At 47.8% G+C, this 72,089-nt stretch overlaps 1 protein-coding gene across 1 annotated transcript; it reads right to left on the reverse strand.

Annotated features, from left to right (window-relative positions):
* Positions 1-24,377: 24,377 nt before the first annotated feature.
* APBB1 (amyloid beta precursor protein binding family B member 1) lies at positions 24,378-56,091 on the reverse strand. The gene is made up of 14 exons (XM_069759608.1): positions 56,009-56,091; positions 46,784-46,828; positions 45,462-46,106; positions 42,805-42,998; positions 41,334-41,416; positions 41,035-41,095; positions 40,829-40,954; positions 36,921-37,048; positions 35,868-35,982; positions 35,703-35,787; positions 35,531-35,614; positions 35,074-35,186; positions 26,886-27,062; positions 24,378-25,864 (listed from the first exon to the last, which is right to left on the reverse strand). Exons 3-14 carry the CDS (start codon positions 46,099-46,101, stop codon positions 25,700-25,702), a joined length of 1,971 nt encoding a protein of 656 aa, XP_069615709.1. The 5' UTR covers positions 46,102-46,106; positions 46,784-46,828; positions 56,009-56,091; the 3' UTR covers positions 24,378-25,699.
* Positions 56,092-72,089: the final 15,998 nt, after the last annotated feature.

The raw sequence follows: 72,089 nt of genomic DNA on the forward strand, positions 1-72,089 counted from the left end.
ATAGGCCAGTAAGTCTAACCTCTATTGTTGGTAAAATATTTGAAGGGTTTCTGAGGGATGTTATTCTGGATTATCTCAATGAGAATAACTGTTTAACTCCATATCAGCATGGGTTTATGAGAAATCGCTCCTGTCAAACCAATCTAATCAGTTTTTATGAAGAGGTAAGCTATAGACTGGACCACGGTGAGTCATTGGACGTGGTATATCTCGATTTTTCCAAAGCGTTTGATACCGTGCCGCACAAGAGGTTGGTACACAAAATGAGAATGCTTGGTCTGGGGGAAAATGTGTGTAAATGGGTTAGTAACTGGCTTAGTGATAGAAAGCAGAGGGTGGTTATAAATGGTATAGTCTCTAACTGGGTCGCTGTGACCAGTGGGGTACCGCAGGGGTCAGTATTGGGACCTGTTCTCTTCAACATATTCATTAATGATCTGGTAGAAGGTTTACACAGTAAAATATCGATATTTGCAGATGATACAAAACTATGTAAAGCAGTTAATACAAGAGAAGATAGTATTCTGCTACAGATGGATCTGGATAAGTTGGAAACTTGGGCTGAAAGGTGGCAGATGAGGTTTAACAATGATAAATGTAAGGTTATACACATGGGAAGAGGGAATCAATATCACCATTACACACTGAACGGGAAACCACTGGGTAAATCTGACAGGGAGAAGGACTTGGGGATCCTAGTTAATGATAAACTTACCTGGAGCAGCCAGTGCCAGGCAGCAGCTGCCAAGGCAAACAGGATCATGGGGTGCATTAAAAGAGGTCTGGATACACATGATGAGAGCATTATACTGCCTCTGTACAAATCCCTAGTTAGACCGCACATGGAGTACTGTGTCCAGTTTTGGGCACCGGTGCTCAGGAAGGATATAATGGAACTAGAGAGAGTACAAAGGAGGGCAACAAAATTAATAAAGGGGATGGGAGAACTACAATACCCAGATAGATTAGCGAAATTAGGATTATTTAGTCTAGAAAAAAGACGACTGAGGGGCGATCTAATAACCATGTATAAGTATATAAGGGGACAATACAAATATCTCGCTGAGGATCTGTTTATACCAAGGAAGGTGACGGGCACAAGGGGGCATTCTTTGCGTCTGGAGGAGAGAAGGTTTTTCCACCAACATAGAAGAGGATTCTTTACTGTTAGGGCAGTGAGAATCTGGAATTGCTTGCCTGAGGAGGTGGTGATGGCGAACTCAGTCGAGGGGTTCAAGAGAGGCCTGGATGTCTTCCTGGAGCAGAACAATATTGTATCATACAATTATTAGGTTCTGTAGAAGGACGTAGATCTGGGGATTTATTATGATGGAATATAGGCTGAACTGGATGGACAAATGTCTTTTTTCGGCCTTACTAACTATGTTACTATGTATGTTACTATGTTACTATGTTCATTAAATTTGCGGAATTGCGGGGATTCCGCACACCCTAGGAATGCATTGATCTGCTTACTTTCCGCATGGGGCTGTGCACACCATGCGGGAAGTAAGCAGATTATGTGCGGTTGGTACCCAGGGTGGAGGAGAGGAGACTTTCCTCCACGGACTGGGCACCATATAATTAGTAAAAAAAAAAAGAATTAAAATAAAAAAGAGTGATATACTCACCCTCGATGTCTTCCCGCCTCTCATCGGTGCACGCTGCCACTTCTGTTCCTATAGATGGTCTGTGTGAAGGACCTGCGATGATGTCGCCGTCTTGTGATTGGTCGCGCGACCGCTCATGTGACCGCTCACGTGACCGCGACGTCATCGAAGGTCCTGCACACACACACCATCAATAGGAACGGACGCCGCCGATATCGGCTGTCTGCAGGTGAGTATAACCATTTTTTTTATTTTTTTATTATTTTGAAACATTCTATCTTTTACTATAGATGATGCATAGGCTGCATCTATAGTAAAAAGTTGGTCACACTTGTCAAACACTATGTTTGATAAGTGTGACCAACCTGTCAGTCAGTTTTCCAAGCGATGCTACAGATCGCTTGCAAAACTTTAGCATTCTGCAAGCTAATTACGCTTGCAAAATGCTAAAAATACACGAAAAAAAACGGGAAAAAAACGCAAAAGAGAATGCGGATTTCTTGCAGAAAATTTCCGGTTTTCTTCAGGAAATTTCTGCAAGAAATCCTGACGTGTGCACATACCTTTATACCTAAAGATTTTTAAGAGGAGATCTGGCCTTCTAATTTCACACTGAAACACAGGTTTTATCACATACAATTTGGATTTACTAATGGGGCCTCCGGAGACTGACACACAGTTTTTGCACGATCTACTTCGATGCTGGAAGATCGATTTTACACAGGACATGATCTTATCTATTTCACCGACAAGTTCACTTTCAGCAGCAGGATCGGCTTCTCCGAACTGTGACACTGAGATACTGGCGCCAGCAAAGTAATATGTCCACTTTTTATATGGACAGGGACATGTGACTTCGGCAGCCAATCACAGAAGACCTTGTGTTATGACATTGGAGATGGTTTATGCGCCCTGATTGGCTGCGAGAATAAAGACACATAAAGTTAAAGGAAAAAAAAATGAACCTGCTACTCCTCTAACCTCTCCACACCCCGTCACCTCATCAAACACGTCCCCACTCATCATACAGCACCACTATCCTCGCCAAAGTAATAACAAAAGCATTACTGAATAAACAATGAATTACCAAAATGTGAACGAATTTTGCCAACTTTGAATAAAAATGCCCGTGAAAGCGAACACGAATCCGAATGTGCTACATTTGTGCCAAATTTGAAACGGGCAAACTTTTTCCAAACAAGTTTGCTCATCTCTAATGTTAGTCTGCAGGTTCTGATAAGAATATGAGTAGGGATGAGTGAGCCAGAACTGCAGGGGTTCGCACTCGACATCAAGTGTCTCTTACCGAAACCCCGAACACGCAGTGCAGCCAATCAGCAAGCTTTAAGGCTGTGGGCACATCCGGTCTCATCCCAGCCTTGTCAAGTAACGGCATGGCTGTGATTGGCTGCCGCAGCACGTGACCCGGCCTGACAGTGTAAAATAAATCATAGGGATGAGCGAACGTGCTCGGTAAGGCTAGGTTCACATCGTGTTAGTGTCATCTGTTAAACAGATGTGCTAACACTGATGCACAAAATCTCTTTTTTACTACAATCGCGCTAACGCATGGTAGCATTGTATTGGTATGCGTTAGCAATAGAGGTCTATGCACAGCGATCGTGTCTCTGTGCGTTAGACCTAACGTACCCGAAAACGTGGTAGACCATGTTTGTCACAAAGTAACGCGTCATCGCTAACGTATACTGATTTTGACAGGCGTTAGAATGTGTTAAGCTATTGAAGTCTATGGGCACGTTAACGGATCCGTTACATAGCGTTACTGCCGCTAAGTAACGGATTCGTTAAGTGGATCACCCAAATGCAATGTGAACCTAGCCTTATCACTCCAGTCTCACGATGCTCGGTTATCACTCGGTGATCACGGTACTTGGTTTATCACTCCAGTCTCACGGTGCTCGGTGATCACGGTACTCGGTTATCACTCCAGTCTCACGATGCTCAGTTATCACTCCAGTCTCACGATGCTCGGTGATCACGGTACTCGGTTATCACTCCAGTCTCACGATGCTCAGTTATCACTCCAGTCTCACGGTGCTCGGTGATCACGGTACTCGGTTATCACTCCAGTCTCACGATGCTCAGTTATCACTCCAGTCTCACGATGCTCGGTTATCACTCGGTGATCACGGTACTCGGTTATCACTCCAGTCTCACGATGCTCAGTTATCACTCCAGTCTCACGATGCTCGGTGATCACGGTACTCGGTTTATCACTCCAGTATCACGGTGCTCAGTTATCACTCCAGTCTCACGATGCTCGGTTATCACTCGGTGATCACGGTACTCGGTTATCACTCCAGTCTCACGATGCTCGGTTATCACTCGGTGATCACGGTACTCGGTTATCACTCCAGTCTCACGATGCTCGGTTATCACTCGGTGATCACGGTACTTGGTTTATCTCTCCAGTATCACGGTGCTCAGTTATCACTCCAGTCTCACGGTGCTCGGTGATCACGGTACTCGGTTATCACTCCAGTCTCACGATGCTCAGTTATCACTCCAGTCTCACGATGCTCGGTGATCACGGTACTCGGTTATCACTCCAGTCTCACGATGCTCAGTTATCACTCCAGTCTCACGGTGCTCGGTGATCACGGTACTCGGTTATCACTCCAGTCTCACGATGCTCAGTTATCACTCCAGTCTCACGGTGCTCGGTGATCACAGTACTCGGTTATCACTCCAGTCTCACGATGCTCAGTTATCACTCCAGTCTCACGATACTCGGTGATCACGGTACTCGGTTTATCACTCCAGTATCACGGTGCTCAGTTATCACTCCAGTCTCACGATGCTCGGTTATCACGGTACTCGGTTATCACTCCAGTCTCACGATGCTCAGTTATCACTCCAGTCTCACGGTGCTCGGTGATCACGGTACTCGGTTATCACTCCAGTCTCACGATGCTCAGTTATCACTCCAGTCTCACGATGCTCGGTGATCACGGTACTCGGTTTATCACTCCAGTATCACGGTGCTCAGTTATCACAGTACTCGGTTATCACTCCAGTCTCACGATGCTCGGTTATCACTCGGTGATCACAGTACTCGGTTATCACTCCAGTCTCACGATGCTCGGTTATCACTCGGTGATCACAGTACTCGGTTATCACTCCAGTCTCACGATGCTCGGTTATCACTTGGTGATCACGGTACTCGGTTATCACTCCAGTCTCACGATGCTCGGTTATCACTCGGTGATCACGGTACTCGGTTATCACTCCAGTCTCACGATGCTCGGTTATCACTCGGTGATCACGGTACTCAGTTTATCACTCCAGTATCACGGTGCTCAGTTATCACTCCAGTCTCACGATGCTCGGTGATCACGGTACACGGTTATCACTCCAGTCTCACGGTGTTCGGTTATCACTCGGTGATCACGGTACTCGGTTATCACTCCAGTCTCACGATGCTCGGTGATCACGGTGCTCGGTGATCACTCCAGTCTCATGGTGTTCGGTTATCACTCGGTGATCACAGTACTCGGTTATCACACAGTCTCACGATGCTCGGTTATCACTCGGTGATCACGGTACTCGATTATCACTCCAGTCTCACGATGCTTGGTTATCACGGTACTCGGTGATCACTCCAGTCTCACGGTGCTCGGTTATCACTCGGTGATCACGGTGCTCGGTTATCACTCCAGTATCACGGTGCTCGGTTATCACTCCAGTCTCATGGTGCTCGGTTATCACTCCAGTCTCACAGTGCTCAGTTATCACACCAGTTATCATGGTGCTCGGACCCAACTTCGTCTGGCCCTGGATCAAACTAAAAAAAAAATTTGGGCATCAGTGCAGATGATTTCCTCCTCTTGACTCTAAGAATCTTTGGAGTACACTTCTGATGCCAATGGCATACAATGTGTGAACAGATCTGCAGACTCAGCTATCTGTGGATCCCAAGTCAGTTGCGCGGTTGTAGAGTTTTGACATGGGGGAAAAGAAGGGTAAATGGAGGACTGTACTGTGTGTGATGTTAAGGTGGAGGAAAAGGAGCAGAGGCCACTTGATGCAGCACTTGCCATCTACTGGAGCTCATGTTCTTTCTGACCCTCATCTGTAAGAAGAGGGACAGTGCCGTGGGTACCTTTTTTGTGCCGGCTCCGGAACTGTCGGAGCTGTCTCCCCTGTTGTCTGGGGAAAGCTTAAGAGACCAGACCAATCATTGCAAGCAGAAACAGGGGGTGTGGCTAAGGGTTTACAGACTCAGCGCATGCAGAAACGGGCAGACTTGGCAGGAAGAGACAGCACGCAGCAATGCGACATGAGTGCTCTGGCCCTTGAGCATTAGGCCCGCGCTCGAGCTGCCCACCACTGCTGACAGAGACTGTGAGGAGGGACGTGTAGTGTGCCCATTGGTGACCACAAAGCATGGTGTTGAGTGTTCTGGGCTAGTGAGTACTGCGCGTGTGCTGCCAGAGAGAGACCGGGTGCAGGGCTGTCATCTGCGCCCTGATTCTTCTTCTTGTATGTCTGCAATTTCCCATCAGGCTCAGACAGCGCCATGGTCCACGCTCCTCCGGCCACATCAGTATATGGACTAAGGGCTCAGTGGAAGGTCCCGGAGACCAACCGCTGCCGCCAGAAGACGGATCATCGTTACCTCCAGGACCATATAGGACAAGCACCGCGTCTGACATTGTTGGCGCCATCACCTGTGTCGGGACAACCACGTATTGATAAACATCTGACAGGATAAGTTAATCCCCCAAGAACTGTTAATACCTTTATCCACCTACCCAACCCCTCCACATTAACCTTTAACCTCCCTGCGTGGAGTATCTCAGTGTGAATTAAAATTGTTAACCCTTGCTCTATATTCTGTCCATCACTGCATCCCGCAACCTTCTCACACATCTACAAAGCGTACCACTGAATGGCTGCCAAACAAAGGGAGAGGAGTTGCCCATCCAGTAACAGAAATTGTAAAAATGCTGCACAATTGTTAACTGCAGCAAAACAAACCTACTGCTCATCTCTCATATCAGAGCTGTCTCACAACTCTAAACAGCTATTCAGTGCTTTCAATTCTTTCCTGCATCCACCAGCTCTACCTCTCCCCTCATCTCAGCTGAAGACTTTGCCTCACCACCTGTGAACTTGACTCAATAACATCCCACCTCATTCCAAACCTCACCAAAGTCTTCATCCCCAGCCTAACCCACCTCTTCAACCTGTCACTAACAACTGGTGATTTCCCTCCTCATTGAAACATAGCTTGATCATACCCATCCTCTAAAAGCCCACCTTTGACCCATCCTCTGTGTCTAGCTGTCGCCCCATCTCATTTCTCCCCTATGCCTCTAAAGTACTGGAACAAAACGTCTATTTTGAACTGTCCTCCCACTTTTCATCTTGCTCCCTCTTTGACTGATACAATATGTCTTCCAACCGCACCATTCCACAGAAACTGCTCTGACTGTAATTGCCAATGACCGACTAACCGCCAAATGAAAGCAACACGAGTTTGTCCCCCTCTTCCTCCTTGACCTGGCATCTGCCTTTGACACAGTGGAACGTTCCCTCTTACTACAAACTTTCTCATCTCTTGGCATTTCAAACTTGGCCCTTTGTTGCATTTCCTTGTACAGAATAGCCAGGACATTCTGTCTCCCACTCACAAACTACCTCCTTATCTCACCCCTATGTGTCAATGTCTCCCAAGGTTCAGTTGTAGGCCCGAGTATGATGCTTAGGGCGTGCACTCTTAATGGGACCACCAGCGTTGACCTAAGGTGTTCCCAGCCAATAACACCTTCTCTTTAAGGCTCCTCCTCCAATTTGGAGGTGCCTGAGCTTTTTTGCTAGTTTTCCTTGCATGCTTGGTAGTTTTCTGGTTTCCCAGGTCCGCCCGTCTGCTTGTCTACCTTGTACCCATCTGCTCGTACTTGTCTGTGGTCTTCTGTCCATCAGCCAATCCAGCCCACACCTGCCAGTGCTTTTCTATATTTCAGCTGGTCCCATATGCACCCGTGTTCCATTGTCCCTACAGTGCCTGCCTGCATTCTTCATCTTTCCTTCAGGTCGCAGCATCCTACCCGCTCTAGGGGGTCAGATGCCATCCTTTGTAGGTCAGCTCTAGAGAAGCACCTGGTGCCACCTCCTTGGGTAGCAGTTTTTGCCTGCTGCCATTTATCCGAGTTGTGTTTTGGTAGGCCACCTAGTTACGTCCCTCCAGGCTTTCTGAGAAATAAGGCACAGTTGTGCCACCACCTTGCCCGTTAGTCTCCATATGCTGGTTTGGCTGTAGTGGAAAAGGTTTCAGTCACCATTATACTAGTTCTACTCTGCTGCAATTGATGTCACTTTGTTGGTGTCTGCCATTAATTTTTGTAAATGTGTAGACTCCTGGTTGGGTCTCCTTCATGAGTGTTGCCTGTAGCAGTAGGCCTTCGAGACCAGCAGCAGTCAACTTCCTTTGAGTCAACTATCCATGTTACTATCCTTAGATTTTTCTGACAATAGTAATTTACGAAATTGATATTTGTGGCACCTGAGTGCGGCTCAGCATGAAAGCAGGTAGAGGTGTTTCCTGTGGTATCAGGGCTCCCATCAAAGGGGGCCTACACTGATTATTCACGCACCTCGTCTTACTGAGATGTTCAATTGAAAGCTGTAAATGCTGTCCCAGACCCAGATACCTCATGCCTGGGTGAACTGAGGCCAATTTCCTGGTGTCTGTCTCATTTGATGTGTTTTGGCTGTATTTGGGGCCGTTAGAAGGTGTTGTGTATGCATTTGTTTTTTGCCTCCCATTGACTTGAATGGAGTTCAGTGAATATTCTATGAATTAATCAGCGAATATGGCAAATTCAGCAATCATAATCCGAACTGATCATTGAAATATTTGCGCTTGCTTATTAAAATGTTGACTCTTCTTGTAGGTTAAATTGATATTTATAAATTGATGAATGATTGTTATTTACCTCTTATATCAGCTCCTACAGTTTATTGTACTGTTATATCTGCAAAACAGGGATACAGGGTCACTGAACAATGATGTTTGCTGATACGCTGATTACACATTATACCAGGCCATGCAGTTTATTTACTTTGAAGGATAAACTAAATAATCAAACAATGCAAGTTCCCCTTGACCTGTGAATAATGGATTGAGAAACAGTTTTGAACTAGTAAAAGGAATATGCCTCTGTAACAGAATACATACAAATATCCAAGACAACCAAAGATCCAGAGATTCAAAGTACCAGAGACTAGTGATGAGCGAATATACTCGTTACTCGTTATCCTTTAGCCAGCTTGATTACATGTGGTGATTCCCTAGCAACCAGGCAACCCCCACATGTACTTATGCTGGCTAACAGATGTAAATCATCCAGCTGAGGTGTGGAAAACTAAACCTCCAAACACTAAAAAAATACTCAGAGGTCATCCGAGCATGCTCGAGAAATCTCGAGTAGCGAGTATATTCACTCATCACTACCAGAGACCCATTACAAAACAACACAGCCAGGAACAGGCTACAGGATACCTGCCAGATAATGGCTCCATCACGAGGGACACAGAATTCACATTCTACAGAATGTCAGCTTAGGGGACCACGGCCCCGACTTAAAGAATACAGATCTGCTCCATTGACCATCACTGAACCCATGGATATGTTTGGGGTAGTCAGGATTGGGACCCACCAATCACCTGGCTACAGGGAGATATTTGAGAAACCAGGTTGTGACCCTCTGGTCAACTTGACTTGTACTTCCATGGACTGTCAGCTACCTAAATTTGTCGTTACCTCCTCTCTGTACATGCCACAGGTGGGGGTAGTTGGCTCTGGAAGCACAGAAATTATAGCTGCTCTTACCCCGGCGAGTCAGCGGAAGAGGGAGACTGCTATTTTGCACCATTTTGGGTATTTTAGTGGGACTGTTCTATATGTTGTCTGTTTTGTGTTTCAATAAAGTATTGCCACACTCTTTTACCCTCCCCCTGTGTTGTCTGAGTAGTATTATGCCCACAGTGAAAGGAAAGTGGGTGTTTGGTGAGATGAGCCCTGGTCCATGCAGTTTCCGCTAGCGGACAAGAGCACCCACTAACAACCCGTGTTTCTACATTTTGATGGCAGTGGTGGGATACTACTCAGGTCAGCAGATCCAGGAAAAGCTGCAGGGGAATGGAGTTTGCAGTCACTATCCAGGGCTCCACAACTAGGGAAGCATAGACAGACCCAGCAGACCATTAATGAGGCATGCACAGCAGATTTTGCACGCCACTATGTCCAACCCCAAAAACTCTGCCTTGGAAGAGGACCAAAGTTGATGCATAACTGCAACAAGAAATGGCAACTACAGGAGCTGCGCCAGCTTCGACGGATTGAATACCAGGTCACTGAAACTCTGTCAGATTTAATCCAGGAACCACGGGATGCGGAGGATTCCATGTGTGGACACAATGGATAAAAGTTGCTTCTCGTCAATGACGTGTGGTTTATTCGCAAGGAAGACATGGAATATGCTCTGAAGAAACTGGATAATACAGAATTTTGTCCTCATAAAGGTGAGACCTCTTACCTTTGTGCCTGTGCTTAAGGACATGCTGATGGACTCTACCCGATAAGTAGAGAGAGATGATCGGAATCATATCATATTTGTCTAATTAAGATGGGGGAAGCAATGTAACATAGTAACATAGTTAGTAAGGCCGAAAAAAGACATTTGTCCATCCAGTTCAGCCTATATTCCATCATAATAAATACCCAGATCTACGTCCTTCTACAGAACCTAATAATTGTATGATACAATATTGTTCTGCTCCAGGAAGACATCCAGGCCTCTCTTGAACCCCTCGACTGAGTTCGCCATCACCACCTCCTCAGGCAAGCAATTCCAGATTCTCACTGCCCTAACAGTAAAGAATCCTCTTCTATGTTGGTGGAAAAACCTTCTCTCCTCCAGACGCAAAGAATGCCCCCTTGTGCCCGTCACCTTCCTTGGTATAAACAGATCCTCAGCGAGATATTTGTATTGTCCCCTTATATACTTATACATGGTTATTAGATCGCCCCTCGGTCGTCTTTTTTCTAGACTAAATAATCCTAATTTCGCTAATCTATCTGGGTATTGTAGTTCTCCCATCCCCTTTATTAATTTTGTTGCCCTCCTTTGTACTCTCTCTAGTTCCATTATATCCTTCCTGAGCACCGGTGCCCAAAACTGGACACAGTACTCCATGTGCGGTCTAACTAGGGATTTGTACAGAGGCAGTATAATGCTCTCATCATGTGTATCCAGACCTCTTTTAATGCACCCCATGATCCTGTTTGCCTTGGCAGCTGCTGCCTGGCACTGGCTGCTCCAGGTAAGTTTATCATTAACTAGGATCCCCAAGTCCTTCTCCCTGTCAGATTTACCCAGTGGTTTCCCGTTCAGTGTGTAATGGTGATATTGATTCCCTCTTCCCATGTGTATAACCTTACATTTATCATTGTTAAACCTCATCTGCCACCTTTCAGCCCAAGTTTCCAACTTATCCAGATCCATCTGTAGCAGAATACTATCTTCTCTTGTATTAACTGCTTTACATAGTTTTGTATCATCTGCAAATATCGATATTTTACTGTGTAAACCTTCTACCAGATCATTAATGAATATGTTGAAGAGAACAGGTCCCAATACTGACCCCTGCGGTACCCCACTGGTCACAGCGACCCAGTTAGAGACTATACCATTTATAACCACCCTCTGCTTTCTATCACTAAGCCAGTTACTAACCCATTTACACACATTTTCCCCCAGACCAAGCATTCTCATTTTGTGTACCAACCTCTTGTGCGGCACGGTATCAAACGCTTTGGAAAAATCGAGATATACCACGTCCAATGACTCACCGTGGTCCAGCCTATAGCTTACCTCTTCATAAAAATGATTAGATTGGTTTGACAGGAGCGATTTCTCATAAACCCATGCTGATATGGAGATAAACAGTTATTCTCATTGAGATAATCCAGAATAACATCCCTCAGAAACCCTTCAAATATTTTACCAACAATAGAGGTTAGACTTACTGGCCTATAATTTCCAGGTTCACTTTTAGAGCCCTTTTTGAATATTGGCACCACATTTGCTATGCGCCAGTCCTGCGGAACAGACCCTGTCACTATAGAGTCACTAAAAATAAGAAATAATGGTTTATCTATTACATTACTTAGTTCTCTTAGTACTCGTGGGTGTATGCCATCCGGACCCGGAGATTTATCTATTTTAATCTTATTTAGCCGGTTTCGCACCTCTTCTTGGGTTAGATTGGTGACCCTTAATATAGGGTTTTCATTGTTTCTTGGGATTTCACCTAGCATTTCATTTTCCACCGTGAATACCGTGGAGAAGAAGGTGTTTAATATGTTAGCTTTTTCCTCGTCATCTACAACCATTCTTTCCTCACTATTTTTTAAGGGGCCTACATTTTCAGTTTTTATTCTTTTACTATTGATATAGTTGAAGAACAGTTTGGGATTAGTTTTACTCTCCTTAGCAATGTGCTTCTCTGTTTCCTTTTTGGCAGCTTTAATTAGTTTTTTAGATAAAGTATTTTTCTCCCTATAGTTTTTTAGAGCTTCAATGGTGACGACACATCATTTAATCTTCATTATACAGACGTCTATTTTCAGCAAGCCAGGAGGAAAAATCTGTTATCTATATGTTGACTTTTGAATTTACTTGTTTCTTTCTTCGGTTGGTCATTGTCTGAAATGTTAACTCTTCTTATAAGTTCATTTGATATTTCTAAAGTGATGAATGGTCCTATTTACCTCTTATATCAGCTGTCATCTTTGTAAAACAGGGATGCAGGGTCACTGAACAATGATGTTTGCTCATATGTTGATTACACATTATACCAGGCCAAGTAGTTTATTGGCTTGCAAACTTTGAAGGATAAATGATAATCAAACCATGTAACAGCTTGAAGAACAGTTCTGAACAATAAAAAGGGGATATGTCTCGGTAACAAGAGACATCCAAATATCCAAGATATCCAAAGAACAAGAGATCCAAGGAACCAGAGACTGTTTAGAAAACCAGACAGGAACACTCAGGAGAGTTGCCAGATCATGGCTCCATCACAAGGACACATATTTGACATTCTACAGGATGCCAGCTTAGGGGACTATGGTAATGGCTGAAATAATACTGATCTGCCCCATTAACTATAACTGAACCCATGGATACGTTAGGAGAAGCCAGGTTATGACCCTCCGGTCACCTGGCCTTGAACTTGGTCTGTCAGCTTCCTAATCTTGTCATTATATCCTCTGTGCATGCGATAGGTGGGGGTAGTCGGCCCTTAAAGCTCTGATGTCACAGCTGCTCTTATCCTGGTGAGTCAGCGGAAGGTTGAGACTCTGTAATTTTGCACCATCTTGGGTATTTTGCTGGGACTGTTCTATGTGTTATTTGTCTGTTTGGTTCAATAAAGTATTTCAACACTGTTATACCATCACCCTGTGATGTCTGAGTAGTATTACACCAAAAGTAAAAGAACAGTGGGCGTTTGGTGGGATGTGCCCTGGTCCATGCAATTTCAGTTAGCGAACAAGAGCATCCACTGACCCCCGCATGTCTCCACACATGGGCATGACCAGTCTAAGATACCCGCTTCTTAATGGGAAAAAATGTTTTCGGAGGCCATACTTTATGTCTTTTCAAATGGGTATTGGAGTGCCTCCTTCAAATTTTTGGCATCCCTTGTATTCTGTGCATACATTTTACCAGTCTAGGAAACCCACTTATTAGTAATGGGAAAAAATGATTTTCTGAGGCTCCACCTTCCAGGTGAGGGAACATTTTTGGAAACCTAAAGAGCCGATGGGTTCTATTAGTGTATGATCCACTGCCTTGTTGTGGGCTGCCAGGTGGTTGCCACATAGGGAGTTCTCACACTGCATACAGGATTTCACAGCCAGGACAGGAGACTTTGTACAGTATATCCTGCCATCCTCCATATCAGGCTGAGTAGATGTGAAACATTCCACTATATTCCCCAGAAGGTAACAGTCCTTGAGGCAGCTACATTAAACTAATCACTTTTTTTAGGGCGAATTCAATTAGATTCTATTTTCCAGTAATACAACTCTTATCTGCACTTCATCTACGGTGAGGTGTGGCAGGAGGGATAGTGTATTACAGGCATCTAATCAGAGATTATTGCCTTATAAATCTTAAGCCTTGTTGTTTTCATTGAACAATTCATGCCTTTTATGGAGATTACAGTTTTTCTATACCATCTGTATGTAAGAGGTAGTGGTGGAAGACTTTACACTACTTGAGCTGGAATTACTGTTTCTGAACTCTCAAGTACTTTTGTTTTAATGCATTTCTGGGAGCTTCTTGAAGTATGTTTGGGGTCATTGTCCTGCTGGAAGACCCATGACCTAAGATGCAAACCCAGCCTTCAGACCCCAGGCATGCCCAAAGGACTTTACAAACCACAATCCTTTGGGAATCATCACATTTCAAGGTGCTAAGGGCCGCAGGCAGTAAAAAAAACCACAAAACATCGTTGAACCTCCACCATGTTTGACTGTAACTACTGTGTTCTTTTATATGTAGGCCTCATTCCATTTACAGTAAACCGTAGAATGATGTGCTTTACCAAAAACTCTATCTTGGTCTCCTCTGTCCACAAGACGCCTTCTGGCCCTTTATAAATTGTGGGGGCCGACTGCTTCCCCTCTATAATTTGTGAGGGCTGCCTGCTGGCCCTCCAAGTTTCAAACTTTACAGCATTAATACGAAAAGAAAATTTACCCACCTCAAATGTATAAATTATGTTACAGTAGCAATATACGGCTATGCAAAGCATAGCTATCTGCTGGCCCTCCAAAAATGCCTAGTTGCTGGCCCTCTAAAATTAGAGTGAGAGCCACCTGATGCCCCCTGACAATAGTGAGGGATTACTGCTGGCCTTCTAACAATAGTAAGGGCCGCCTGATGACCCTCTAACAATAGTGAGGGCCGCCTGATGGACTCCTGATAATAGTGAGGGCCGCCTGATAGCCCTCTGACAATAGTGAGGGCCACCTCACAATAGTGAGGGCTGCCTGATGGCCTTCTAACAATAGTGAGGGCCACCTGATATCCCTCTGACAAAAGTGAGGGCCACCTGATATCCCTCTGACAAAAGTGAGGGCCACCTGATATCCCTCTGACAATAGTGACGGAGCTGGTGATGAGGTGGATCGCTGTAAATGACGGAGCTGGTGATGAGGTGGATCCCTGTAAATGACGGGGCTGGTGATGAGGTGGATGGCTGTAAATGATGGAGCTGGTGATGGGGTGGATCGCTGTAAATGACGGAGCTGGTGATGATGAGGTGGATCGCTGTAAATGACGGAGCTGGTGATGGGGTGGATCGCTGTAAATGACGGAGCTGGTGATGAGGTAGATCGCTGTAAATGACGGAGCTGGTGCTGAGGTAGATCGCTGTAAATGACGGAGCTGGTGATGAGGTGGATCGCTGTAAATGACGGAGCTGGTGATGAGGTGGATCCCTGTAAATGACGGGGCTGGTGATGAGGTGGATGGCTGTAAATGATGGAGCTGGTGATGGGGTGGATCGCTGTAAATGACGGAGCTGGTGATGATGAGGTGGATCGCTGTAAATGACGGAGCTGGTGATGGGGTGGATCGCTGTAAATGACGGAGCTGGTGATGAGGTAGATCGCTGTAAATGACGGAGCTGGTGATGAGGTAGATCGCTGTAAATGACGGAGCTGGTGATGAGGTGGATCGCTGTAAATGACGGAGCTGGTGATGAGGTGGATCGCTGTAAATGACGGAGCTGGTGATGAAGTACATCGCTATGACGGAGCTGGTGATGAGGTAGATCGCTGTAAATGACGGAGTTGGTGATGAGGTGGATCGCTGTAAATGACGGAGCTGGTGATGAAGTGGATCGCTGTAAATGACGGAGCTGGTGATGAGGTGGATCACTGTAAATAACGGAGCTGGTGACGGAGCTGGTGATGAGGTGGATCGCTGTAAATGACGGAGCTGGTGATGGGGTGAATCACTGTAAATGACGGAGCTGGTGATGAGGTAGATGGTTGTAAATGACGGAGCTGGTGATGGGGTGGATCCCTGTAAATGACAGGAGCTGGTGATGGGGTGGATCGCTGTAAATGATGGAGCTGGTGATGGGGTGGATCGCTGTAAATGACGGAGCTGGTGATGAGGTGGATCGCTGTAAATGACGGAGCTGGTGATGGGGTGGATCGCTGTAAATGACGGAGCTGGTGATGAGGTGGATCGCTGTAAATGACGGAGCTGGTGCTGAGGTGGATCGCTGTAAATGACGGAGCTGCTGATGGGGTGGATCGCTGTAAATGACGGAGCTGGTGATGGGGTAGATCGCTGTAAATGACGGAGCTGGTGATGGGGTGGATCGCTGTAAATGACGGAGCTGGTGATGAGGCAGATCGCTGTAAATGACGGAGCTGGTGATGGGGTGGATCGCTGTAAATGACGGAGCTGGTGATGAGGTGGATCGCTGTAAATGACCGAGCTGGTGATGAGGTGTGTGATGATAATGTAGATGATTTTTAGTTTTCCCTGTTAGCACACATGCTGTGGGCTCTGACCCCCCTTTTCTCTGTGTTTCTGCTTGCTGAGATGTGTGTGTGTGGATCCCAAATCCCTCATGGCCCCTTCCACAAGAATTTTTATTGCGCCTGTAGCCGCACAAGTCTCCCTCCAGTACCAGCTGAAACTGGTCTAGTCTCTCTCAAAAGACATGAGGTTCTTTGTTCTATTATAAGATATTGGGCCACCGATTTGGGCTAGAAAAATAAGGAGCATATATTGCTAACTTCCATCGGTAGATCTGTCAAACACTGTAAGCGCGAGCAGCTAAACATATCGAGTACAAAGTGCGGATTTCTCCAGAACCGTGTGGAACAACTAGGAAGAACTTGGTATCATTAGAAAGCCAATTTTAAAATAAGAGGAATGATGGGTGTGCTGTGATTCTGACATGTTCTCAAGCTAAGATATGAGAATTACAAGTATTGTTGGTAAAAACTGTACATCTGAGGAGAGGGGAGGGCGATGGTAACTCAAACCTCTTTAGTGATGTCACAAGCCTGCAGTTATAAGTTGCTGCACTCGACCCAGCATTCATTCTTCCCTGGGACCTCACCATAGAAGACTATCTCATGAATTGGGACATTTGGGGCTCCGCCTACCAGCATGGTTTGCCTGAAATGACCTAAGCTAATGTGAGTTTATCTTCCTTTAATCCATGTTTATTTTATAACTAGATTGCGGCCCGATTCTAACGCATCGGGTATTCTAGAATATGGACAATGATGATGTGACGGGGTGTACGGCAGAGCAAGAAGGGACAACAGGCCAAGGGATGATTCCACAGATTTATTATCAAGAACGCTGGAACAACACATGCAGGTAGATCTACAGAGTCCACAATTAGTCCAGTGGAACAGGTTCGGGGGCACCTCCCGATAATCCTTGTGCCAGGTAACAAAGCAATAGTCCACAATTAGTCCAAGGGATCCCAAAACAATCTCACGAACGACAAGATATGTCCTTAGCTCAAGTCTCGCCCCGTTCGCTTCCGCAGTCCCAGATGGACATGGGGTCTTGCCTCAGCTAAGAATCCCCACTCCTTCTCCTTCAAGGATCAACTCACATCTGATCTCAAAATAAGAATGGATTGTCTGAGCTCCTGGGATCCGCCCATGAAGGGGTAGGGGTTACACCTTCTATTCAATGGTTGGGTCCACCAGAAGATTCTAGACTGGTGGGCTCCAGGCAGTCTATGTAGTATGTACATTTGACTAGCCACCTGCTGTGAGGAAGAATGGCTATTCCTCCACTAGTGATGTTGACAAAGCTTAATTACATTATAGCTCAGGGCTGCAAGTATTGGGGGAAGGAGACATATTGTTACAGGTGAACTCCCAGCCAAGAAAATACATGAATTACAGCTAATAGAAACCAGAGAACAGTTACATACATCAAATGGCATATTATTCAAATACAGGACAGGGCAAAAGTACATATCATGACAATCCCTTCCCCTCCCAATTTGTGTACGTACTAGGGACCTCTACAGGTCGCTGGTTAAGTACACACAGGCATGGCTGATCGGACTCAGGGCTCCTCTTGCCTGGACAGTCCATCTGCATTTTGGTGTTGGCTGCCTCTTCTATACTGTATGGTAAAGTTATAGGGCTGCAGAGCCAGGCTCCATCGTAGTAAGCGTCCATTGTCCCCAGAGACTCTGTTCAGCCAGATGAGGGGATTGTGATCAGTAACCACAGTGAATTCTCGTCCATACAGATACGGTCTTAGTTTCCTGAGGGCCCACACTACAGCCAGCCTTTATTTTTCAACAGTTGCATAGGCCACTTCTCGGTCCAGCAATTTCCGGCTGAGGTAGGCAATGGGGTGCTCGTCCCCAGCTGCATTCACCTGGTTGAGTACAGCTCCCAGTCCATAAGCAGAGGCGTCCGTCTGCACAATGAATCTCCTCTTGTAGTCTGGAGCAGCCAGAACAGGGTCGCAGACCAGAGCGTCCTTCAGCCGGTTAAAAGCCTCATCACAGGCTGGAGTCCAGATCACCAGCCGAGGCATCGTTTTCTTGGTCAGGTCGGTAAGAGGCTTGGCCACAGTGCTGAAATGAGAAACACATTTTCGGTAATAACCGGCAGTGCCCAAAAAAGCCATAACCTGTTTCTTAGTTTGGGGTACAGGCCAGTCTCTAATAGCCTGGATTTTGGCAGGCTCAGGACGGAGCTTCCCTCCTCCCACTCTATGCCCTAGGTACTGGACTTCACCCATCCCCAATTGGCATTTATCTGGTCGAATGGTTAGGCCTGCTGCAAGAAGCAGGTCAAGAATAACGGCTACTTGGTTCAGATGTTCCTCCCACGTCTGGCTGAAGATGGCGATATCATCCAAGTAGGCACAAGCAAAGTCACCACATCCCTGGAGGATCTGGTCCACCATTCTCTGGAAGGTTGCAGGGGCAGTTTTCATTCCAAAGGGCATGTTTAGAAATTCATACAGACCAAATGGGGTTATAAAAGCGGACCGTTCTCTCCCTTCCTCCGTCAGAGGGATTTGCCAGTATCCCTTACTGAGATCCAAGGTAGTGACATATCGGGACCCAGCCAGGCGGTCTAGAAGCTCGTCAGTACGGGGCATTGGGTAAGGATCACTGACAGTATGGTCGTTTAGTCGTCGATAGTCCACACAAAACCGAGTACTCCCATCCTTCTTGGGTACTAACACCACAGGAGAGGCCCAAGGGCTATGGGAGGCCTGGATTACTCCAAGCTGTAACATCTCCTCCAGTTCGTGCTGCATGGTGTGTCGAACTGATTCAGGTACCCGGTAAGGAGCCTGTTGTATGGGACGGATACCCTGAGTGTCCACATGATGTTGGGTGAAGGTGGTTCGACCTGGTTGGGATGAGAAAGCAGCCTGTCTCTGTTGAAGCACTCCCAGCATCTGTTTTTTCTGTAAGGAATCCAGGTGATCTCCCAGTGGAACCTGTTCCACAGTGGATGGGGCTCTCGCTGCTTCCACGAGATCAGGTAGGTAGTCCTCATCCTCTTGACCATCTTCTGAAGCCAGCCGACAGCTTGCTATCACTGGAATGTTCCGGTCATGGTACTCCTTAATCATATTCACATGGACAGTCTTTTGTCTTAGCCCCTGATCATCTAAAGCAAGAAGATAATTGGTGTCATTTAGTTTTCTGAGAACCCGGAAGGGACCCTCCCATGTGGTCTGCAGTTTATTCTGCCGGTGGGGAACAATCATTAAGACCTGTTGTCCTTCTACAAACTCCCGATAGCGTGCTTTAAGGTCATACCATGTCTTCTGTCTGGTTTGAGCCATCCGCACATGACTCTGGGCAAAACTAGCAAGTTGAGCCAGGGTTTCTCGCAACTTTAGGACATAAGGGACAACAGGGGCTCCTGTATCCTCAACTTGCCCCTCCCAGTATTCCTTGAGCAGGGTTAAGGGTCCTCGGACCTTTCTTCCATAGAGTAGTTCAAAGGGGGAAAACCCAGTGGACTCCTGGGGAACTTCCCGATAGGCAAACAAGAGATGGGGTAGGTACTTCTCCCAGTCTGAATCTCTGTCAGTGAAGGCCCTTAGCATATTCTTCAGAGTGCCATTGAATCGTTCACAAAGTCCATTTGTTTGGGGATGATAGGGGGTCGTTCGGATTGCTCGTACTCCACAAGTGCGCCACAGGCACTGGACCAGCTCTGACATGAACTGGGAGCCTTGGTCTGACAAGATCTCACTGGGGAATCCTACTCTGGTAAAAATGGTAACCAAGGCCTCGGCCACCTTGGCTGCGGAAATACTTGACAAGGCCACAGCTTCTGGATATCGGGTGGCATAATCCACAACAGTGAGAATGTACTGCTTTCCAGATTTACTTGGTTTAGCCAGAGGTCCAATGATAGACAGCTACTCTTTGAAAGGGTTCTTCTATTATAGGCAGCGGTTGCAGGGGTGCCTTTGGGTGATCTCCGGGTCGCCCTCTACGCTGACATATGTCACAAGTTCGGCAGAAATGCGCTACAGCTTGGGAAATCCCCGGCCAATAGAAAGTTTGAGTCAATCGTCTCTCCGTGCGAGTTTTGCCTTGATGGCCGGCCGTAGGAATGTCATGAGCAAGGTGTAATAGGGGAATTCTGTACTTCTGAGGAACAATCAGCTGTTTGCTATAAGTCCAGGGCTTATCTAGGGAGTCGGCATTGGTAACCCGATATAGAAGTCCATTTTCTCTGATAATTCTTTCCCTGTTCTCCCCTAGCTGCCCTATCTCAGCTCGAGCTCTAAAGCTAGCAAGGGTGGGGTCAGTCTCTACCTCTTGTCTAAACTGAACTTTATCCCAAGTAACATTCATATTATCCCCACAAGAAGAATCACTCACCGGCTGTGACGGCAGTTCTGGTGGCCTCATTTCCATGAATGGGTTGTACACGTCCACATCCGCTGCTCTCTTGGCTTGACTTCTGGTTACCACACCGACAAAGTTGCAATGAAGATTTCCCACATCATTTCCCAGAAGAACATCTGCAGGGAGGCCGCTCATCACACCGACCATGCATTGTTTGGCCCCAAAGCCATAATCCAGGGTCACACTCGCTCTTGGAATATATCTCTGGGTGCCTCCAGCCAATTCAATGGCAATTCCTGGTCCCTTTTGAATTGCTTCTGGTTGAATTACTCGGGGATCGGCTATGGTGAGGAAAGCCCCAGTGTCACGGAAGCCAACAACTTTTTGACCATCCAGCACAACCTCCTGTAGATGTTTGTGATGAAGATCAGAAGAACAGGTGGCTGGGGCTCGCACCCCATAGACTCCTGGTAGGGGAGCCAGGATATCAGAGTCACTTGGCAAGTCATCAGGGACTGAATCCAGCTCCTCTCCTGGTGAGGGGGTCTGTAGATAATGAACAGGCAAAGGCGGTCTGTAGCTGTTCTGCCTCCGAACACCTGGACATTGGAATTGCAGATGCCCAGGCTGCCCACATCCATAACATCTGCGCTCTGGGATTCTTCCTCCACGTCGCATTCCCAAAGGTGGAGCAGGAGTAGTGCGGGGCACAGTCACACGAAGGTCACCATGAGTTGATGGTCTAGTGGGATGGTAAATATTGGAGGCCGAAGGACCAGGGGCCGCCAGCGTTGGGGGGCTGGTAGTTTTTTTTCTCACTGAATAGTAGTTTTTTCCACTGAGGCTTGATGGTGAGAGCCTCATCAGCTAGAGCTGCAGCTTCCTCCAGAGTGGCTGGTCTCCTCTCACGCACCCATTCCCGGATCTCAGCAGGGCACTTGACGTAAAACTGCTCTTTTAGGATAACCTGGAGGAAGGTCTCCCAGGTTAAGGCCTCCTCTGCCTCCAGCCAGCGATGACATATTTGTTTGAGTCTGTGGGCATATATCTTGAAAGACACTTCCTCATCGCAGGCTAAAGTACGGAACTGAGTCCTGTAAGTGTCTGGGGTAACAGCATAATGTTCTAGAATAGTCTGTTTAATCTCCGCATACTCACAGTTTCCCCGAGGGTCCATAGCTCTATAGGCTGCGGCAGCTCCACCCTCTAAGAGCCCCACCAGATGTCGGACTCGCTCCCTTTCCGGGACTTCCATTAATCGACACTGATGCTCAAAGTCCTGGAAGAAGCCCTCAATGTCGCCTGCAGCCTCATTAAAGGGCTTGAAGTCTTTGCGGGACACTCTGGGGAGTTCCCTCATGGTGGGTGCTGGGGTTACAGTTTGTCTGGAGCTTCTAGCTGCTTCCAAAGCGATCTGCCTCTCCAGCAATGCCATCTCCTGAGCTCTGTCCTCGGCTCTGTGAATGGCCTCCCTCTCCCTCTCCTCGGCTCTGTGAATGGCCTCCCTCTCCCTCTCCTCGGCTCTGTGAATGGCCTCCCTCTCCTCGGCTCTGAATGGCCTCCTTCTCCTCGGCTCTGAATGGCCTCCCTCTCCTGAGCTCTGTGAATGGCCTCCCTCTTATCGTCCATGGTGGCCTCTTCTCCCAGCAATGCCAACTCCTCCTCGTACCACACAATCCACTGACTCCTTTGGGCATTTACCTCCGGCTGCAGTCTTTCCTCCATTTGCTGTGAGGATCCATCCTCAGGATCATCTTGCAGGCGAACTCCTTCCAAAGCCTCAATGAGCTGCTCCTTGGAGAGTCCCTTGTAGCTGACTCCCAGTTCACGGGCCTTTGTTTGTAGGTTCACCGCAGTCCAGTTCTTGTACTCTGCGGTGCTGGTTCCCGATGTTGATGGGCCTTTGTCCTCCATTCCTTCTGCTCTGGTCCCACTGCTTGCCACCAGTTTGTGACGGGGTGTACGGCAGAGCAAGAAGGGACAACAGGCCAAGGGATGATTCCACAGATTTATTATCAAGAACGCTGGAACAACACATGCAGGTAGATCTACAGAGTCCACAATTAGTCCAGTGGAACAGGTTCGGGGGCACCTCCTGATAATCCTTGTGCCAGGTAACAAAGCAATAGTCCACAATTAGTCCAAGGGATCCCAAAACAATCTCACGAACGACAAGATATGTCCTCAGCTCAAGTCTCGCCCCGTTCGCTTCCACAGTCCCAGATGGACATGGGGTCTTGCCTCAGCTAAGAATCCCCACTCCTTCTCCTTCAAGGATCAACTCACATCTGATCTCAAAATAAGAATGGATTGTCTGAGCTCCTGGGATCCGCCCATGAAGGGGTAGGGGTTACACCTTCTATTCAATGGTTGGGTCCACCAGAAGATTCTAGACTGGTGGGCTCCAGGCAGTCTATGTAATATGTACATTTGACTAGCCACCTGCTGTGAGGAAGAATGGCTATTCCTCCACTAGTGATGTTGACAAAGCTTAATTACATTATAGCTCAGGGCTGCAAGTATTGGGGGAAGGAGTCATATTGTTACAGGTGAACTCCCAGCCAAGAAAATACATGAATTACAGCTAATAGAAACCAGAGAACAGTTACATACATCAAATGGCATATTATTCAAATACAGGACAGGGCAAAAGTACATATCATGACAGATGATTCCAGAATTCGCGGCAGACTGTGCCCGTCGCTGATTGGTCGAGGCAACCTTTATGACATCGTCGCCATGGCAACCATTATGACATAATCGTCGCTGTGCCCGTTGCTGATTGGTCGAGGCCTGGCGGCCTCGACCAATCAGAGACGCGGGATTTCTACGTCGATGCTGTGCCGGTCTCTGATTGATTGGTCGAGGCCGCCAGGCCTCGACCAGAGAGCCGGGATTTCCAGGACAGACAGAACGACAGACAGACGGAAAAACCCTTAGACAATTATATATATATATAGATTGCTTTGTACATACTTTGTCTCATATCATAACATCTTTATATGCCTTTTATAAACACTGCCTAATTTTTTATGGAGTAAAATATATAAAATACTAGCTTTGTTCTGCTGCTCTAAAACGTACCCCAAGTCTTCTGAAGTTAATTACGCTACTAATTTGGGTTGGCTCGAACCCTTCCCTGTGAGAAATCTAAGCTAGTAGCAGCGAAGTGTGTTCTGGGCTAGTGAGCTGGCAGTGACAGAACGGGGTTTTATAAGCTATTGTCTGGCTGCGGCCTGAGCATTTATAATTCTCACGCTGCAGCATGCTTGCTAGCCAGTCCACAGTGAAGAGGCCCATTTGGCGACTAATTATCCCAGGTGTAGCTCCCTGACTGACCTGAGGGTAAGGGTGTCACCGGAGAGCAGCAAGATCCGAAGCAGAATTGGAAAAGCGAGATATACATAAATCCCTGCAGTTTTTGATATTGTAGCAGCAGTGGGATAACTAAAATAAGCCCCTGTGGTAAATTGATAGGTCAATAGCCTTTGTTTGTGTTTTCATCACATTGTAGCAGTGGAGGGATAACTAAGATAAGCCCCCTGCACGTGATAGCAAGGTGCTGGCCAAAGGTCACCCCGATCCGTGACATTGTGGTGTCAGCACGGTGGGAATCGTGACAAGGTGGATCTCTGTAAATGACGGAGCTGGTGATGAGGTGGATCGCTGTAAATGACGGGAGCTAGTGATGAGATGGATCGCTGTAAATGTCGGGAGCTATTGATGAGGTGGATCACAGTAAATGACGGAGCTGGTGAAGAGGTGGATCGCTGTAAATGTCGGGAGCTGGTGATGAGGTGGATCGCTGTAAATGACACTCGCACGCGTGGCATCTGTCAGGTTAGGCTTTTATTTCAGTAGATTGGATACAACAGATACAGTGTCCTGGAGGATTTTAGTGTTATACAGTACTGCAACAGAGGGCACGGCCGCTGCACACGTGCATGCTCCGCTGCACACGTGCATGCTCCACAGACGTGGCGCCATTCATACAACCAATTCCATACAGCAGTGTGTTCAGGAGAAGCTCATCATATTAACCAGTCATACCACACGATAGCTGCGGACGAGTAGTGTGCACACGCAGCAGCTCATGTATGTTCCCTGTCCATAGTCTGACAACTCGCACAGATGGTGGAGAGGGAGGGGGTCAGAACTTGTCAGAAAATCAATATCAAAACATATTAACTTATAAAGGTACAATAAATACAACTACAACATTATGGGTGCCATCACCCACAACACACACTGTCCACTGCCCTTAGACATTTCTATGTCAGATGCTAGAATAATAATATTCTGGGCGGATGTCGCCGTCCTTCCCTGACGATTCACACTTTCTCCGTAGCCAGCGACATCCGCACAGAACACGCAATGAGAACAGAGATGAATAATAGGATTTCTAATATCCAGTATAGTGTGATCACAGAGAGCAGCGACAAGACCTAGCATTACCACCAAGTACAGCGAGATGAGAGCACAGACCTGCGTCGTCCTAGGAGAATCATCCCTGATCACTGGCATTATTGGTGTCATCATGCAGAGTCGGCACCAGGACTACTCGGGAGTGCAGTTTTTTTGTTGATTGACAATGTTAGGCTATCGCTGAAATCTTGTAAATTAGAAGCCGCTAAACCACAGTGAAGCCGCCGAATCACTGTTCTGGTCTAAGAGTAAAGAGGCTGGTCATCGAGCCTCCATATCTGAGCAGAGAACCAGGAGATAGACTGTACTTGTACCCCAGTCTAGAGGTCCGTGGAAGGCGGATACCGTAAACCGAGGTCACGCACATGTGATCTGTCCTTAAGAGGTCGCGTCCGTCCAGGAATGGTCAGGCTACACACGACTGATATTAATGTGTTAGACGTTACACCACACAGACACGTTACGTAAACAAGCACAATAACGACCTCACGGAGGAGCGGCGGACGCCGGAGGACTGTGTTCCCCTGGCAGCTTTCCGGTGCCTTATTGCTCTTTATAAGGCCTCATAAAAGGGTCCCTGGATCCAGAGGTAACCCAATTTCGAGTGTCTTTCTGCCCTTACTGAAGCGAGAAACAAGACTAACAAATATACATGCTGCACCCGGGCCTGTGGGATTAATCAGAAACGGGCAAACAGCACAGGGCAAGAGGCAGACTGCACAGAAAAGTCAAGGTGTTTGGCCTCCAGGACGCTTGGTTTTGAAGGAGCCGAACAAGGACTGCACTCCTCTTCGGACACTGGAGCCGACCCGGCGGGCAACAGAGTCAGCAGGAGGGGTGGGGAGACAGGAGACGGTCTGAGGTCGCGCATCCAAGCACTTCTGATACCGCAGCTGAGGGAAACAGAGAGAGATTGTTACAGAACAGGAGCAGGGGGCGAGGAGAGAACGAGCGGGGAGAGAGCGAGCGGGGAGAGAGCGAGCGGGGAGAGAGCGAGCGGGGAGAGAGCGAGCGGGGAGAGAGCGAGCGGGGAGAGAACGAGCGAGGAAAGAGCGAGTAGGGGGCGAGGAAATGATGAGCGAGCAGGGGGAGAGGAAAGGATGAGCGAGCCTTGGGCGAGGAAATGATGAGCGAGCCTTGGGCGAGGAAATGATGAGCGAGCCTTGGGCGAGGAAATGATGAGCGAGCCTTGGGCGAGGAAATGATGAGCGAGCCTTGGGCGAGGAAATGATGAGCGAGCCTTGGGCGAGGAAATGATGAGCGAGCAGGGGGCGAGGAAAGGATGAGCGAGCAGGGGGCGAGGAAAGGATGAGCGAGCAGGGGGCGAGGAAAGGATGAGCGAGCAGGGGGCGAGGAAATGAAGAGCGAGCAGGGGGCGAGGAAATGACGAGCGAGCAGGGGGCGAGGAAATGACGAGCGAGCAGGGGGCGAGGAAATGACAAGCGAGCAGGGGGCGAGGAAATGACGAGCGAGCAGGGGGCGAGGAAATGATGAGCGAGCAGGGGGCGAGGAAATAATGAGCGAGCAGGGGGCGAGGAAATAATGAGCGAGCAGGGGGCGAGGAAATAATGAGCGAGCAGGGGGCGAGGAAAGAGCAGGGGTGAGGAGACAGGCTGAGGTTGGTTACAGATGAGAACTGATAATGACAGTGATACTATAATGATTACTTTGGGGTCAGCAATCATTACAACATTGGGTTATTACAATGTCACTAGCAATTCAGGAGCTAAGGACACCCGTATCTGTGGGATAAATGCGGACGTGCGAGTTGGGGACGTGGGTGACTATAGATGGTACTACGGAAGAGAGGATTGGAGGGCTTAGAATCCACGTGCATTACATGTGGCTATTGATGTCGGAGCATAGGAGGCAGTAACGGGACATTACAGAAGACTCTCTACATAACCCTCTTACCATGCAGGCAGCTTGAACGGCTTCGGACAGGTGAGCAGCATTGGGTTCACACCAGAACATGTGACAAATGAAGATTCCTGGCGCTTCTGCCATGATGAAAGCAAATGTGTGAACATCACATCCTACCCCCATGAAGGAGAGGAACCTGACGCGGCACTCACTCAGCGTTTCCTCAGTCTGAAAGAAAATGCTAAAAGCGTCAGTGTTTCCTACAGGAAGTGGTGCACCAGGTCACCTGTTTAGGCTGACACCATCATGGCCATGACCGTAAGTGGACCCTGAATATACACAGATCTCATTACTGCGTTGGGTCTTTAATTAAATATCACATCAGTCAAGAATTAACCCTGTAAATGATCCAGCAGAGAGCAGTCTACAGAAGACTCTGAAGGAACCTGCTCCACCTGACGACACAGTACTCAGGTGGGTATATACTGCTTGTCACCCCCACTCTGACCATCTATCTTTTCATTGTGTGACTAAATACTGCAAAACTTGGGCTCATCCATCTGGAGCACCTTTTCTCTATATGTTTTGAATAAATTATTTCCAATTACACGTGGTTTGGCTACATAGTCATTGATGACCTTAGGTCTTTGTCACTTCTGAGTTGGTCATCCTTCCTAAATCCCCGTGATTTGCCATCTTTCTTGCTGGGGACTGGATGTTTTTTTTACATTTCTCCTACATGTGACGAATTCCGTGGGCTGTGCACCCATGACACAATGAGTCCATACAGAAATTCTGCTACTGAGATACTGAAAGAATTTTCCCATCACACTCCAAGAGAAGGGGCATGCAACAGGGCCCCACATACGATTCTGTGGATGAACAAGACCAGGAACCACCAGAACAGATGGAGGAGGTCGAGCAGACTCTGAAGCAGGTATCCAATAAACTCCTATCCACTATTGCATCTAGTACCGCCTCTCTGACTGGGAAACTGGAAAAAGTTAAAATGGGATGTTGACCTACTGAGACGATATGCAGAAGAGGAGATTGAGGGTTTCGGAGGTGGAGGATCAGGCATCAATTCTAGATGTCTTCAAAGCCGGTGCTATACAAGATCTCACTGGGAGGTCAGAACTTTGGTGTCAAAAGGCAGATGACTTGGAGAATCTACTCCATGAAAATAAACTCTGCACCACCAGACTTCCTGAAAGATCAGAGGGACAGCGGCCTGACAAATTTGTTGAGAAATGGCTCAAGAAATTATTTCTTGAAGCAACCTTCTCCTTGGCCTTTGTTCTAGAACATACTCATAAGGTACCCACCAAATCCACTCCTCCGGAGGCACAACCCAGACCACTTTTGGCCAGACTCCTGAATTTCCAAAAGCGAGACATGGCACTCCACCTGGCCAGGCGTAAAAGAGATCCGGTTTGATAATTCCATAGATTCTATCATCCCAGAGTTTTCCCCTGAGTTTTAGAAGCAAACAGCCACATTCATCAACACATTCATCAACATCAATTATTGCCTGTGAGATCTCCGAATACTATATTCTGTGGCATACTCAGATTGGCTACGAGTGATTGACGGACACCGGGACCACATCTTTACCAAACCTATTGAGGCTGCTGACTGGCTGACCAAGTGATGAAAGATGAAGAGCTAGATTCTGGCAAAGATAAAGTTATCTTCGCTTTTTTTTGTACATGAATTACATGAATTTCTTGGATACGAATCCTCCCCAACTCATATACTTTGACTAGGAAGGATGGGCTTTACTGCCAATCTTTTCTAGCAACCATATGGACTCCTCTAGTGTGTGTGCCACAAGCACTGGACCTTTGTTACCGGATGGCTCCAATTCGTGAGTTTAGGTTTGACTACTTTGTTCTACGGCTCCAGTTGATCCAGACATGTTTAATGTTGTCTAGGTCTCTTGCATCGACGACTGCTCTGCTTACACTTTGTTTTGAATTATTTTCTATTACTATAATGAAATGGTCTAACAATGTACTTGGGCCGTGTGCGTGGATGGCCTGAAATTCCCAACTCCTTCAAAAGGAGCCGCATCAAGCTTTAACTACCTTCAGGAGTTTTACTATAGCCAAGATACGTTTCTGATCATGGAACGTTGGGGACTCGGGAACACCCAGGAAGAGGGTTCAGGTCTTTTCTTCCCTCCATAAATATAACCCCCAAGTGGTGTGCCTTCAGGAGACCCACCTCACCCCAAACCCTGGGTGCATTCATATCACATATCATACTCTAAGTGAGTCTTAGTGCTTGTTCACAAATCCCTTAAGTGGGAGGTAATATCTTCATTGTCTGACACTGAAAGTTGGTAAGTTTTCATTTATGCATACGGTACCTCAAAAGGTTCACCCATTGTCATCCTAGCAATATACAGATCCCCTCCGGCTAATCTGGAAGTCTTGAAAGAGGCTGCTACTGTATGTGCGCAGTCACATAACCCTCTGCTCCAATTCTGTTTAGGGGACTTTAACTTGTTAATGGATCCTCAAAAAGATAAAAGTCTATGCGAGATGGTGCTCAGGGGCCTACATGTTTACAGGCTTTAGTGGGCGAGTTGGAGTGGCTGGACTCCTGGAGGGGAAAAAAATGGTGATTTTAGAATGTTCTCTTGTCATACTCTCCCAATAAAAATCTAGAATTGACTGTTTGGAAGTGTGGAGACAATTCAGTTGGTGTCACACCAGGAATATCTTACCTACGGGCATTTCAGATCATTCCCCAATATTATTGGAGATGAAATGTGTAGTAACTATGGGATACATCCCTTCTGGTTGTCCCCAACTGAGGAACATTATAGAATAATTTACCAAATTCAACTGTTCTGGAAAACCCACACTGGGCAGAGATGTGACCGTGACCTGGGGGGCCTTCAAGGTCTATTTGAGGGGGATGTTTGAGATCTATCATCTCCTATGTTAAAAAATTCTCCTCTCAGGAAGAAGAATTAGGCTGATTTCACATTTGCGGTTGTGTCTGCAGCGTATCATCCGCAACCGCATGCAAAAACGCATGATAACGCAGCGTTTTTTATCCGGATCAGCTTACGCATGACGGCAAAACAAAAATGCAGCGTTTGTATACGCTTTTACATGTGTTTGCGCTTTTTATGCGTTTGATATTTCCAGGAGGGCGTGTCTCAATCAGTTCCAGGACATGCATAGTCCAAAGTACGCAAGCGCATCGAACGCATGCGTACGCTAAGACATGCGTACGCATGCATTCCCATAGACAGTAATCCTTTTTTTTAAACGCACTCATCCGCATTCGCCTGCCTGCGCATATTTGACAAATATGCCGCCTCAAAAATTCCAACATGGTGAGTTAGCCGCACTCTGCCGCACACCGCAAAAAAACACATGCGTAAGCAAACGCAGGCGAACGCATGCACCTGCGTCTACAGTGTTAAATGTAGGAAATCAAGACGCATGCGGATGTATGCGTCAGAAGCGCTGCGGACACAACCGCAAACGTGAAACCAGCCTTAAGGTACCGTCACATTAAGCGACGCTGCAGCGATCTAGACAACGATCCCGATCGCTGTGTGGTCGCTGGAGAGCTGTCACACAGCTCTCCAGCGACCAACGATGCCGAAGTCCCCTGGTAACCAGGGTAAACATCGGGTTACTAAGTGCAGGGCCGCGCTTAGTAACCCGATGTTTACCCTGGTTACCAGAGTAAACGTAAAAAAAAAAAAACACTACATACTTACATTCCGGCGTCTGTCCTCTCCGGCGCTCTGCTTCTCTGCACTAATCGCCGGCCGGAAAGCAGAGCACAGCGGTGACGTCACCGCTGTGCTTTCTGGCCGCTGCGCTTACAGTGCAGAGAAGCAGAGCGCCGGAGAGGACAGAAACCAGAATGTAAGTATGTAGTGTTTTTTTTTTTTTTTTACATTTACACTGGTAACCAGGGTAAACATCGGGTTACTAAGCGCGGCCCTGCACTAAGTAACCCGATGTTTACCCTGGTTACCAGTGAAGACATCGCTGAATCGGCGTTGATTCAGCGATGTCAGCGGGTGATCCAGCGACGAAATAAAGTTCTGGACTTTCTGCGCCGACCAATGATGGCACAGCAGGATCCTGATCGCTGCTGCATGTCAAACTGAACGATATCGCTATCCAGGACGCTGCAACGTCACGGATCGTTAGCGATATCATTCAGTGTGAAGGTACCTTTAGCCTCGCGATGTTGGTCACCAGAGGCTATTTTTGTGGCTGACACTTGGGTCTAAAATAAACACGGCTGGCTTCAGATTAGTGGACAATAAGCGACAAATTCTAAAAAAAAAAAAGATAGACATCAAAAAAAGGATTGTCTGGTAAAGAATAGAGGCAATCCTTTTTTTGAGCTGGGCAATCAGACTGCTAGCCCGTAAACTGAATGGTAATAATGCCTCTCCTCCAGATTAGTGATCCTTGGGGGGGGGGGGGGGGGGGAGGGGAGAGTCCAGTTCTCCTGAGATTCTGTTGGTATTCTGAATTCTACCAGAACCTGTACTCCACTTGGGCAGATCATCCACAGGACACTCTAGAGGAATATCTGGACGGTATAAATCTCACAATCGTCGGGGAGGGGAGCGGTGCAGTCTTAGAGACTCACATTACTGTAGAAAAGCTAAAGGAAGTAACCAGAAGTATGAAGCGAGGAAAGTCTCGGGGTCCAAGTGTACTCCATCTGGAAGTCTCAGATCGTTAGACAAACTGGCCCCTCAGCTACTTAAAGTACATTTTTTCTCAAGGAATCAAGGCTTTCTACTCAAACTTTTCTAAACTTTTCTACGTCATAGTAATCCTAAAACCAGGTAATCCTCCAGAAGATTGCGCATGATGTAGACCCATATCCTTAATACATTACAGTTATGAAATAGTCACCAAAATTATAGCAAATAGACCAAGTAAATTATTCACCAAGATCTGTGCGGATTTATTCTGGGTTGTTCTACATCCGATAATATAAGGAGAGTGCAGGTAATTGCACAGTTGGGTCGGAAAGGACAGGAAGATTGGACCTTGGAATCTCTGGATGCTGCCAAGGCATTTGTTTCCGTCAAGTGGGTCAACCTTGAGAAGGCCTTTCGACAATTTGGCTTTGGACCAGGCTTCACAAGATGGATTACAGTCTTGTATTGACCAAGGTTTTAATTAATGGTTTTATATCTTCGAGGATTCCTTTGGGGAGAGGACGTAGACAGGGGTCTTTTGTTTGCCAGTGCTACTGAGCCACCATTTGTCAGGATCAGTTAGACTGCAGGATATCAAGGGATTAAGGTGGGTTCCCGTGAGGACCACTTGGGGTTATATGCAAATAATTTACCCCTGTATATGGCCAATCCAAGAGTTACACTGCCTTTGGTCATGGGTCTGATTGATGGATTTTACTCCAAATAAACTGTTAGAAATCCATGTTGTTACCTCTAAGCACTATGGGATGGAAAGTAGGGGACACATTCTGCAGGTTACAAATAGTATTCAACTTTCAATATCTGGGTATAAAACAGCAAGAAATCACACGCAACTCTGCAGTTTAATATATTCCTTCTTATGGAAATGTGGGCGCCTCCCTATGTCAGAAGGTCATTAATATGATAGTCGCCCAGAAATTCCTGTATGTTCTGGAACATTCGGCCTCCATTGTCCCACAGAAGGTCTTTGCCATGATCATCTCCCATGTAGCATCCTTCCTTCATAAGGGGCTCAATCAGACACAAACGGAGACTGACCGCTCTTCAGAGGACCGGGATGAGGCAGGCACGGCACGCCTGGACTACTTCGTATATTACCTAGCTGGCCATCTTCAACAATACTGGGTAGAAGATAATCATTTGCCCAATTCTGAAGCTTGCACACTGTTTTAAGTCTTCAGAGTCTAGGGGGGGTCTAGGAGGCACCAGAGCAATACTCACAATCCTTCTTACCAATTCACAGACTTGCAGTCCAGGTGTGGAGAGCCACCAAAAGATCTTTCCCTTCGAGGACACAGAACCTGAGTCCCCCTAATGGCATAACGATGCTCTTCCTGAATTGCTACACTCCCAAGTTGCTCAGTTTTGATGGAACTTAGGAGTGAAGACGCTGGCACAGGTCAATATCCAGGGTGTTCTTGTGTCCTTGGATCAATGTTGCTTTCTATAGGTATCTGCAACTCAATACCCCATTCCCAGACATTGGAAACTCTCCTACATCCTTATACCTCCGGCTTGGTATCCTAAGGAGCCAGGACACAAAGGGGTTGACCTCCTCTTTACACACCCACTTACTAAGCAGGAGATACACCTCGTGGTGAAATATGTGTATATATATATATATATATATATATATATATATATATATATATATATATATATATATATATATATATATATATATATATATATATATACACGTCTATATGTGTGTAGTGACATATGTCTAGGCTTATATGTGTGACTAGTGATAATGTAACACCTGTCCTGAAGGCAAGTCGCACCTAGGTGTTAATAGGTACTTCCTTGGGACTAGTAAAAATTGCGTCTCCATATCTCACCAGGAGGTCTAGCTAGAGCCAAGAAGTAGTTAACATTTGGCACCTCTGAGGTCTTGGAGGGGAGGTGCTAATTGCGGCCTGAGGTGATGTATTCCTGAGAACCTTTTCACAAGTGTCTCAAAAGAAAAAATAATATATTCATTAGTAGAGCGGCCGTGGCCAATCAAACAGACCGCAATTATGATATTAACCTGGGGGGCCGGTCTAGAAACCTGACCTCAGGCCAAAGTTATAAATTTAGGCTGCAGACAGAGAATTGTGTTCACATGTGAGGGCAGCCTGAGAAGGTGATGTGTTCCACCAACTCCATTCTTCCTACCCTCAGGGAGCAGAAAGCAACTACCAGTTAGATTTTCTGTAAGTTTTCTCCTGTTTATTTTGACACTGTTTTGCATAAGTTGTATGTCTTTTTATTATATTTTTATACCTTTTCTTATTGTAAGCACTGACCCTTTTGTTATTAAAGTATAAAACTTTAACAAGTTGAACCTTGAATGTTCTAAAAGAATCCATAGCCTAGAAGTGTGTGAGCCTTATGACTGATAGACATTATTAGTATTATTATTTCAGGGACTCATCGCCCGTTCATTCGATGAGTGGTGGCAGCGTGTATGAGCGGGTGTGTGGCCTGGGTTGGTGTGTGATTTATGCTCCCATTGCAGCATAGGACAGAGGTTGAATGCTGGACAGAGTGGGGAGACAGATTAACCCTTGCAGGCACAACCCCAAGTCACGTGTGAGAGCAGGCATGTGACGAATAAGTGACACCACGGAGTAGAGATCCGTGACACACCTCATCGCCATTGTTGTTGAGATCAGTAATAGCCTCCCCGTCAGAGGAGGATTGGAGCGAAGGCTTGACCTCCCCACATCATATTTCACCGGCAATGAATAACGAGATAGGCCAAATATATATAGTTGATCAATGCTATCTGACTCCTAGCAGGTTACATAAGATGGGTAGATCCACCACTGTAGATTACCATCAGTGTAGGGAAGAGGTGGCAGATTTTATACACCTGTGGTATTGCCCTCATATTGGGGAATTTTGTATAGAGGTCATAGCGATCCTCATCGAGACCATACAACCCCCGATACCAAGCAATGTTTATTAAGAACCCTTGATAAGGAGACCTGGCCTCACCTCGCATTCTTCTCAGGGAGACGCTGTTTTAGGCTCGCAAGGCTATTGCCACAAGATGGATGAAGACCCCCAGGGACTTCTCACTGTGTCCACATGCTACGAGAGGGTGGTATATAAGAATATCCACTGTCTGGAAAAACAGAAGTTATGGAAGCCTTGGACTGACTCCCTGTGACTCCCATTAGTCCTGGGGGATGAGGAGATTTCTCTCATGATAAAGTGACATTCGGCGCCTGACGTGGCGTCTCGTGGTTTTGGTTTATACATTATGGAAAGGGTTAATCTTGCCAGGCCGCAGTAATGAGCAGTGAGACTAGAGTTTGTTCTATGATGTAACTTGTTATGTCAGATATAATCTCGTTTTATTGAAGATGATACATCTATATATCTATATCCTATCAGTCGTAATGGTCAGCACTGCACGCGGAGCGTCCATTGCTGCTACATCTGTCAGCGGCACAAACGCCCCCAGGACAGATACACGGAGGTGTCACAGCCACAAACCTGGAGGGTGCGCCCCGTCACCCACGTTACCTGCTGGTGTAGGACCGTCACAGTAGCTGAGGCCACGTTAACAGTGACGGGTGTCCAGGTCGCACGGTCGGTGCTCAGAGCCGTCTGCAGAGTGTTGTTAATCACATCCATTCCTACAAAAGAAAAACAGCATCCACCATCCATGGCCGACAAGTGTACAGGTCCAGCTCTCCCTCCCCACACTCCACAAGGCCAGGAAACATGCTGCAACCCATCAGAGTGGGACAATATGGCAGGAGTGGGGAAGAGCACTGATGAGGGGCGTCCATGTGCTCGGCCATCACCCAGCTCTACTAGCGGAGATCCGGAGCCATGATAGCCACCATTGTAGGGCCACAATGAGACACACGGCCAGCAAACCACCTGCACTATATCACGGTACGGACCGACAACTCAACATGTGCATGGGAAAATGGTGGACATTGCCCAGCACAGTCACCCACATCCAGACACTTACCCACGGGTTTACGGACAGAGACACTCCCCAAGTAGAAGACCTGGAAGCCCTGAACATGCTCGTTCTTTGGGGCTGGAAACTCGACTGCGAAGAAAACAGAAGAAAACTTGGATTCAGACCCAGATTGGACCATATTAGAACCAACACCAAGGTCCTCCAATATAATCCTAACCCTGAAAAGGAACGTCCACCATGCGGGACTGGTCCAGAAACAGGCCGTCCATGATGGATCTAGTGCTGCGCCTCTCAGCCATGATCTAGAGGTAGGAATATGAGAGTTATGGAGGGCCTTGATAATACAGAATCAGAAGATCCTCTGTAACCTCAGCCACCATACCCGAGAGCAAACACCATGCAGACCGGTCGCTATAGCCTTGGCCGGCATCTCACATCGGAAGACGTGACACTTCAGCAGCTGCGTCAGCTTGTCCCTGGCCACGTAGGCAAAGTCCCTGAGAGCGAGCGGGAAAAAAGCCGGTGAAAGAGCAAATTACCACCAGAGAGACCCATGGAATAAAGTATTTCTCCCGACCCAATTTCATACTGGCCATCCCCTACATTACACCGCACATCCTCCCCGTCATCCTCCCCGCCATCCCCTACATTACACCGCACATCCTCCTTGCTATCCCCTACATTACACCGCACATCCTCCCCGTCATCCCCTACATTACACCGCACATCCTCCCCGCCATCCCCTACATTACACCGCACATCCTCCTGGCTATCCCCTACATTACACCGCACATCCTCCCCGTCATCCCCTACATTACACCGCACATCCTCCCCGTCATCCCCTACATTACACCGCATCTCCTCGGCACCATCCCCTACATTACACTGCACATCCTCCCCGTCATCCTCTACATTACACCGCACATCATCCCCCGTCATCCCCTACATTACACCACACATCATCCCGCCATCCCCTACATTACACCGCACATCCTCCCCGCCATCCCCTACATTACACCGCACATCCTCCCCGTCATCCTCTACATTACACCGCACATCCTCCCCGTCATCCTCTACATTACACCGCACCTCCTCAGCGCCATCCCCTACATTACACCACAGATCCTCCCCGGTCATCCCCTACATTACACCACAGATCCTCCCCGGTCATCCCCTACATTACACCGCACATCCTCCCCGCCATCCCCTACATTACACCGCACATCCTCCCCGCCATCCCCTACATTACACCGCACATCCTCCCCGCCATCCCCTACATTACACCGCACATGCTCTATTATACCGCATATTACCATACTGTACCTCTCTCTATATCCAGCAGCATAATAAAATGGAGAAAGGAGAAAAGTTAGTAAAAAGAGAAAAGATGGTGAATAAAGGGAAGCTAGGGGTGCCCCCCACACCGGATCCTCACCTGCCATCATCTCGCCCCACGCCCCACACACGGATGCTGACAATGGGCTGGGAGTGCAGCAGTGTCTGTCCGGAGGAGTCGCAGAGCTTCAGGGAGTCATCATCCAGCACCAGCAGCATGTCCTTCCCCTGTAAGACACAACATGGAGCAAAGGACGGGAGACATTGCCAAAAGCTGGGCCGTCAGCAGGGGTACGCACCGCCAAAAGATGCCCCAATCAGGAAGGATACGCACAGTCAAAAGATGGCCCAGTCAGGAGGGGTAAGCACCGCCAAAAGATGGCCCAGTCAGCAAGTCAGCAGGGGTAAGCACCACCAAAAGATGCCCCAGTCAGGAGGGGTAAGCACCGCCAAAAGATGGCCCAGTCAGGAGGGGTAAGCACCGCCAGAAGATGGCCCAGTCAGCAGGGGTACGCACCGCCAAAAGATGGCCCAGTCAGGAAGGGTACACACCACCAGAAGATGCCCCAGTCAGGAGGGGTAAGCACCACCAGAAGATGCCCCAGTCAGGAGGGGTACGCACCGCCAGAAGATGGCCCAGTCAGCAGGGGTACGCACCGCCAGAAGATGCCCCAGTCAGGAGGGGTACGCACCGCCAGAAGATGCCCCAGTCAGGAGGGGTACGCACCGCCAGAAGATGCCCCAGTCAGGAGGGGTAAGCACCGCCAGAAGATGCCCCAGTCAGGAGGGGTAAGCACCGCCAAAAGATGCCCCAGTCAGGAGGGGTACGCACCGCCAGAAGATGCCCCAGTCAGGAGGGGTAAGCACCGCCAAAAGATGGCCCAGTCAGGAGGGGTACGCACCGCCAAAAGATGGCCCAGTCAGGAGGGGTAAGCACCGCCAGAAGATGGCCCAGTCAGCAGGGGTACGCACCGCCAAAAGATGGCCCAGTCAGGAAGGGTACACACCACCAGAAGATGCCCCAGTCAGGAGGGGTAAGCACCACCAGAAGATGCCCCAGTCAGGAGGGGTACGCACCGCCAGAAGATGGCCCAGTCAGCAGGGGTACGCACCGCCAGAAGATGCCCCAGTCAGGAGGGGTACGCACCGCCAGAAGATGCCCCAGTCAGGAGGGGTACGCACCGCCAAAAGATGCCCCAGTCAGGAGGGGTACGCACCGCCAGAAGATGCCCCAGTCAGGAGGGGTACGCACCGCCAAAAGATGCCCCAGTCAGGAGGGGTACGCACCGCCAAAAGATGCCCCAGTCAGGAGGGGTACGCACCGCCAGAAGATGCCCCAGTCAGGAGGGGTACGCACCGCCAGAAGATGCCCCAGTCAGGAGGGGTACGCACCGCCAGAAGATGGCCCAGTCAGCAGGGGTACGCACCGCCAGAAGATGCCCCAGTCAGGAGGGGTACGCACCGCCAAAAGATGCCCCAGTCAGGAGGGGTACGCACCGCCAAAAGATGCCCCAGTCAGGAGGGGTACGCACCGCCAAAAGATGCCCCAGTCAGGAGGGGTACGCACCGCCAGAAGATGCCCCAGTCAGGAGGGGTACGCACCGCCAGAAGATGCCCCAGTCAGCAGGGGTACGCACCGCCAGAAGATGGCCCAGTCAGGAGGGGTACGCACCGCCAGAAGATGCCCCAGTCAGCAGGGGTACGCACCGCCAGAAGATGCCCCAGTCAGGAGGGGTACGCACCGCCAAAAGATGCCCCAGTCAGGAGGGGTACGCACCGCCAAAAGATGCCCCAGTCAGGAGGGGTACGCAACGCCAGAAGATGCCCCAGTCAGGAGGGGTACGCACCGCCAGAAGATGCCCCAGTCAGGAGGGGTACGCACCGCCAGAAGATGCCCCAGTCAGCAGGGGTACGCACCGCCAGAAGATGGCCCAGTCAGGAGGGGTACGCACCGCCAAAAGATGCCCCAGTCAGGAGGGGTACGCACCGCCAGAAGATGCCCCAGTCAGGAGGGGTACGCACCGCCAAAAGATGCCCCAGTCAGGAGGGGTACGCACCGCCAAAAGATGCCCCAGTCAGGAGGGGTACGCACCGCCAGAAGATGCCCCAGTCAGGAGGGGTACGCACCGCTAGAAGATGCCCCAGTCAGCAGGGGTACGCACCGCCAGAAGATGGCCCAGTCAGGAGGGGTACGCACCGCCAGAAGATGCCCCAGTCAGCAGGGGTACGCACCGCCAGAAGATGGCCCACTCAGGAGGGGTACGCACCGCCAGAAGATGGCCCAGTCAGGAGGGGTACGCACCGCCAGAAGATGCCCCAGTCAGGAGGGGTACACACCGCCAAAAGATGGCCCAGTCAGGAGGTGTACGCACTGCCAGAAGATGCCCCAGTCAGGAGGGGTACACACCGCCAGAAGATTGCCCAGTCAGGGGGGGGGGGGGGTCGCAACACTGCCAGAAGGCCGGGCCCCTCAGAAGTGTCAGGCGCGGGGCCCCATCGTCTGCCATAGACTACAGATCCTCTCCTCCTTTGGCATCAAAGACCTCGCCCTATCCTGGATCTCCTCATACCTTTACAACCGCACATTCAGTGTCTCCCACTCCCACACTACCTCCTCATCCCACCCTCTCTCTGTTGGAGTCCCCCAAGGCTCTGTTCTAGGACCCCTACTCTTCTCAATCTATACACTTAGCCTGGGACAACTCATAAAGTCCCATGGATTCCAGTACCACCTTTATGCTGATGACACTCAGATCTACCTCTCTGGCCCAGACGTCACCGCTCTGCTGTCCAGAATCCTGGAGTGTCCATCAGCCATATCCTCCTCCTTCTCCTCTCGCTTCCTCAAACTCAATGTGGACAAATCTGAACTCATCATCTTTCCTCCATCCCACAAATCTTCCTTACCTGACCTATCTATCGCAGTCAATGACATCACGCTTTCCCCAGTACCCGAAGTCCGCTGCCTCGGAGTAACCTTCGACTCTGCCCTGTCATTCAAACCGCACATCCAAGATCTTTCCACCTCCTGTCGCCTCCAGCTCAAAAATATCTCCAGGATCCGTCCTTTCCTCAACCCCCAATCTACTAAAATCCTTGTGCATGCCCTCATCATTTCCCGCCTTGACTACTGCAACATCCTCCTCTGCGGCCTCCCCGCTAACACCCTTGCACCTCTCCAGTCCATTCTTAACTCTGCTGCCCGGCTAATCCATCTCTCTCCTCGCTACTCCTCCACTTCCCCCCTCTGCAAATCTCTTCACTGGCTCCCATTCCCTCAGCGTATCCAGTTCAAATTACTAATACTGACCTACAAAGCCATTCACAACCTGTCTCCTCCATATATCTCTGAACTAATCTCCTGATATCTTCCCTCACGTGATCTCCCGTCCTCCCAAGACCTCCTTCTCTCCTCCACACTTATTTGTTCCTCATCCAATCGCCTCCAAGACTTCTCCCGAATATCCCCCATCCTCTGGAACTCTCTGCCCCAACACGTCCGATTATCAACCACAGTCGGATCCTTCAGACGGAACCTGAAAACTCATCTCTTCAGGAAAGCCTACAGCCTGCACTGACCCCGCTGCCGCCTCATCACTATCGGAGCTACCACCTCACCAACACCGGAGCTACCGCCTCACCAACACCGGAGCTACCGCCTCACCAACACCGGAGCTACCGCCTCACCAACACCGGAGCTACCGCCTCACCAACACCGGAGCTACCGCCTCACCAACACCGGAGCTACCGCCTCACCAACACCGGAGCTCCTGCAACCCTCAACCTACTGTCTCCTTCCCCATAATCCTGTAGAATGTAAGCCTGCGGGGGCAGGGTCCTCGCCCCTCTGTATCAGTCTGTCATTGTTAGTTTACTGTATGTGATATCTGTAACTTGTATGTAACCGCTTCTCATGTACAGCACCATGGAATTAATGGTGCTATATAAATAAATAATAATAATAATAGACGCGCTCCTCCCCTTCCCCATTGTGCGGGGCAGACGTACCTGTGTCAGGCTCTGGTTGTGAAGAGACAGTTGTCGGATACAGCTATTCACGGCCGAACTGCTTCTTCCCGGGGCCAAGTCTTCCTCGGTCATCTCAACCCAACCCAGGGAGCAAACTGGAAACCTCTGCGAAAAGAAACCGAGACCCTCAGAGGAGGGCCGCACACCCACAACCGTGCACCATGCAGACCCTGCGAACAACAAACCTGTGGCCCCGAGTCACCCATCAGCAGGGGCCCCTTCTCGTCTTCAGGTGGCTGCACAGAGCTGCAGACACAAACCGTCATAAAATTACAAGACAGCAGACACCGCTGCAGACAGACAATCCCACCTCCTCTGCACTCACCGCTGCAGACAATCCCACCTCCCCCTGAACTCGCCACTGCAGAAAATTTGCACGCCCCCTGCCAGCATGAGAAATTTTCTTCCCCCCTGCAATGAGCACCACATTCGGCAGCCGAGATTCACCCATACACCACACGGGGAGATCGGATTTGGGTCTCACCATAGATTCAGGGTGTTAATATGGAGGGTGACATCTTCTGCCCGGTCACTACTGAAATCTGACATCTCATCCTGGGAAATCTCCTGGAGGAAACAGAATAGAAACTGATGTCCCACTCATGACACGGCTCGTGTGTACACAGTGCACAACATAAATGAGTACACCCCCCATCAGTAACTCCTTCATCTAGTGTTGTGTGTGACCTCCATGATGTGTAAGGAGGCAGCTAGTCTTCTAGGCCTGGAAGGAACATGGTGACCATGAGATAATTCAGCGTTCATCTTTCTCCATCTCCAGAACGAGCTCTAGAGCCTGGATGCCGGATGGAGAGTGGTGACGACTTGTCTCCAGACCTCCCTATAGAGGTCCGGTTATCAGGAGACTCTTGGCCACTGAGACACCGTCAGATGTTTTGTTTCATTGGCATGGTGGGAAGAGTGTCATCCACCGAGGGCTGGAGTGATGGCAGCATCTTCTATGTCACTGTAGAGCAGCACATCTGTGACTTCATGACCGTCAATGGCGTGTAGTCCCCGACACCGGCGGCCCAAGTGCCTCCATGGAACAGGCGACTCGCGTGCTCCGACATAAGGACATGGCCAACACCAGGTCTCACAGGAGGCTCCATGCAGTTTTTTTTATGTCCTCCTCCTAGTTTTGAAGGCGTCAGTTCTAGAAACCTTTACTTTGGTCTGATCACGGAGTCCCAGCATCTCCTCTGTGGAAGCCCCCCATGCTGCCGTTCCTCTCCAGTGTGCGCCAGATTGTGTACCCCACTTCAGCTTGCTACTTCTTTAGAGAATTGCAGGGAGCTTACATGTGGATTTCCTTCCCCCTTCTCCTCTTTAGGTGGTGACTTCAGTGGTCACCTGGACGTCTGAGATGCTGTCCTTCTTCAATCTTTGTATCACTTTGCTCCAGTATCTGACTGCTCAGTATATCTCTGCTGATCTTCTGGTTATGTACAGAAATGATTTTCTGTTTCAAGTCTAGTGACATTTCTCTACCATGTGGTGCCATTGCTGACAGTATGACATGGGAAGGGGCTTTCTATAAGTATCGCCCTCTTACAGTCCCCGTCTGCTGGACACCGGTGCAATGAAGAATTAGACTTACCTGTAGTCCATAGTTTAGCTTTGCTAAAATACTGAATACTTTCATTGGGGTGTACTTATTTTGCTAACATCTTGAATCAATTTGTTAGAAAAATTACTATTTGGGTGCAAAAATGACAAATCCTGCTAGCAATCAATGTCTGACATTTCTGGGGTTATTTTGTAGTAGGGTCGCCCGGAGAAATTGTGGATACTAAAAGGAAACTAAAAAAAGGTATTCTGCCAAATCTGCTGGGGTGTACTCATTTATATATTGTATATATGTCCATTCAAGACAAGGCCGCTGTGTATACACACACTAGGTGAACACAGGATATGTAATGTAAGTAATGTGTGCAGAGCAAGTGGAGCGTTACCTCCTCCTCTGTGGGGGTCTGATCAGTAGGGGAGTACATCTTCGGCTCCCCACTTCCCAGGTCTGATGGCGGCTCCCATTGTGTGGTGCCAGTGGGCACATGCCAATAGTAGGTTCCTGAGGTGTCCTGCACCCGCATCCAACCCGAGGGCAAATCCGAGTCCGTATCCAGAGAGTTACGTGGCCAGAAGCAATCTATAAAGAACGAGCATGTATGTCACGTGGATCCTCCCTCAAGCTGCCTACTATCCGATCCCCATCGCACCCGCCGTACTCCCCGAGCCAACTCCACATCGCACCCTACCCTCCTCCCCGTTACACCCGTCCTCCTCCGCATCGCACCCGCTCCACCTCCCAGTCACAAACGCCCACCTCCCCGTCACACCCACCCTCTTCCGCATCGCACCCGCCCCTCCTCCCCGTTACACCCGCCCTCCTCCGCATCGTAACCGCCCCTCCTACCCGCCCTCCTCCGCATCGTAACCACCCCTCCTCCCCGTTACACCCGCCCTCCTCCGCATCGTAACCGCCCCTCCTCCGCATCGCACCCGCCCCTCCTCCGCATCGCACCCGCCCCTCCTCCGCATCGCACCCGCCCCTCCTCCGCATCGCACCCGCCCCTCCTCCGCATCGCACCCGCCCCTCCTCCCCGTCACAAACGCACACCTCCCCGTTACACCTGCCCTCCTCTGCATTGAACCCATCATCAATGAGGCTACATCCAAATTGCAATTTGCTAATTTCCCTAAACTCCTTTCACTTAATGTAACTTTTAATGAAAAATAGTAACCTTGGTAACAGATTCCTAATATGATTTACACACAATAAGAAACCTGCCCGATTGAGGGTCTGTGACTATCAGCCGCCGTCAGCGACAGACGTCAAGATATCCAATATAATGCCAAAGTCCATTTAAATGTGTACTGTAATCTGTGTTGTCTACGCCATCTTCAGTCATCATCCCAATAATGCCACTCTGCTGAAACACTGCCTGATTGGTGGGCCAGAGAAGAAAGCCCACCAATCATTCAGTCAGCCAGAGAGGTAAGCCCACCAATCAGCCAGCCAGAGGGAAGCCCACCAATCAATCATTCAGTCAGCCAGAGAGGGAAGCCCACCAATCAGCCAGCCAGAGGGAAGCCCACCAATCAATCATTCAGTCAGCCAGAGAGGTAAGCCCACCAATCAGCCAGCCAGAGGGAAGCCCACCAATCAATCATTCAGTCAGCCAGAGAGAGAGGCCCACCAATCAGTCAGCCAGAGAGGGAAGCCCACCAATCAGCCAGCCAGAGAGGGAAGCCCACCAATCAGTCAGCCAGAGAGAGAGGCCCACCAATCATTCAGTCAGCCAGAGAGGGAGGCCCACCAATCAGTCAGTCAGCCAGAGAGAGAGGCCCACCAATCAGTCAGTCAGCCAGAGAGAGAGGCCCACCAATCATTCAGTCAGCCAGAGAGGGAAGCCCACCAATCAGTCAGTCAGAGAGGGAAGCCCACCAATCAGTCAGGTGCCAGAGAGAGAGGCCCACCAGTCAGGTGCCAGAGAGAGAGGCCCACCAATCAGTCAGGTGCCAGAGAGAGAGGCCCACCAATCAGTCAGGTGCCAGAGAGAGAGGCCCACCAATCAGTCAGGTGCCAGAGAGAGAGGCCCACCAATCAGTCAGGTGCCAGAGAGAGAGGCCCACCAATCAGTCAGGTGCCAGAGAGAGAGGCCCACCAATCAGTCAGGTGCCAGAGAGAGAGGCCCACCAATCAGTCAGGCGGCCAGAGAGAGAGGCCCACCAATCAGTCAGGCGGCCAGAGAGAAGCCCACCAATCAATCAGGCAGGCGGCCAGAGAGAGAGGCCCACCAATCAATCAGGCAGGCGGCCAGAGAGGGAAGCCCACCAATCAATCAGGCAGGCGGCCAGAGAGGGAAGCCCACCAATCAATCAGGCAGGCGGCCAGAGAGAGAGAGGCCCACCAATCAGTCAGCCAGAGAGGGAAGCCCACCAATCAGTCAGGTGCCAGAGAGAAGCCCACCAATCATTCAGGCAGGGGGCCAGAGAGACCCGGTGCGTATAACCTGATACAAGGACAGTGGGACCATCGGCTCCAGGATCTCGTGGAGCGGGGACATTGTATTTTGTCCTCTTGGATTTGTTGTACAGCCATGGATGTAAGAAATAAAACAATAATTACATCGTTATCCTGCCTAGACTATTACAACCCACAACCTCAGATCCTCAATATGTTCTGTCTTTAGCACCATCAATGGAATGAGTCTGGCCTCAGCCTGAGGACACAAGGTGGAACATGTCGGGGGGCTAGGAGTGTAGATCTTAAGGTTGCATAAGAGGGTCTATTTCCCTTGTAGAACCCACAATGGGCACAGAGTTCCAGACCACTAACCCGATCAGTACTGATTTCTGGCTATAACACCTGGAATCCGTTACCAAGGTTACTATTAAAATAGAACGTTTAATAAAACCATTTCAGTTGCAGTCTTGAGTTGAGGGATATTATTTGCCAAATATCAATCTGTAAAATAGGCTACGCCTTGAGCCCAACCAGGGATGTACGGGTGTGCAAAGTAATTGGCTCTGGGCCACACTTGCACCACAGCCGCGTCCACTCTGCCCCACGCATTTGTGCCACGCCTGGGCCGGCTTCCCATCATACCTGTGTCATCAGGAGAGCCATAGGATGGGCTTCCTTGGGACAGCGTTGCCCAGCTGGAGTCCTCATCACTCCCACCAGTATTCCTCATACCGAAGAGTAGGCTGGCACTGCGCCCATTCTCTCTGCCCTTCCCACTGTCCGGCACAACCTCAGAGCTGAGCTCCGAGGTCTCAGTAGTGATGGGGTCAGTGACCTCGCTTTGGGCGGGCGTCAGATCATCCTCCTCATCCTCTCCGTCCTGGATGAGCAGCGGAGGGGACTGGTTCATGCTGCCACGGTTGACGCAGTTGAGCGCAGACACGTGCAGCTCCTCCAGGTGGTCGCGCTTCTCGTCTTTCTCTTGGTTGCAGTTTGTCCAGTCTTTGTTGAATCGCTCCGGATCTGGGTTGCAGTTCTGATCTTCTTTCTCATGCTCGGCCGCCTTACGCAGTTGGTTCTGCCCTTCTTTTAACCATTTTGGGTTGGTGCGGTCCGATGGGGCAGCACAGCCCAGCTCTGCACTGACTAACCCCATTGCGCTCTGCAGGTCAGTGTGGGCATAGATCTGCCTGCTCTTGGAAGACAAGAGGTCATTGTGGGAGGTGAGGAGGCTGAGGGTGAGGGCCGACACCGGACTCTTCTCAGTCAGCGGACTTGACATTTTTACTGGAGAATTGAGAAAAAGCGAAGAGTCAGGCCGGACAAAGACACGCGGCATCAGTGCGAGGCATCAGGCCGAACACGGACACATGGCGCCAGCGCAAGGAGTCAGATCGGAGACGAGGAGTCAAGCTGGAGATGCGGAGCCAGCGCGAGGCGTCAGGCCGGACACGGACACACAGAGCCAGTGCGAGGAGTCAGGCTGGACACACGAAGCCAGCGCAAGGCGTCAGGCGAACACGGACACATGGCGCCAGCGCAAGGAGTCAGATCGGAGACGAGGAGTCAAGCTGGAGATGCGGAGCCAGCGCGAGGCGTCAGGCCGGACACGGACACACAGAGCCAGTGCGAGGAGTCAGGCCGGACACAGTGAGCCAGCGCAAGGCGTCAGGCCGGACATGGATACATGGAGTCAGCACAAAGCGTCAGGCCGTACACACGGAGCTAGCGCAAGGCTTCAGGCCGGACACGGACCCACAGAGCCAGCGCAAGGCATCAAGCCGGACACATGGAGCCAGCGCAAGGCATAAGGTCAGACACAGAAAGCGAGCATTTAGGACACAGAATCCCCTGAAGTATGGTCGGGTATGAAGCAGAATATGGGGGAACATCGGGAACAGGATGGTAGAAGAGACTATTTTGAAGTGCCGCCATCTACAGCACTGTGCAGCTCAGCTCCTTACCTGGAATATCGGGAGGAAGCCGATCATTCTCCTCCACCACACAACCTGCAATGAGAGGAAGCAGATTACAGCTCTTCATTGCCATCGCATACCACTACCCTGCTGTCAGCACCACACAGGGGCCAGCTCCTTATTGACTGTGAGGACACAGCATTGCATCTTAATTAACCAGATGTCCATTTTTAGTAAGCCAGGAGGAATAGACTTATCTATTTGTTGACTTGAATTTAAGTGTTTCTTTCTGGTTGGTCAAGAATGCAGACTTTTGCTTATATAAGCCTGTCATATTAACTATTTGATGTAACATATTGTGCAGTTATCCTGGATGATTAGAGATGTTTGCTCATATGCTGATTCTACATTGTCCAGGCCGGCTAGTTCGTTGATGTAGTGAAATATGTATAGGTATGAATGTATGACTAACAAACACCAAAGCCTCCCACGATAACGGACAGGTAGCAGAATGAGATTTATATATATATATATCTATCACAAATTCAATATTCATTTTATTACAAAAATGTTTTGTTGCAATGATGCCTCCTATCTAAAACAGGTCAAACGTGCTCCCCAAAAAGCGAGTGACATACATAATATAGCAGATAGCAATTATACCTAAGGAAATGTCCCTCATTCCACTACTATTAGGATCCTGGGTGGTATCAGGGCAAAAAGTCCTCTAAAAGACCGAGGTAAAGTGCTTTAAGTGCATGTAAACTTTACCAGCCATATAGGTACAATAAGGTGCTTACCGCATTTAAACATATTTACCTCAATGGGAAAACGACACAAGACCTGCCTTGTACCCCAACGCACGTTTCGATTAGTTCTTCATCCAGGGGCGCGCACACACACACAGCACGTGTAACTGGGATGATGAAGACGCAGTGGCAACAAGGGGTTGTTCTGTTTGTAGTTGTATGTATTAATATGTCATACAGTTTTGTTATATGTTATCTCTATAGCAGGTTCTCCTACAGGCTATGACCAAGGCCGTCCCTGAGAATGCGAGAGGTCGGTCCACTAGGGGAACCGTACAGTAGGTCGGGATTAGCCCACAGTTGGGGCGCGGTTAGACCAAGTTTTACAGAAAGTCGGTGAGAGAGGTCAGTCGGTCAGTCAGAGTCCAGGAGTCAGTCAGGTACAAGTTCAAAGAGAAAGTGGAGAGTAGATTAAAGCTGGATGAGGCCGATACAGCCGAACTGAACGGCAGCAGTCAGGTTTCTTCACAGCATGGGGACACATTTTAGGTCTTGTCTGGATGCTGGGACAGTCCTGGGCTTGAGGTCCGTAAGGGGTAAAGACGCCATACCCGTCCCCACCCATGAGGAAGAGGTCAACCAAGTCGCAGAAAAAGGGAAGGATGGTGGTCTTCAGGGAAGCCGTTATGCCAGGAGGAGGATCCGTAGGACTGATGTCAGGAATATAATGTATTTGATTCTATATTATCACGCACACTGAGCTCTGCTACATCCATTAGGTCTGTGTACAGACCCAGGATGTGGGCTTTTTGACCCACCCCCTTTTCTCACTGCCTAGATAGCTCTCCTTCTCTCTTTGTCTGTGTAATTCTATACCACACTTGTTTGTTTCCAGCCATGTGCGTTCTGTTGTGTATGAGGGTTATTCCAGATGAAATAACTCGACCCCAAGTAGTGATATAGGGGTGCAGCTGACATTTTTGGAATGGGCCTTAATAGAGCTAAACACGAGTGCGTTTCCTAATATCCCATACCAGCGGTATCCGGGAAACGGATTACTGCTTAACCGAGGCACATACCCAAATCATGTTTAGACTTAAATGAACATTCATTTCATGCAGAGAAACATGTTAATTTTGTCAGCCTTCTACAGGCTTCTCCCCAGAAGTTATGGCTAATAGCCGGATTTCATAACCCAGGGAGGTATAAAATAGTGGGACCTCATTTTGCATTAGTTTTGCTCCGGGAGCTAGCTAAGAGACGCTCCGTGATGCAGATTGTCTCATTTTGGTAATATCTTTTTATATACTTTTGTAAACACTGCCTAACCTTTTTGGAATAAAAGCTATAATATTTACTAGTCTCATCCTCCTTGCTCTAAAACGTACCTTCAGCGTCCTCTGAAGTAAATTATGCTACTGATTGGGTTGGCTCCTGACCTGCTATTAGTCATAGGAATAGGAGCTGGTGGCAGCAGATCGTACGGAGCTTTTTGGGTAACACTGGCAGTGACTGAATGGGTTTTATCATTGTATTGCTCAGTTGCGCCTGGGAATAATTATATTGCCCTTGCTGCCGTGTGCCCATTAGCCAGAACATAGCAAGGCAGCATATCTGGCGACTAATCAGTTCCCTGACTGACCAGAGGGTAAGGGGGGGCCAGAGGGCTGCAAGTTCCAAACCGGAACTGGGAAGCGGGATGTAAATAAATCCCTGAAGAACTGGGGCAACAAAACAACCCCGGTTCATGACAACCTACTAGGATAGTTCGACTGGGGACAAGTCGTGCAGGAAGGAGTCAAAGGCTGACAGGCCAGGAACCATCACTAATATCTGACTGTGTGTTATTCTGTCTGCTGCAGTCGTGTGTAACCCAACTGCACAGTAAAGCTGAACCCGTCCTGCCTGAACCCATCTGACTCCCATCCCTCCTGACCCCATCGCCCCGGGCCGCCTGTCTCCCGTCCCGCCTGAAACCGTGGCCTGGGCCGGCGGTCTCCTGGGCCAGCAGTCTCCTGTCCCGCAGGTCTCCCGTCCCGCCTGAACCCATCGCCCCGGGCCACCTATCTCCCGTCCCGCCTGAAACCGTGGCCTGGTCCGGCGGTCTCCTGGGCCAGCAGGTCTCCCGTCCCGCCTGAACCCATGGCCCCGAGACAGCGATCTCACGCCCTGCCTGAACCCGTGGCCCCGCGCCAGCGGTCTCCCGTCCCGCCTGAACCCGTCGCCTTAGGCCGGCGGTCTCCCGTCCCGCCTGAACAAGTTGTCCCGAGCTGGCGATCTCCCGTCCCACCTGAGCCCGTCGTCCCGGGCTGGCGGTCTCCCGTCCCACCTGAACCAGTTGCCTTAGGCCGGCGGTCTCCCGTCCCACCTGAACAAGTCGTCCTGGGCCAGCGATCTCCCGTCTCGGCAGTCTCCCGTCCCGCCTAAACCCATCGCCCAGGACCGGTAGTCTCCCGTCCTGCCTGGACCCGTTGCCTCAGGCCAGCGGTGCCCCGTCCCGCCTGAACAAGTCGTCCCGAGCCGGCGATCTCCCTTCCCACCTGAACCAGTTGCCTTAGGCCGGCGGTCTCCCGTCCCACCTGAACAAGTCATCCCGGGCCAGCGATCTCCCGTCTCAGCAGTCTCTCGTCCCGCCTAAACCCGTCGCCTCAGGCCAGCGGTCTCCCGTTCCCCCTAAACCCGTCGTCCCGGGCCGACGATCTCCCATCCTGTCTGAAACTACAGCCGGACCTGGCCCCATGGATAGGTAGGTAGGAGGTGCTCGAGGGAACAGTGAGTAAGGAACCAACTCCACGGCACCTCACAGTCATCACTGACTCCTGTTTACAAGAGGAATTACAGGGCACAGGAAACTCAGTACTGTGCACGGCCACATACAGCGTACACGGCACAGTATACACACACGGCACAGTACAGTATACACACACGCACGGCACAGTATACACACGCACGGCACAGTATACACACACAGCACACACACACAGCACAGTATACACACACAGCACAGTATACACACACAGCACAGTATACACACACAGCACAGTATACACACACAGCACAGTATACACACACAGCACAGTATACACACACAGCACAGTATACATATATAGATATATATACACACAGCACAGTATATACACACAGCACAGTATATATACACAGCACAGTATACACACAGCACAGTATACATATATAGATATATATACACACAGCACAGTATACATATATAGATATATATACACACAGCACAGTATACACACACAGCACAGTATACACACACAGCACAGTATACACACACAGCACAGTATACACACACAGCACAGTATACACACACAGCACAGTATACACACACAGCACAGTATATATACACAGCACAGTATATACACACAGCACAGTATACATATATAGATATATACACACACAGCACAGTATATACACACAGCACAGTATATATACACAGCACAGTATACACACAGCACAGTATACATATATAGATATATATACACACAGCACAGTATACACACACAGCACAGTATACATATATAGATATATATACACACAGCACAGTATACACACACAGCACAGTATACACACACAGCACAGTATACACACACAGCACAGTATACACACACAGCACAGTATACACACACAGCACAGTATACACACACAGCACAGTATACACACACAGCACAGTATACACACACAGCACAGTATATACACACAGCACAGTATACATATATAGATATATATACACACAGCACAGTATATACACACAGCACAGTATATACACACAGCACAGTATACACACACAGCACAGTATACATATATAGATATATATACACACAGCACAGTATACACACACAGCACAGTATACATATATAGATATATATACACACAGCACAGTATACACACACAGCACAGTATACATATATAGATATATATACACACAGCACAGTATACACACACAGCACAGTATACACACACAGCACAGTATACACACACACAGCACAGTATACACACACACAGCACAGTATACACACACACAGCACAGTATACACACACACAGCACAGTATACACACACACAGCATACACACACACAGCACAGTATACACACACAGCACAGTATACACACACAGCACAGTATACACACACAGCACAGTATACACACACAGCACAGTATACACACACAGCACAGTATACACACACAGCACAGTATACACACACAGCACAGTATACACACACAGCACAGTATACACACACAGCACAGTATACACACACAGCACAGTATACATATATAGATATATACACACACAGCACAGTATATACACACAGCACAGTATATACACACAGCACAGTATACACACACAGCACAGTATACACACACAGCACAGTATACATATATAGATATATACACACACAGCACAGTATATACACACAGCACAGTATACACACACAGCACAGTATACACACAGCACAGTATATACACACAGCACAGTATATACACACAGCACAGTATACACACACAGCACAGTATACACACACAGCACAGTATACACACACAGCACAGTATACACACACAGCACAGTATACACACACAGCACAGTATATACACACAGCACAGTATACACACACAGCACAGTATACATATATAGATATATACACACACAGCACAGTATATACACACAGCACAGTATATACACACAGCACAGTATACACACACAGCACAGTATACACACACAGCACAGTATACACACACAGCACAGTATATACACACAGCACAGTATACACACACAGCACAGTATATACACACAGCACAGTATACACACACAGCACAGTATATACACAGCACAGTATACATATATAGATATATATACACACAGCACAGTATATACACAGCACAGTATATATACACAGCACAGTATATATACACAGCACAGTATATATACACAGCACAGTATACACACACAGCACAGTATACACACACAGCACAGTATACACACACAGCACAGTATATACACACAGCACAGTATATACACACAGCACAGTATACACACACAGCACAGTATATACACACAGCACAGTATACATATATAGATATATATACACACAGCACAGTATATACACAGCACAGTATACATATATAGATATATATACACACAGCACAGTATATACACAGCACAGTATATACACACAGCACAGTATACACACAGCACAGTATATACACACAGCACAGTATATACATACAGCACAGTATACATATATAGATATATATATACACAGCACAGTACACACACAGCACAGTATACACACACAGCACAGTACACACACAGCACAGTATACACACAGCACAGTATATACACACAGCACAGTATATACATACAGCACAGTATACATATATAGATATATATATACACAGCACAGTATATACACAGCACAGTATACATATATAGATATATATACACACAGCACAGTATACACACAGCACAGTATATACACAGCACAGTATACACACACAGCACAGTATATACACACAGCACAGTATACATATATAGATATATATATACACAGCACAGTATATACACACAGCACAGTATATACACAGCACAGTATACACACACAGCACAGTATACATATATAGATATATATACACACAGCACAGTATATACACACAGCACAGTATATACACAGCACAGTATATACACACAGCACAGTATATACACACAGCACAGTATACACACACAGCACAGTATATACACACACAGCACAGTATATACACACAGCACAGTATACACACAGCACAGTATACATATATAGATATATATACACACAGCACAGTATATACACAGCACAGTATATACACACAGCACAGTATATACACACAGCACAGTATACACACACAGCACAGTATATATACACAGCACAGTATACACACACAGCACAGTATACATATATAGATATATATACACACAGCACAGTATATATACACAGCACAGTATACACACAGCACAGTATACACACACAGCACAGTATACACACACAGCACAGTATACACACAGCACAGTATATATACACAGCACAGTATACACACAGCACAGTATACACACACAGCACAGTATACACACACAGCACAGTATATACACACAGCACAGTATATACACACAGCACAGTATACACACACAGCACAGTATACACACACAGCACAGTATACACACACAGCACAGTATATACACACAGCACAGTATACACACACAGCACAGTATATACACACAGCACAGTATACATATATAGATATATATACACACAGCACAGTATATACACAGCACAGTATACATATATAAATATATATACACACAGCACAGTATACACACACAGCACAGTACACACACAGCACAGTATACATATATAGATATATATACACACAGCACAGTATATACACACAGCACAGTATATACATACAGCACAGTATACATATATAGATATATATACACACAGCACAGTATACATATATAGATATATATACACACAGCACAGTATATACACAGCACAGTATACATATATAGATATATATACACACAGCATATACACAGCACAGTATACACACACAGCACAGTATATACACACAGCACAGTATACATATATAGATATATATACACACAGCATATACACAGCACAGTATATACACACAGCACAGTATATACACAGCACAGTATATACACACAGCACAGTATATACACACAGCACAGTATACACACACAGCACAGTATACACACACAGCACAGTATACACACACAGCACAGTATATACACACAGCACAGTATACACACAGCACAGTATACACACACAGCACAGTATACACACACAGCACAGTATACACACACAGCACAGTATACACACACAGCACAGTATATACACACAGCACAGTATACACACAGCACAGTATACACACACAGCACAGTATATACACACAGCACAGTATATACACAGCACAGTATACATATATAGATATATATATACACAGCACAGTATATACACACAGCACAGTATACACACAGCACAGTATATACACACAGCACAGTATATACATACAGCACAGTATACATATATAGATATATATACACACAGCACAGTATACACACACAGCACAGTATATACACACAGCACAGTATATACACAGCACAGTATACATATATAGATATATATATACACAGCACAGTATATACACACAGCACAGTATATACACAGCACAGTATATACACACAGCACAGTATATACACACAGCACAGTATACATATATAGATATATATATACACAGCACAGTATATACACACAGCACAGTATACACACACAGCACAGTATACATATATAGATATATATACACACAGCACAGTATATACACACAGCACAGTATACACACACAGCACAGTATACACACAGCACAGTATACATATATAGATATATATACACACAGCACAGTATACACACACAGCACAGTATACACACACAGCACAGTATACATATATAGATATATATATACACAGCACAGTATATACACACAGCACAGTATATATACACAGCACAGTATACACACAGCACAGTATATACACACAGCACAGTATATATACACAGCACAGTATATACACACAGCACAGTATACACACACAGCACAGTATACACACACAGCACAGTATACATATATAGATATATATACACACAGCACAGTATATACACACAGCACAGTATATATACACAGCACAGTATACACACAGCACAGTATACATATATAGATATATATACACACAGCACAGTATATACACAGCACAGTATATACACACAGCACAGTATATACACACAGCACAGTATACACACACAGCACAGTATATACACACAGCACAGTATACACACACAGCACAGTATATATACACAGCACAGTATATATATATAGATATATATACACACAGCACAGTATATACACAGCACAGTATATACACACAGCACAGTATACACACACAGCACAGTATATATACACAGCACAGTATACACACACAGCACAGTATACATATATAGATATATATACACACAGCACAGTATATATACACAGCACAGTATACACACACAGCACAGTATACATATATAGATATATACACACACAGCACAGTATATACACACAGCACAGTATATACACACACAGCACAGTATATACACACAGCACAGTATACACAGCACAGTATATACACACAGCACAGTATACACAGCACAGTATATACACAGCACAGTATATACACACAGCACAGTATATACACAGCACAGTATACATATATAGATATATATATACACACAGCACAGTATATACACAGCACAGTATACATATATAGATATATATATACACAGCACAGTATATACACAGCACAGTATACATATATAGATATATATACACACAGTGTACACATGGCGGTATATAACGCTCAGCACGGAGCCTCTGTACTGTAGACGCCGCCGGTAATAATCCCACTGTCGGTTTCTCACCTCGACATTTCCGCTTTTCTCGGTCCCGTTATTTCTACGGTCGCCGCCCTGATGGTCTCCGCCGCACTTCCGGCTGCTGTGACGCAGTTCCGGTTATCGGTCGGATGCCGCCATGTTGGGAAGGTCAGATGTAGAGATCTCGCCGGATGTCAGTAATCCGGCGGCCGGATGTCACGTGTCCTCACAGGCAGCGCGTCCTCCTGCGCTCCGCTCACGGCTTTGATTTCTTTTCTTTTGTGTTTTTATAGGTTTAACAACAAACAATCGTCCTCAGAGTAATCAGCACATACACTGCGGCGAGTGCCCGGATGTGGAGGCTCCGAACAACAGCCACAGTTATAAACCCGGGGCAGGAATGGGCGTGAGAGCGGGCACCGAGGGGTGAAAGGGCTCCGTGCCGGGGGGCCGCCGCCATCACCAGGAGTCACCACAGTATAGCGCTGCCATAGTGTAGAGCGGGGTCTGGGCCGGCAGCAATAGTCCCGGCCAGCAGGGGGCGCAGCTCCAGAGTCCACATAGGTCACATTGAGGCCAATGGCCGCTGATAATGTATATATAACGTTCATGCTGTAAACGAGGGGGACCTCGACGCGCGTTTCACCGCCGTGGCTTCGTCAGGAGGCTTAGGGGTTGATTTTAACAGCAGTGGTTCAAGGCAGTTGGCTGAATTGTTAATGTCCCTGATTGTGTTCTTGGACACGAATTTTAAAAGCCCGCGTTGTCAGGCCAATATAACTACGGCTGCAGGGACATTGAGCGTAATGCACGACTGCCTCCGTGTTACATGAGATACGGCGTACAATCTTATAGGTATTATCCCCGGCGGAATTAGTAAACTCTTTTGTTCTTGGAATGGACTGAACAGTTTCCACATGGGAAACGGCCCCAGGGTGGGACCCTCTGACTAGTGCCAAAGGGGTTATTTCTCGGGGGACGTAATGGCTGTTGCATAGTGTATCACCCAATGTACGGGATCTACGCCAGGTGATAAGGGGATACGGGGTACGTTGACTAGAGAGGTCTTTGTCCGTCAGCAGGACCGACCAGTGCCGCCTAAAGATCTTGTTAATCTCAGACCAGTTAGAGTTACATTGAGTGATAAATCGTGGTGCTGAGTCTGTTTTTCTGAGGGGCCTCCTGGGCGGTCCTGCCAGCAGAGATGGCCTATCTGAATATAATGCCCTCTGTTGTGAATTCTGTTGTCGAACTCCCTCCTGTGGTCGTGAATGGTACTTCGGCGAGTTCTGTCTATGGACTCCCTCTGGCAGCTGTGAGTGAAGCTGCTGCTTCTGAGGTTCCTTACACAGGTGACGTGGTTTATCCTTTGGTTGGCTGCTCTATTTAACTCCACTCAGATCGTTACTCCATGCCAGCTGTCAATGTTCCTGCATTGGTTCAGTTCGCTCTTGGATCTTTCTGGTGACCTGTCTTCTCCAGCAGAAGCTAAGTTCCTGCTAGTTATTATTTGTTCATTGTTTTCTTGTCCAGCTGGTTATCATTATATTGTCTTGCTAGCTGGAAGCTCTGGGATGCAGAGTGGCACCTCCGCACCGTTAGTCGGTGCAGAGATCTTTTTGCACACTCTGCATGGTCTTTTGTAGTTTTTGTGCTGATCGCAAAGTTACCTTTCCTATCCTCAGTCTGTTTAGTAAGTCTGGCCTCCCTTTGCTGAAACCTGTTTCATTTCTGCGTTTGTGACTTTCATCTTTACTCACAGTCAATATATGTGGGGGGCTTCCTTTACCTTTGGGGAATTTCTCTGAGGCAAGGTAGGCTATATTTTCTATCGCTAGGGCTAGCTAGCTCTTAGGCTGTGAAGAGGCGTCTAGGGAGTGTCAGGAGCGCTCCACGGCTATTTCTAGTTGTTGTGATAGGATTAGGGCTTGCGGTCAGCAGAGCTCCCACATCCCAGAGCTTGTCCTGTATGAGTTTAACTATCAGGTCGTGCCGGGTGCTCCTAACCACCAGGTCCATAACAGCCCTCCCAACCGCCCCACCCACCAAAAGAACTGCTGCATTAGGCCCTGGGGCCTTGGCTGGGGGGTTCTTCTGCTTCTCTGAACAGTGGGCTCTGATATGACCAGTCCGTTTGCAGGAAAACCACTGGCGAAGGTCAGTATTAGGTCTGGTGCTGTTGGCAATGGGAACAGGGCCTCTGGTGAGATGGCTGGCAGGGGTACTGGCGTTGGTCGCAGGCTTACCCCCTCTCCAGCTGACGGTGACTGGCTTCCTGCTGACGCTTACCACTAGCTGTTCGATAATGGGACACCTCGTGTGCAACACTGGCAGCTGCGGATGGAGTGGTCGTGCCACTGCGGTCTGTGGATGAGCTTTCGCTTCTGGAGGAGGAGGAGGAGGGGTGGTGAACGTCTAAAGCCAACTGTTTCCTAGACCGTGGGCTAGGCAGAGTTTTTGGTTGCAAAGTTTGTGTTTATTCCAGAAGAAAAATGCTCCAAACTTCAAAACAGCCATTGAAGGAATATTTGTTGGACATAGTGACAATTGCAAGAGATACAGAATCCTAGATCCCAAGACCGACAGAATCACAGCGAGTAACAGTGGAACATTCATTGAAGATGTAAATGATGACATAATGACATTACTGGAAATGAAAAATAAGATAAATGACAGTGATATACAGTACAGACCAAAAGTTTGGACACACCTCATTTAAAGGGAACCTGTCACCCCGTTTTTGAAAGATGAGATATAAATAGTGTGAAATAGGGGCAGAGCTGGGCTTTACATTAGTGTCCTTTTGGTGCCTTTATTCCCCCGGGATGCTGCTGAAATACCTTTGTGAAGTGTCCGTTTTGTCCTGTCAGTCAAGTTGGTCAGGTCGAATGGGCGTTGTAAAATAGCGGTTCCTCCCCCACCTCATGCAATTCCCTGCGAAGTTTAGTTCCGCCGTTGGCGTTATGTTTAGCGCTTGCGCAGTGAATTTGCCTCCGGCAATCTGTGGGCAAAGCATAATTGACATCATTGCGCATGCGCGGGCCTTCACTTTAGCCGGGGTGCCCCGGAAGTTGTCATATCGGCAAAGTGTTATTCTGGATGCCGTATCTCATCCCACACTGCGAGCGTAAGTTTTGTGCCAAGATCGCTCGCCTGCCTTACGCTCGCAGTGTGGGATGAGATACGGCATCCAGAATAACACTTTGCCGATATGACAACTTCCGGGGCACCCCGGCTAAAGTGAAGGCCCGCGCATGCGCAATGATGTCAATTATGCTTTGCCCACAGATGGGCAAAACATAATGCGCAGGCGCCGGAGGCAAATTCACTGCGCAGGCGCTAAGAAAAAGCGCGATCTGTGCTATTCACAGATCGCGTTTACGAAAGACAAGCCGAGAATCAGGGGGAGGAACCGCTATTTTACAACGCCCATTCGACCTGACCAACTTGACTGACAGGACAAAACGGACACTTCACAAAGGTATTTCAGCAGCATCCCGGGGGAATAAAGGCACCAAAAGGACACTAATGTAAAGCCCAGCTCTGCCCCTATTTCACACTATTTATATCTCATCTTTCAAAAACGGGGTGACAGGTTCCCTTTAAAGATTTTTCTGTATTTTCATGACTATCAAAATTGTACATTCAGACTGAAGACATCAAAACTATGAATTAACACATGTGGAATTATATACTTAACAAAAAAGTGTGAAACAACTGAAAATATGTATCTGGATAAGTTGGAAACTTGGGCTAAAAGGTGGCAGATGAGGTTTAACAATGATAAATGTAAGGTTATACACATGGGAAGAAGGAATCAATATCACCATTACACACTGAACGGGAAACCACTGGGTAAATCTGACAGGGAGAAGGACTTGGGGATCCTAGTTAATGATAAACTTACCTGGAGCAGCCAGTGCCAGGCAGCAGCTGCCAAGGCAAACAGGATCATGGGGTGCATTAAAAGAGGTCTGGATACACATGATGAGAGCATTATACTGCCTCTGTACAAATCCCTAGTTAGACCGCACATGGAGTACTGTGTCCAGTTTTGGGCACCGGTGCTCAGGAAGGATATAATGGAACTAGAGAGAGTACAAAGGAGGGCAACAAAATTAATAAAGGGGATGGGAGAACTACAATACCCAGATAGATTAGCGAAATTAGGATTATTTAGTCTAGAAAAAAAGACTGAGGGGCGATCTAATAACCATGTATAAGTATATAAGGGGACAATACAAATATCTCGCTGAGGATCTGTTTATACCAAGGAAGGTGACGGGCACAAGGGGGCATTCTTTGCGTCTGGAGGAGAGAAGGTTTTTCCACCAACATAGAAGAGGATTCTTTACTGTTAGGGCAGTGAGAATCTGGAATTGCTTGCCTGAGGAGGTGGTGATGGCTAACTCAGTCGAGGGGTTCAAGAGAGGCCTGGATGTCTTCCTGGAGCAGAACAATATTGTATCATACAATTATTAGGTTCTGTAGAAGGACGTAGATCTGGGGATTTATTATGATGGAATATAGGCTGAACTGGATGGACAAATGTCTTTTTTCGGCCTTACTTAACTATGTTACTATGTTACTATATGTCTTATATTCTAGGTTCTTCAAAGTAGCCACCTTTTGCTTTGATGACTGCTTTGCACACTCTTGGCATTCTCTTGATGAGCTTCAGGAGGTAGTCACCGGGAATGGTCTTCCAACAATCTTGAAGGAGTTCCCAGAGATGCTTAGCACTTGTTGGCCCTTTTGCCTTCACTCTGCGGTCCAGCTCACCCCAAACCATCTCGATGGGTTCCGGTCTGGTGACTGTGGAGGCCAGGTCATCTGGCGTAGCCCCCCATCACTCTCCTTCTTGGTCAAATAGCCCTTACACAGCCTGGAGATGTGTTTGGGGTCTTTGTCCTGTTGAAAAATAAATGATGGTCCAACTAAACGCAAACCGGATGGAATAGCACATGCCGCTGCAAGATGCTGTGGTAGCCATGCTGGTTCAGTATGCCTTCAATTTTGAATAAACCCCCAACAGTGTCACCAGCAAAGCCCCCCTACACCATCACACCTCCTCCTCCATGCTTCACGGTGGGAACCAGGCATGTAGAGTCCATCCGTTCACCTTTTCTGCGTCGCACAAAGACACGGTTGGAACCAAAGATCTCAGATTTGGACTCATCAGACCAAAGCACAGATTTCCACTGGTCTAATGTCCATTCCTTGTGTTCTTTAGCCCAAACAAGTCTCTTCTGCTTGTTGCCTGTCCTTAACAGTGGTTTCCTAGCAGCTATTTTACCATGAAGGCCTGCTGCACAAAGTCTCCTCTTAACAGTTGTTGTAGAGATGTGTCTGCTGCTAGAACTCTGTGTGGCATTGACCTGGTCTCTAATCTGAGCTGCTGTTAACCTGCGATTTCTGAGGCTGGTGACTTGGATAAACTTATCCTCAGAAGCAGAGGTGACTCTTGTTCTTCCTTTCCTGTGGCGGTCCTCATGTGAGCCAGTTTCTTTGTAGCGCTTGATGGTTTTTGCCACTTCACTTGGGGACACTTTCAAAGTTCCCAATTTTTCGGACTGACTGACCTTTATTTCTTAAAGTAATGCAACAGATACAGACGTATTTGTGTGCAGGAGGAGTTTACACTTTTCTGACAGTAGATGGCGATGTTGTTACTGTTATATGCTTAGTTGAATGTACTGCATATACTTGTACTTTGGTTTTGCTTTCTCTCTGGTAATAGGTCCTTCAGACTTCCTGTTATGCTGTATTAAGAAGCTGATGCATGTACCTCATGTTCTGTGTAGATAAAAGCTGAAACCAAACAATGCAACAAACATACTAGGTTTTGTTTTCTCATTGTGACTCTCATAGTTGTGGTCTACCTATGATGTCAGTTACAGGCCTCTCTCATCTTTTTAAGTGGGAGAACTTGCACAATTGGTGGCTGACTAAATACTTTTTTCCCCTACTGTATTTTGCTGTCCCTGTTCACTGTATTGCAGCACCATACATTGTGCAGACCCCCTATTCTCAGTAGTGCAGTGCCGCGCCATATATTTTGCTGTCCCCGTTCTCAGTACTGCAACTCATCTCCAATAATGCTGAGCTGCAGAACGCTGCCGAGAGCATACACTGTGCTGCCCCGGTACATTGTCTACATCTGGCTGTAGCTGCTCGCCAGCACTCCTCTCTGCTGCAGCCTTAGGTTGTTGTCACCCAGGTTTTATGTGTCTCTTTCCTCAATGATGAAGCGACCGCTCCAGGAGTTGTAGAATCGGTGCAGTATTCTGATGTTTCATTCTCTGCTCTTTATGTGGCCACATTTATGATGGTGGTTGTATATCATTTACAAGAGCTGAGCTGCCACCATAACTATCAGTGTCCTTGTACTACATGTGAACCGTGACCTCCATCCTGGCGCTGATTACATATCTTCTTAGCTTTGGCTGGAGGTGAAAGCTCTGCGCGTCCTGAGTGCGCCCAGACGTCTCTGACTGTAACAGTCATCGGGAGGGTTGTGGATACGTTGTTCCCTACTGGCACTACAGCGTACAGCTGGGATACAGCGGAGCAGGGTCAAACTCTGACACCACCACAATTCACAGGATTAGGATACGAGATGTGGGAGGTCGGCTCACTTAGCTGCTCCCTGAGGTAGACACAAGAACTCTTTAGGTTAACCCCTTTCTGCCAATGGACGTACTATTCCGTCCATGTGGGGTGGGCCCTACTTCCCAAGGACGGAATAGTACGTCCAGCGTGATCGGCTGCGCTCACGGGAGGAGCGCGGCCGATCGCGGCCGGGTGTCAGCTGCCTATTGCAGCTGACATCCGGCACTATGTGGTGCACGTTCTCACTATGTTCGAGGAGCGGTCACGGACCGTCCCCGGCACATTAACCCCCGGCACACCGCGATCAAACATGATCGTGGTGTGCAGGGAAGCATCGCGCAGGGAGGGGGCTCCCTGCGGGCTTCCCTGAGAACCCCGCAGCAACGCGATGTGATCGCGTTGCTGTGAGGATCTCTTACCTCCCTCCCTGCTCCAGGCCCAGATCCAACATGGCCACGGCATCCGGGTCCTGCAGGAAGGGAGGTGGCTTCACAGAGCCTGCTCAGCAGGCACTGTGAAGCCTGCAGTGTTCTCAGACAGATTGGTGATCTGACAGAGTGCTGTGCAAACTGTCAGATCACCGATCTGTGATGTCCCCCCCGGGACAAAGTAAAAAGAAAAATTTCCACACGTGTAAAAAAAAAAAAAAAAACGCGGCGGCTCTGGGGGTTCAACACTTGGGGGTTCAAAGCTCTCACATCACATCTAGATGAGTTCCTTAGGGGGTCTACTTTCCAAAATGGTGTCACTTGTGGGGGGTTTCTACTGTTTAGGTACATTAGGGGCTCTGCAAACGCAATGTGACGCCTGCAGACCATTCCATCTAAGTCTGTATTCCAAATGGCGCTCCTTCCCTTCCGAGCCCTCCCATGCGCCCAAACGGTGGTTCCCCCCCACATATGGGGCATCAGCGCACTCAGGACAAATTGGACAACAACTTTTGGGGTCCAATTTCTCCTGTTACCCTCGAGAAAATACAAAACTGGGGGATAAAAAATAATTTTGGGGGGAATTTTTTATTTTTATTTTCACGGCTCTGCGTTAGAAACTGTAGTGAAACACTTGGGGGCTCAAAGTTCTCACAACACATCTAGATAAGTTCCTTGGGGGGTCTAGTTTCCAATATGGGGTCACTAGTGGGGGGTTTCTACTGTTTAGGTACATTAGGAGCTCTGCAAACGCAATGTGACGCCTGCAGACCATTCCATCTAAGTCTGTATTCCAAATGGCGCTCCTTCCCTTCTGAGCCCTCCCATGCGCCCAAACGGTGGTTCCTGTTATGACCTGGTGGTTAGGACAATAATGGACCTGGTGGTTAAGAGCACACGGAATGACTTGATAGTTACTAATAATACAGGACAAGCTCTGGGACGTGGGAACTCTGCTGACCGCAATCCCTAATCCTATCACACACACTAGAAATAGCCGTGGATTGCTCCTAACGCTCCCTATGCAACTCGTCACAGCCTAAGAAACTAGCTAGCCCTAAAGATAGAAAAATAAAGCCTACCTTGCCTCAGAGAAATTCCCCAAAGGAAAATGCAGCCCCCCACATATAATGACTGTGAGTTAAGATGAAAATTACAAGCACAGAGATGAAATAGATATAGCAAAGAGAGGCCCGACTTACTGAACAGACAGAGGATAGGAAAGGTAACTTTGCGGTCAGCACAAGAACTACAAAAAGACCATGCAGAGGGCGCAAAAAGACCCTCCGCACTGACTCACGATGCGGAGGCGCTCCCTCTGCGTCCCAGAGCTTCCAGCAAGCAAGACAAAAATCAAAATAGCAAGCTGGACAGAAAAATAGCAAACAAGAGAAAAACAAGCAGGAACTTAGCTTCTGCTGGGAAGACAGGTCACAAGAATGATCCAGGAGCGAACTAGACCAATACTGGAACATTGACAGGTGGCATGGAGCAAAGATCTAAGTGGAGTTAAATAGAGCAGCCAGCTAACGAATTAACCTCGTCACCTGTGGAAGGAAACTCAGAAGCCGCAGCCCCACTCACAACCACCAGAGGAAGCCCATGGACAGAACCAGCTGAAGTACCATTCATGACCACAGGAGGGAGCTTGACAACAGAATTCACAACAGTACCCCCCCTTGAGGAGGGGTCACCGAACCCTCACCAGAGCCCCCAGGACGAGCCAAATGAAAGGCACGAACCAGATCGGCAGCATGAACATCAGAGGCAAAGACCCAGGAATTATCTTCCTGACCATAACCCTTCCACTTGACCAGGTACTGGAGTTTCCGTCTCGAAATACGAGAATCCAAAATCTTCTCCACCACATACTCCAACTCCCCCTCAACCAACACCGGGGCAGGAGGATCAACGGATGGAACCACAGGCGCCACGTATCTCCGCAACAACGACCTATGGAATACATTATGGATTGCAAAAGAAGCTGGAAGGGTCAAACGAAATGACACAGGATTGAGAACCTCAGAAATCTTATACGGACCAATGAAACGAGGCTTAAACTTAGGAGAGGAAACCTTCATAGGAACATAACGAGACGACAACCAAACCAAATCCCCAACACGAAGTCGGGGACCCACACAGCGCCGGCGGTTAGCGAAACGTTGAGCCTTCTCCTGGGACAATGTCAAATTGTCCACCACATGAGTCCAAATCTGCTGCAACCTATCCACCACAGTATCTACACCAGGACAGTCCGAAGACTCAACCTGCCCTGAAGAGAAACGAGGATGGAAACCAGAATTGCAGAAAAACGGCAAAACCAAAGTAGCCAAGCTGGCCCGAATATTAAAGGCGAACTCAGCCAAAGGCAAGAAAGACACCCAATCATCCTGATCAGCAGAAACAAAACATCTCAGATATGTTTCCAAAGTCTGATTGGTTCGTTCGGTTTGGCCATTTGTCTGAAGATGGAAAGCCGAGGAAAAAGACAAATCAATGCCCATCCTAGCACAAAAGGATCGCCAAAACCTCGAAACAAACTGGGAACCTCTGTCAGAAACGATGTTCTCCGGGATACCATGTAAACAAACCACACGCTGGAAAAATAATGGCATCAAATCAGAGGAGGAAGGCAATTTAGACAAGGGTACCAAATGGACCATCTTAGAGAAGCGATCACAAACCACCCAAATGACCGACATCTTTTGAGAGACAGGGAGATCCGAAATAAAATCCATAGAAATATGCGTCCAGGGCCTCTTCGGGACCGGCAAGGGCAAAAGCAACCCACTAGCACGAGAACAGCAGGGCTTAGCCCGAGCACAAGTCCCACAGGACTGCACAAAAGAACGCACATCCCGTAACAAAGACGGCCACCAAAAGGATCTAGCCACCAAATCTCTGGTACCAAAGATTCCAGGATGACCAGCCAACACCGAACAATGAACCTCAGAGATAACTCTACTAGTCCATTTATCAGGGACAAACAGTTTCTCCGCTGGGCAACGGTCAGGTCTATCAGCCTGAAATTTTTGCAGCACCTGCCGCAAATCAGGGGAGATGGCAGACAAAATTACCCCCTCTTTGAGAATACCCGCCGGCTCAGGAACACCCGGAGAGTCGGGCACAAAACTCCTTGACAGGGCATCAGCCTTCACATTCTTAGAGCCCGGAAGGTACGAAACCACAAAATCAAAACAGGAGAAAAATAGCGACCATCGAGCCTGTCTAGGATTCAACCGTTTGGCAGACTCGAGATAAGTCAAATTCTTGTGATCCGTCAAGACCACCACGCGATGCTTGGCTCCTTCAAACCAATGATGCCACTCCTCGAATGCCCACTTCATGGCCAACAACTCTTGATTGCCAACATCATAATTGTGCTCAGCAGGCGAAAACTTTCTAGAAAAGAAGGCACATGGTTTCATCACCGAGCCATCAGAACTTCTTTGCGACAAAACAGCCCCTGCTCCAATCTCAGAAGCATCAACCTCGACCTGAAACGGGAGCGAAACATCTGGCTGGCACAACACGGGCAGAAGAAAAACGACGCTTCAACTCCTGAAAAGCTTCCACAGCCGCAGAAGACCAATTGACCACATCAGCACCCTTCTTGGTCAAATCAGTCAACGGTTTAGCAACACTAGAAAAATTACTGATGAAGCGACGATAAAAATTAGCAAAGCCCAGGAACTTTTGCAGACTCTTCACAGATGTCGGCTGAGTCCAATCATAAATGGCCTGGACTTTAACAGGGTCCATCTCGATAGTAGAAGGGGAAAAAATGAAACCTTCTGAACTTCAAAGAGACACTTTGACCCCTTCACAAACAAAGAATTCGCACGAAGGACCTGGAACACCATTCTGACCTGCTTCACGTGAGACTCCTAATCATCCGAGAAGACCAAAGTATCATCCAAATATACAATCAGGAATTTATCCAGGTATTCTCAGAAGATGTCATGCATAAAGGACTGAAATACTGATGGAGCATTGGAAAGCCCGAATGGCATAACCAGGTACTCAAAATGGCCCTCGAGCATATTAAATGCTGTTTTCCATTCATCGCCCTGTTTAATACGCACAAGATTATACGCACCACGAAGATCTATCTTGGTGAACCAACTAGCCCCCTTAATCCGAGCAAATAAATCAGACAGCAGCGGCAAAGGGTACTGAAATTTGACTGTGATCTTATTAAGAAGGCGGTAATCAATACAAGGTCTCAAAGAACCATCCTTCTTGGCCACAAAAAAGAACCCTGCTCCCAATGGTGACGACGACGGGTGAATATGACCCTTCTCCAAGGATTCCTTTATATAACTCCGCATAGCGGCGTGTTCTAGCACAGATAAATTGAACAGTCGGCCCTTAGGAAACTTACTACCAGGAATCAAATTAATAGCACAATCGCAATCCCTATGAGGAGGTAGGGCACTGGATTTGGGCTCATCAAATAAATCCCGGTAATCCGACAAAAACTCCGGGACTTCAGAAGGGGTGGATGACGAAATAGACAAAAATGGAACATCACCATGTACCCCCTGACAACCCAAGCTGGACACAGACATAGATTTCCAATTCAATACTGGATTATGGACCTGTAGCCATGGCAACCCCAAAACGACCACATCATGCAGATTATGCAACACCAAAAAGCGAATATCCTCCTGATGTGCAGGAGCCATGCACATGGTCAATTGGGTCCAGTACTGAGGCTTATTCTTGGCCAAAGGCGTAGCATCAATTCCTCTCAATGGAATAGGATACCGCAAGGGCTCCAAGAAAAAACCACAGTGCCTAGCAAACTCCATGTCCATCAAATTCAGGGCAGCGCCTGAATCCACAAATGCCATAACAGAATAGGACGACAAAGAGCAAATCAGAGTAACGGACAAAAGAAATTTAGACTGTACCGTACCAATGGTGGCAGACCTAGCGAAACGCTTAGTGCGCTTAGGACAATCGGAGATAGCATGAGTGGAATCACCACAGTAAAAACACAGCCCATTCCGACGTCTGTCTTCTTGCCGTTCAGCTCTGGTCAAAGTCCTATCACATTGCATAGGCTCAGGTCTATGCTCAGATAATACCGCCAAATGGTGCACAGCTTTACGCTCACGCAAGCGTCGACCGATCTGAATGGCCAAAGACATAGACTCATTCAGACCGGCAGGCATGGGAAATCCCACCATGACATCCTTAAGGGCTTCAGAGAGACCCTTTCTGAAAATTGCTGCCAGGGCACATTCATTCCACTGAGTGAGTACAGACCACTTCCTAAACTTCTGACAATATATCTCTACCTCATCCTGACCCTGACACAGAGCCAGCAAGATTTTCTCTGCCTGATCCACTGAATTTGGTTCATCATAAAGCAATCCAAGCGCCAGAAAAAACGCATCAACATCACGCAATGCCGGATCTCCTGGCGCAAGGGAAAATGCCCAGTCTTGAGGGTCGCCACGTAACAAATAATGATTTTCACTTGTTGAACAGGGTCACCTGAGGAGCGAGGTTTCAAAGCAAGAAACAATTTACAATTATTTTTGAAATTCAGAAACTTAGATCTATCCCCCCCCAAAAAATCAGGAATTGGAATCCTAGGCTCTGACATCGGATTCTGAACCACAAAATCTTGAATGTTTTGTACCCTTGTAGTGAGATTATCCATCCAAGAGGACAGACCTTGAATGTCCATATCTACACCTGTATCCTGAACCACCCAGAGGTAAAGGGGAAAAGAGAGACAAAACACACTGCAAAGAAAAAAAAATGGTCTCAGAACTTCTCTTATCCCTCTATCGAGATGCATTAATACTTTGGGCCACCTGTACTGTTATGACCTGGTGGTTAGGACAATAATGGACCTGGTGGTTAAGAGCACACGGAATGACTTGATAGTTACTAATAATACAGGACAAGCTCTGGGACGTGGGAACTCTGCTGACCGCAATCCCTAATCCTATCACACACACTAGAAATAGCCGTGGATTGCTCCTAACGCTCCCTATGCAACTCGTCACAGCCTAAGAAACTAGCTAGCCCTAAAGATAGAAAAATAAAGCCTACCTTGCCTCAGAGAAATTCCCCAAAGGAAAAGGCAGCCCCCCACATATAATGACTGTGAGTTAAGATGAAAATTACAAACACAGAGATGAAATAGATATAGCAAAGAGAGGCCCGACTTACTGAACAGTCTTCTTCTCCCCATCATTGTTCTGGAGATCCGAACGGTAGTCTTACAGCAGGTCCACTGCCTTCTGGCGGGTCTCTCTATCCGAATTCAATTGGATAATGCCACGGCGGTGCCTTACGTCAGTCATCTAGCAGGTACCCACGGTCAGGCGCCATGACCGAGGTACCTCACTTTCTCTGATGGGCCGAAGTCTATTATTCGGTGATCTCGGCAGTATATATCCCAGAAGTAGAACTCTGAACGGCAAACAAATTCAGCCGTCAGGGTTCCGCCTCAAGTCAGTGGGAACTTCACCCCGAAGTCTTCCATCAGATCTGTCCTTACTGGAGCTCTCCAGTTGTAGGTGGGATGACATCCAGACTGAAGGCCAATGTACTCGAGTTCGTGGTTCGGCCTCGAGATCCAAGAGCCATCGCTCTCCATGCTCTGGTTCTGCCGTGGTACCAGTTTCCATAACTCCCCTTCCACTGCTTCCGAAAGCCTTTCGGAAGCAGAAAGGGGCCCCAGTGATCCTCAGAGATCCGCACTGACCACGTCCGTTTTTTTGTTTGCGGAGCTAGTATCTTCTCGCCTTATCGCAGCACAACCGCAAGTAGGGACTTTCTCACAGGGAGTTTTCACACGTAGTTCTTCCCTATCGCATACCGTTACATCATTGGGACCTTATTATTCCTAGGAGCCTTACAGTAGGCTCCTTTTTCATCTGGGCAGACTTTACTATCAGGGAAAGTCGTCCCGTTCTCCTCTGCGATATTCTCACTCTGACGAGTCTTCGGAGCTAGCTTCTCTGCTCTTCCCTTATTTCCTTCGAGGCAAGGTTGTCCTCAGGCCATCTCCATCCCTTGTTACCAAGGTGGTACTGTATTACCACTGTTATGAGGGCATAGTTCTTCCCTCATCTCTTTTGGCTCCAGTCCACAAAATGGAATAAGATCCCCCATATTCTGGACGAAGTGAGTGATCTGAGTAGGTACGTCTTGAGGACGGCGTCCTTCTGAAGGTTGGACTTTTTATTTGGGCTTCCTGATGGTAGAGGAAGGCTTCCTGACATTTTCAGGAAGGGTTTAGCCGTTTCATCGACCATGATAACATGGTGAATTCTTTTCACCATCCAGGAGTCCTTCCGTGCTAGATGTCAGCCTATCTCCCTGTCTATCAAGGGGTCTAGGCACCAGGCGTCAGCAAGGCACGCCTGCAAGCTTGCGGATTCGTCCAGTCCGCATGCATTCTTGAAGCACTATAATTCCCACACTTCCACAGATGTGAGTCTGGGCAGGCGGACTCTGGAGGCAAAGGTAACTTTGCGGTCAGCACAAAAACTACAAAAAGACCACGCAGAGGGCGCAAAAAGACCCTCCGCACCGACTCACGGTGCGGAGGCGCTCCCTCTGCGTCCCAGAGCTTCCAGCAAGCAAGACAAAAATTAAAATAGCAAGCTGGACAGAAAAATAGCAAACAAGAGAAAAACAAGCAGGAACTTAGCTTCTGCTGGGAAGACAGGTCACATGAACGATCCAGGAGCGAACTAGACCAATACTGGAACATTGACAGGTGGCATGGAGCAATGATCTAAGTGGAGTTAAATAGAGCAGCCAGCTAACGAATTAACCTCGTCACCTGTGGAAGGAAACTCAGAAGCCGCAGCCCCACTCACCACCACCAGAGGAAGCCCATGGACAGAACCAGCCGAAGTACCATTCATGACCACAGGAGGGAGCTTGACAACAGAATTCACAACAGGTTCCCCCCCACATATGGGGTATCAGCGTACTCAGGACAAATTGTACAACAACTTTTGGGGTCCAATTTCTTCTCTTACCCTTGGGAAAATAAAAAAATTGGGGGCGAAAAGATAATTTTTGTGAAAAAAAAATGATTTTTTATTTTTACGGTTCTGCATTATAAACTTCTGTGAAGTACTTGGTGAGTCAAAGTGCTCACCACACATCTAGATAAGTTCCTTAGTTGGTGTACTTTCCAAAATGGTGTCACTTGTGGGGGGTTTCAATGTTTAGGCACATCAGTGGCTCTCCAAACGCAACATGGCGTCCCATCTCAATTCTAGTCAATTTTGCATTGAAAAGTCAAATGGCGCTCCTTCCTTTCCGAGCTCTCCCATGCGCCCAAACAGTGGTTTACCCCCACATTTGGTGTATCGGCATACTCAGGACAAATTGTACAACAACGTTTGGGGTCTATTTTCTCCTGTTACCCTTGGTAAAATAAAACAAATTGGAGCTGAAGTAAATTTTTTGTGAAAAAAAGTTAGATGTTCATTTTTATTTAAACATTCCAAAAATTCCTGTGAAACACCTGAAGGGTTAATAAACTTCTTGAATGTGGTTTTGAGCACCTTGAGGGGTGCAGTTTTTAGAATGGTGTCACACTTGGGTATTTTCTATCATATAGACCCCTCAAAATGACTTCAAATGAGATGTGATCCCTAAAAAAAAATGGTGTTGTCAAATTTTAACTTTTATAACTCCCTAACAAAAAAAAAAAATTTGGTTCCAAAATTGTGCTGATGTAAAGTAGACATGTGGGAAATATTACTTATTAAGTATTTTGTGTGACATATCTCTGTGATTTAATTGCATAAAAATTGAAAGTTGGAAAATTGCGAAATTTTCAAAATTTTCACCAAATTTCTGTTTTTTTTTCACAAATAAACGCAAGTAATATCAAAGAAATGTTACCACTATCATGAAGTACAATATGTCACGAGAAAACAATGTCAGAATCACCGGGATCCGTTGAAGCGTTCCAGAGTAAAAACCTCATAAAGGGACAGTGGTCAGAATTGTAAAAATTGGCCCGGTCCATAACGTGCAAACCACCCTTGGGGGTAAAGGGGTTAAAGTCTCTGGGTCGTTTGCTACTTCATAAA

This window comes from Ranitomeya imitator, chromosome 3, assembly GCF_032444005.1.
Source record: "Ranitomeya imitator isolate aRanImi1 chromosome 3, aRanImi1.pri, whole genome shotgun sequence".
Taxonomy (NCBI): domain Eukaryota; kingdom Metazoa; phylum Chordata; class Amphibia; order Anura; family Dendrobatidae; genus Ranitomeya; species Ranitomeya imitator.

Coding starts and splice junctions, on each gene's coding strand:
- APBB1 (XM_069759608.1), bottom strand. CDS start 46,101: ATGTCAAGTCCGCTGACTGAGAAGAGTCCGGTGTCGGCCCTCACCCTC. Junction 35,788..35,867: donor TGCATGGTGTTTGCTCTCGG/GTATGGTGGCTG, acceptor TCCTACCTCTAG/ATCATGGCTGAGAGGCGCAG. Junction 25,865..26,885: donor CCGTTCAAGCTGCCTGCATG/GTAAGAGGGTTA, acceptor TGTTTCCCTCAG/CTGCGGTATCAGAAGTGCTT.